At 35.1% G+C, this 72,089-nt stretch overlaps 3 protein-coding genes and 1 long non-coding RNA gene across 4 annotated transcripts in view; 1 reads left to right on the plus strand and 3 right to left on the minus strand.

Annotated features, from left to right (window-relative positions):
- LOC143555656 (uncharacterized) overlaps window positions 1-160 on the minus strand; it is a 433-nt gene extending 273 nt beyond the window's left edge. Inside the window, exon 1 of the long non-coding RNA XR_013139241.1 lies at window positions 77-160. This is a non-coding gene — a long non-coding RNA (uncharacterized LOC143555656). The remainder of the gene's footprint in view (window positions 1-76) is intronic.
- Window positions 161-2,419: 2,259 nt separating this feature from the next.
- Window positions 2,420-4,219, minus strand: LOC143555676 (large ribosomal subunit protein uL1z-like). Its single transcript, XM_077045191.1, has 4 exons — window positions 4,180-4,219; window positions 3,777-3,996; window positions 2,959-3,124; window positions 2,420-2,601 (listed from the first exon to the last, which is right to left on the minus strand). Exons 1-4 carry the CDS (start codon window positions 4,182-4,184, stop codon window positions 2,420-2,422), a joined length of 573 nt encoding a protein of 190 aa, XP_076901306.1. The 5' UTR covers window positions 4,185-4,219.
- A 17,504-nt stretch (window positions 4,220-21,723) lies between these two features.
- Window positions 21,724-26,496, minus strand: LOC143555657 (armadillo repeat-containing protein LFR-like). The gene is made up of 8 exons (XM_077045177.1): window positions 26,313-26,496; window positions 25,381-25,550; window positions 25,188-25,303; window positions 24,237-24,490; window positions 23,510-23,615; window positions 23,294-23,432; window positions 23,078-23,205; window positions 21,724-22,285 (listed from the first exon to the last, which is right to left on the minus strand). Exons 1-8 carry the CDS (start codon window positions 26,494-26,496, stop codon window positions 22,030-22,032), a joined length of 1,353 nt encoding a protein of 450 aa, XP_076901292.1. The 3' UTR covers window positions 21,724-22,029.
- Window positions 26,497-46,323: 19,827 nt separating this feature from the next.
- LOC143555671 (GDP-mannose 3,5-epimerase 2-like) lies at window positions 46,324-50,208 on the plus strand. Its single transcript, XM_077045185.1, has 6 exons — window positions 46,324-46,770; window positions 47,584-47,677; window positions 47,750-47,879; window positions 47,974-48,106; window positions 48,188-48,395; window positions 49,968-50,208. Exons 1-6 carry the CDS (start codon window positions 46,361-46,363, stop codon window positions 50,121-50,123), a joined length of 1,131 nt encoding a protein of 376 aa, XP_076901300.1. The 5' UTR covers window positions 46,324-46,360; the 3' UTR covers window positions 50,124-50,208.
- The last annotated feature ends 21,881 nt before the right edge of the window (window positions 50,209-72,089 follow it).

Below are 72,089 nucleotides of genomic sequence, written 5' to 3' on the forward strand. Positions count from 1 at the left end.
AATGTTAAATTAACTCTCCGTTGATAGATTGAATTATTATAAGAAAAACATGAAGTTAAATAATTTTATTACGAACCTAAAGATAAATCAGTTGGAAGTTTGTAGCGTTCGATATCTTCAAAGGAGACCAACTTGAAGCCGTGAATGGATCCACCAATATCCTCACAAATAGTAACCTTCGTAACAGCAAGAAACGAAACCTTGTGGGGATTGTAACAAAACTTTTGATTGCCATTATTAAAACCAAGTTTAGCATTTGAAATTTGTAGGAATAATCTTTCTCGCAGATATCTTTTGAACTTAGACACATATTGATTTAAAACGGTGACCTGAATCTTGGAGCCCTATACATATTATTAAAATAAAGATGGGTGATAACATACATTACTCAACAAAGAAAAAAAATTACTGAATAAATAATTGTGAAATACCTGTGTTTCGAGAAGTATCAGTTCAATACTATATGTTTCCGATGGCCTTTTATTGACAGGTTGTCTCCATAAACGTATAACTCACCCTTTTAATATGAAATCCGACATCTGAATATTTAAATCCTTAAACAAACTGATCTTTGATGAAGCCATTAACCTGAAGTTGGAATTTTGATATGTAATTGCATGATAAATTAAATGAAAAGAGAAAAATAAGAACTCAAAAACTTACAATACCGAAGGTGTGGTTTGGTTGATATAATGCAGAACACAATGATTGATTGCAATAGTAATATTTTCAATTGATTGTGTATTTATATATAAGGGGGATTAGAGTAGGGTTTGCTAAAAACAATTAAGATTTTGTTATGTTAAATGAAGATTGGGTTGATCAGCCATTTAGGTAACAAATAAAGAAAATCCATGTTTTTCTCCTTTGAAAGAATGTATCTTTTCATAAATAAGGTTTAAAAATATATTGTTCTTTTCTATGTTTTATGTATAATGTGTATAATATAATATTGTTAGAAATTGAGAAAATAATTCTTTGACCTAGTAACATCAAGTTTATCAGTATTCTTTGCATCTGCAAAATCCCCCATTTAATCAAAACACACAAATCTCATCTTCAAACAGAGTAGATGATACAATTGAATATATTCATTACCTTACGGCCAATTTTATTATCCATATCTCAAAACATCTTTGTTATTACTGGTATGGTGTGTTCATGGCACATCCCATGACTCTGTGGATGATAATTAGTCCTTATCTGATAAAGAAACAAAATATTGTTAATAAAAAAAATATATATATATATAAACCTAGTTTTTTTCTTGATATCCATCATTGAACAGGTAGATGCAACTTTCTGACCAGTTAAACAAAAAGCTTAAAAGAATAAACATATTACTATAATAAATTAATAATAATCTATGAGGTTGTTACGTGTGATAAAGCATCAAAGTGGAGAATATAATATATATATATCCTATCAGTTAATGCATTTAAATAATCAATCGGTAGAAGCCCTATGATAGAACCAATTCAAAGATAAGTATAGGGATTACCCATTAATGTGAACCAATCTTGTTTTGTTGGAAGATGAGATAAGAAACCTTAACAGAGAAAAGCAAAATCGTTTATTTATTTTCAATCAAACAAGGTAGATTCATGGATTGCCATTATAAAGGATTGATTTACCTGGAGATGTACTTGAATGGCGTATTGTAGATTCGTAAACCCTAGGAGAAGAGCGACAAAGAAAATAGATTCGTAAACCCTAGGGGTGTTTGGTACAGAGAATGAGAAATGACTGTTCTGTTTGGTAGTATAGAGATTTCAGCAGAGAAATATAGCTGAGAATCATTTCTCTTGTTTGGTACATAGAAAATAAACAGAGAATTATATCAACTTTATCATTAGCACAAGTATTTTTTTCATAATAAATATTTATTATCACAACAAACCGAAAACGTTTTCAAGAAACGGACCATTAAGTAATCGCGTGCATAGGTGGAAACAAAGTGTAGAAACACTTAAAAAGGCCAAAAATAGCCATACCGCGGAAGCAACCACATAAACGCCCCTTAAAGTACCCAAAGCAAACGGATCCGACCACCATTGAATCCATAAACATCCAAAAATCAGCACTATAATGAGATTAATCTCATCATTTCAGTACGTAATAAGAGAAACTCCAACAAATACACACATTCGCCAAATTAGAACTTGCCCCGTCACCTGTTCGATCAAATCCCAAAGTAAAAACGAAAACCAATATAAAACTACAAACACTAACCATCTTATCAGTTTGATTCAACAGAGTTGGTTACCATTACGTGATCCATATCCACAATAACTGATTTGAAGGTGAATGTCCACCGAAACCAGGTCCGCGATCTTGCAAACAAAATCATCAGCGAGTCCATAAACCCTAGAAATGTCTTTTAAATATCAACAAACAAATCAAAGAAAAAAAGGCAAAACTAAGAACTGAAGTTGACACTCATTTGAACGTTTTGGAAAATTTGCTTCTCCTCCATGCTGCAGTTTCCAACAGCAACTCCCATGCAGAGCACCTTCTTCAGTTGGAACTTGACTGTTGCTTTGGTCTCGTTGACCTTTGCCTCAAGAGATTCCTGGTGGGAAACAAGGGTCGGGAACTTACCTGCATTTTAATAACAAAAATCATGGTGACAGTTTACAAAGAGTAAGAGCAAATTGCATGAAAAAAACACAAGCTTTGTACATTCTTTTTATTTTTGCAAACAAATTTTACGAATTTTGTAAAAACCAATAACAATGTCACTGCTTTTTATAAAAAATTACATTTTCCATAAAATCTTTATGCACATGGCAGCTGGCATGGCATCACCAAAGCCACACCAGTAATTTACAAATAGAATATACAAACTTAAGGCTATTGCAAAGAAAACACTGTGTGCAGGGACTAATTTACACTTAATAAGATTGATAAATGTAAACACAACGTGTTGGTTTAGTAAGACAGAAAAATATAACTTACCAGCTTTGTTTAGACCAGGGCCCAACAAACGAGGAATCTGCTTGATGACAGACTCAGAAGCCAAGAAAGCTTGGTGCTTCTTAGCAAGTTTCTTCACTAGCTTCTTGTTCTTGTTCAGCTTCTTCAGACCCTCAACGTCCATATACTCAAGTCCAATCTTTTGGGCCTGCAGGTTTGCTTGAAAATAATTAGATTGCTTGAATAAACAAATTGACCAAACCATAGTTGTCATAAGCAAATAGCAAACGACAAGCTACCTATAAGCTAATTGGCGATAATGAAATAGGGAATGCTATTTTATGTTTAGCTATACGCTAGAAAAAAAAACTTCAGAAACATTTTACATGTATATTTTATCCAAATACAATGTTTTTATTATTAATACCCACACACACTATTTTATACAGCATATTTAACAACAACCTGCTATTTTATGGGTATATATTTATGTATATATTAAATCCAAAAAAACCAGAAATCTCACTACTTATCACGTGTAAAATCAGAAAGAAAGCAAAGCCCTAATGCCACACTGATCACTCGCTTGCTATGATCGCTATTAACAACTATGAACCAAACACTTCCGCATGATGCAATCTATTATAAACATCCCATTAAGACTATATTGGATTATTGGTCAAGTTCAAATTGTTCAAACAACCTATAACATCAACTCCCTTGTGTATATCATAGTTATCAGCATAACTATTAATGTAACATATAACAATAGCATTACTCGTAAACCTTAATGTTCAATTAAATATACCATGCATTTTCACCGTTGAGTTAAATGAAATAAAAAATAACAGTTAAATCACCTCTTCAACATGCTGAGCATCTCCAAGCATGCAAACCTTCAACTTGGGGCGAGGAATGTGCGGCAGTTTTACGGTACCGCTGAACCGCTTATCCTTTTGCGGATCATAATTCTTTAAACCAATTTGAAGCTCAATTGTTTCGGTAAAATTTATCTTCTTCTCCTTGGCATCAGTAGTAATCTGAGTAATTGCCTCTCTCAGTGCTTCACTTTGAAGCTTACTACATAACAAATAATTAAAAAAAACATTAAACTTAGTATATACTAATTATCATTTTAAAACAACAGTTCTACAACAATCAATATTCATTATTATTATTATTATTATTATTATTATTATTGTTGTTGTTGTTGTTATTATTATTATTATTATTAAATTTATCTAACTGAATCAATAAACATACCTCATTCTCAGAAGCTTATCTTCTTGCTAATTTCACTTCTGCAAGCATCAAATAAAAAAATTAAAAATAATAATAATAATAATAATAATAATAATAATAATTTCAGCATCAAAGAGATGGCTAAGCATCAAAAAATGGTGGAATTAAGATCTAAATACATATAATTAACAAGAGGAAGCTTGTTAATTAACAATAATAAGCATCTGATTGCATGATGATACATTAACAATAATGTATGAGCACAGATTAAACTGAGAAATGAATAATAAGATGGTACCTCCGATAGGGTTTCAAAGTGGCCACAATACAGAGGCGAGTAGCTTATATTACCGTAATATATGAATGAGATTGAAACCCTAATGCTTACCCGAGACCACCACCGCCGTTGATTAGAGCTCCAAAACGAAACCCGGCAACGGCCATCATCGATGGAGAAAGCAGATTTAGAAGTCCAATGAAACATCACCATCTTACCTCCGTCATCTCTGTTGCCTAGGATTCAAAAACGGAAGCCGGCAACGACCGTCATCGGAAGAGATGAACGTCGAGAGAGCCTTTCATTTGCAGAAGAAAGAGTTTGAAAGGAAAAGGAGGAAAATGGGAGAAATGAACGTCGAGAAATCCAATTCTCCGCCTTTTTTAGAGAAACAAAATAAGAGAAATGGAAATGGTTTATTTCCATTTCTCACCTCTTTCTTTCATAAACAAACAAGATAATTCTTTCCAATTCCATTTCTCACCCCTCAATTCCCTCTACCAAACACCCCCTAAGAGAAGAGCGACACCGAGAATGTGATCACTTGGGTTTTAGTATAGGATCCGTTTTAATCAGGGTAGGGATTCAAATCGGATCCATGAACTGCGTTAGTTTTTACAATAGCAATAGGAAAAGCATTTTGGTGGGACTTTTCTCCTGAGAATCATTCTCCATGTGACACATGTCACAATTATTTTACTTTATTAGAATAGGTAGATAATATATTATTATTTCTTATTGTTTGTAAGGCTATCTTTTGTGATTATGTGAAGAAGAGCGTGGGGTCCTGCCACATCAATTTGAGGAATCGGAACACCATCACGGCCTAGATGCAGAGGGGTTGAGGGCGGGCATATGGACAACATTGTGGGCGTCGAGACGAAGGAAATGATTTTTTGTATAATAATTATTAATTAATATTTTAAACAATCATTAATTTTCATTTCAGGACTCCAATTCAAATTTCAAACCTATTGGATGTTGGGTTGTAGTTTTCTATTGTAACCGGTGTAATTGGGTGTGGTTTGGGTGTTTGTTTCGTGTTTTTGTTTAGTTTAGGTGGCATGTGTTCTCTTTTATACGCACTGGACATTGGTGTTTGTTTTGGTGTGTCAAATGACTTGCTAGCGTTTTAATGGATATTTTTTGTTGGTTGTTTAGAAGAAGGTTATACGGTTCCACCTCACTAATTATTATTTAAATTTTTTATTACTCGCCCAATCACATTTCCACTAACACACCTTATTGTATGCCGAGTGAGATATGAAACTCTCCATGCCTAAGACCATCCCCATTGGTAAACTAGTTTGGTTTGAAACACTATTTAAAAAACAAAAAAAATTATAAAATTAACCATAAACCACTTACTCCCACAACCAGTTTGCCATCTTTCACCATGCCCACATGTCATTCATGCATTGGTTCAAATTTTAATTTATATATCCTTTTCTTTACATACTAATTATTTTTAACACTAAAATTGTTTTTTTTAATAATTTTTAATAAATAAGTTTTTAAAAAAATCTAAAAACACAGTATTGTTTAGTTTTTTTTGTGAACACACAGGTATAAATTTTATTAAAAAACATAAGATAGGAAAAAAATATATTTTTATAATAAACTAAATATTAATCATTACTGGTATACATTATCCGACACTTGTCAACTTCTATTGGTTCATAAGATTTTTCGGATAAAACTTATTATCTAAACAATCTAACAATTTATATTTATTTAATAAAAAATATTGAAGTTTGGGTTGTTAATGAGTGTGAAAGGTTTGGGTTGGATATGTGGAAGAGAGAGAAATTAATTTTATAATAAATTTTGGATTGGGATGGTTTGTGAATGGGGGTGGTCTAATTGGTATCATTTTTTCCCCTCATGTTTCACGTCAACATAACGAATAACCTAACGGTGAGTTTTTTTTTTCTTTTTTCACCGTCTCCTACTGACCAGTCCAACGTAAACCACAACGTTAGGATTTTATAAGTGGGCATCATTTAATGTTGCATGTCCATGACCACGAATCTAGCATCACAGAAACGTAACATCGATCTTGGATAAGCATGGATGGGTTGGTGAATGTTTCACCATTAATAGATTACGTGATTAGGTTCTTTAGTTCAATTGCATATATATGGATTTTAGATGAAAAAAGAAAATGATGTCAAAAAAATATAATCCTATACACGTATACAAATGCCGACGAAAATGATAACATATTTCAAATAAATTAACATATAATGCATACACAAAAATAGTATAGTATAAATAAATGTAAGTATCAGTTGTGAAATGATTTTATTTGTATGTATTAATTACTCTTCTAATCTTGGTAACGTATAAATTACTGTTTATAGAAAAACTTATTTAAACGTTTCATATAGTATTGAAACTTCTTTATTTCATGTAGCTCGGTCGTCAAAATCCTTGTATGTGATCTCTTGTAGATGATTTGATAGTTTATGCATCTCGGACGGTGCTAATCTGATGTCCTCATATGATATCAATTTGAAACTCCACTTGGGAAACGATTTTTTACAATTTCAGTAAAAAAAAATGAGCATACAAAACATAGTAAGTAAATACCAATTTTAGAAGAAAAAATAGGGCAGCAAACAAATCAAATGGGAAAACACCATGTGTTCACTTGTTCAAATTGCTTGACTTTCCAGAACACAATTTATTACTTGGTTCAATTAATGCAAAGTTATTAAATTTTCTTGTTGTAGGTAGGCTGGCAAAACTTGTTGCAATGAATATTGTTGAGAAAAAAATATATATTATATTACTGTATGGCTGAATCAAATGTTCTACTTTTGAATCTACTTTTTAATTGCATGATTATTTTACCTAATGCGTAATTATGGTGAAGAAACAAAGTGTAGACGTCTCGTACGCGCCCTTATCCTGCTTCACGCATTACACACTGACACACATATATGGGGTCTCTGGATAGAAAAATGTAAGCCAAGAATAATTCTTAGCTTTTCATTATAAAATTACATTACAAAATCAATCATATGTTTTTTATCTTCATTATGAGTACAATATTTAAATGAAAATGATGATTGAAAAAATACATAAAGTGCAGTGTTTAACCTTTTGGTGCTAGATTATTTGTATTTAGTTTTTTTTTTCTAAACATTTCAGGGTGTGTTTTTGACTTTCTTTTTTGATAGATTTTTTGTGTTGTATTTTTTATTTTTTGTACTTAACATTTAAGCTGATTTTTATGTTGCGTTAGAAACTTAGAATCCAGCACATTACTTTGTCGTATTAAAATCCAACACATGGCTGAATACGTACAACACATAAATTTGAGAACAAAAAATCCAATACATTTTAGTACATTAAAATAACAAATGCTACACGTGTTGCAATTATAGAATTTAGTTAATATACGTGGAGTCGTGGATAACACAAATTTAACAAGTAATTAACTTGGTGCTTGTAACCTGTTCAAAATATACACGTGAAGAACATTTGATGTTTACAAAGTCTGGGTGAGTGGGTGTTTGTTACTTTATCTGTTCCAAAACCAAAAGAATTGAGGCCTTGCTAATATAGTGTATTTATATATGCAACGAATTTTAACTACAAATTCAAATAAGAACTCAAATTAATTAAAATGAACAGATTATAGTTAAATGTTCCATCAGCATATAACAAGCCCATCTTTAAGAATGGAACTTTGGTGGCAAAGTCTAAATCTCATTAAATGTCTAAAATTAGCAATCAAGAAAAACTAATAGCAATAACATGAGTTGATTAGGACTAGAGCATTGTATTAATAAACAAATAAAAATCTAGCACATTGTTGTACTGCAATAAAATCCGGTGCATTGATTATTGTATTAAAAAATCTTGCACATTGCTAAACTGTATTAAAATCAACACAAAAATAAATCAACACAAATAAAAATTCAACACACAGAATTATGTCCATGCTTCTATGACCATAATAAACTACCTTCGCCACCGCTACAAATTCTGGCTATTCCATAACAACACCTTGTTCGACTTTGCATCCAACGTATACTAACATTTAGATCTCAAACCAGTTAGCCGATTTGTGTAGTTTGCTTCAGATCAACAATTAGGAATGTAATCGATTTTGAGGAAAGAAAAGAGCTAAGGTAGGAGGGACAATCGTCTTTTTTAACCAACATACCCGTTATTCTCATCTTTAAATTGGGATACATGTCATCATATCCTTCCTAAACTGCTTATGCTTTGTCACATGTTAAATTAAATAACTTGGGTTTGTGTGGTTTGCAGTCACTTTTTTATATATGATTTATATTTTTAAGAACATTATTTTAAGGTTGATATCTTCAAATAAAGTTAAGTGTTGTTAAAGTTATTAAATACGTTTATGTAAGCAATAAGCTATAAATTTAGATCATAATTTTTTATTTTAGGACGATAATAAGTTATGGGGAAAGTTAACGATCAAATAAAATTAACGTGATAAACATGAGAATCAAATAGAGTAATTATGTAATTACATCATAGAGTAATTACGTAATTACTCTACTTGATTCTCACGTTTAGCATATTAATTTCATTTGTATTTGATCCAAACCCATAAATTATATACTAAAAATGTGTTTTGTAAAGCGTATTTCCTTACTGTTTAAGAGCATGTAAATTATTATTTAATTATAAGTCAAATATTTGTTTTATGGAATGCTCAACTTGTATAGTTGGGACTGTTGGGGTAGCAGGGGAGTTAGGGCCAGGGGTGGTAGATACGAACTTGATTCAATGTTAAAAGATATGTACGATGTACCTTCTCATACGCCATTGATGACGAGACTCTTAATTATTCTAGAATATAATAATAATAATAATAATAATAATAATAATAATATATCTATATAATAATAATATATATAAACAAAGACCCTAAAATCCTACGTGTCGCGATGTGGTCGCTCCCCCTTTTTATGGAAGTCACCAGATTGTTTGATTTTTAAATGGAGGCATCTCATTGATTTAACCCAAATTCATGGGTATGGGTCTTACCAAAACTAGATAGCTCTTAAACGGGTTATAACATCTCATTAAATTAAAAATTAATTTTATCAATTATTTGATATGAAAATCCTATAAAATAGGGATATACTAAAATTTAATATTCAATTTAAAAAGAAAAGGATATTATTTATAATTAATAAACAATTTTATAGTAAAAAAACATGAGCGGGTCATGGGTCACCAAATCCAAATAGAATTTAAACGGGTTATAACATATCATTTATTTATGAAACCCTTTTATCATCAAATTCTATGTATATTATTAACTTTCTTACAATAAAGAAAATTTAAATCCAAAAAATAAATATTAAAAAAACTAAAAATGTAAAACGAATTCTCTCAAGCCATCAGAACTTTATTACAATAAATGAAATTAAAATCCAAATACACATATGTAAATATTAAAAACGAATAATGTAAAATAACCCCCGTAATACGGGGAACAAAATCTAGTTAATAATAATATATGTGTAAACCAATCCATAAAAGATCCATTGTAGGTTAACAAGTATATGGTCGACTGATTAACTCAAAATTTATTTTAATTTTAATATGCTAGCTTTTCTGTTATTAAATAATTTATTTTCTTTTAATTTATCAATAGATCTTATAAACCAATCCAGCAGGGTGCTTCACCAATGACCAAACCGATCATACATATAAAACAAAATAACTAGTTACATGACACCATTTACTCCAACAATGGTTCTTGTGTTTCGTTCTGTGGTGAATCCATGAGTATAGCGACGTCTTTATACCGTCCACCACCAATGAAATTTGTTTAGAAGATGAATCCCTAGCTTTGAATAAATGCATTAAAGTGTTAGACATTCCATTGCAATTTAAGTGAAAATGCCTTCTTATAAGAAAACTAGTATAACTACTATCATCTCAACAGTCTCATGATACAATATTTTAAGTTATGATAAATGTATTTTCTTCTTATTCGAGTAATCTTTGTACTACTAAGCCAAAATTATGTACTGCTAATGAGAAAATTTTGAGTTTTAAAATAAAGAGGAAAACGCTAGAAACAACTGAGAAACAAAAAAGGAGGATCAGCAGTATCACAAAAAGGTGTATGCAAGGCTCAAAAGGGTGAAACATATAGCTGACCTAAACATCACACAAAAACCAGCATAAAACAATTGTAAATACTGCTTTGAAAGTTCTAAGAATGAGCTACAGTAGAATGCGTCTCAGCATTCAGGATTTGCTTTTTAAACATATATATATATATATATATATATATATATATATATATATATATATAATGTGACATTATGCTTTTTGGAGAAGATGTTTTCAAGTCCCTTTCAACATTTTGGGTCACACATCTTAAGGGCCCCTAATCAATCCAATCATTCTTACGACAGGCATTAAAGAGGTAAATCGTGTAAACACGTAAACATCATACGTGAGATCACCTTCATCTTATATCACATACTTGCATAAGTGAAGAAACACTAACAAGACCCCGGGCAGATTACGGGTAACCTGGGGGTTAGATAGATGTTTCCCACGAGGAGTTAGACCCAGAAAAGATGGTTCTTCTGATAACCTTCAAAACAGACCGTGAGCTTGTCACTGAGAAGGGGGGGTTCCTCCTTGTGACCACCCTCCGGCGTGAGAATCAGACTAGATTGCTCTTTAAATATAAATGTATATTAAGAGATTGCTAGAGCAAATATCAGGTATAATATGTAGTATATGATGATAATATGATAAGATGAGATGATCATACCATTTGGGGTATTTATAGCCGAAGGTAGGTTTCCAAGGAGGTGTGGCCGGCTGAATAGTATTCCTGTTCTACCAACTGTGGCCTACGCACGTGCCCTGCTGGTAGTTGGTGGGTAGGCAGCGGCTGATAGTGACCAGGCCTGCTGTGTACTATTCATTTTCCACCAACTGCCGACTATGCACGTGGTATGACAGGAGTTGGTGAGTAGGCAGCGGCTAATAGTGACATACAGTACAGGAGCATGCTGCTCGCCATACTGTTGTCAATAAGCTGTCGTATCTTTAGTCAGATCTTTTGCCCATACCTCGTCAGGTACAGTACAGAAGATCTTCCCGTATCGTACGGACTGGCTTAGTTGGGCGGGAGTATTCCCCCTCCCGCCTTTGTGCGGGATTGTTCCCGGCTTTGCTCATTCCTTCAGGTGACAACTGAATGAGAGCTAAGTGCCTTGTGCGTGTAGCCTTGCTGCGCGGGTGGCCTTCCCTGATGGCTTGTATCCGCAGCTGCGGGAACAGGCAGAGTCCTTCACCATTGGGAGGCATTTCCTGCGGGAACAGCTTGCGTACTGCGCGTAAGGACGTCACGTCTCTGAGCATGGTGGGTCCTGCGTATCCAGTTGGTTTCTGCGCAGACGTCTCTTTTTAAGGTGAGTCTTGCGGGTCCAACTGGGCTCTGCTGGGACCTACCTCTTCAAGTCCCCCCAGTCCAATGTTCTTCTCATGAATGTTTAATAAAGTGAGGTGAACTTTTGGACTTAAGCAAAGGGTTTTGAAAAGGGTTTTTTAAGGTTTTCCATGGGGATTCTTCCCGCGGAAGTCCTTGTCACTTGCAGAAATTCCCGACTTTCCTGCTTGATCTTTGGGTATGATGCGGGTAGGTCTGTAACCTCCTCGCAAGTCAGGAGCGTTGAGTCCCACTTGTGTGGATTCTCCATGAGGTTTTGGTAGTTTTGAACATAGTGATCAATTATGTTAAAACCACCAATTCCATCCTGGAGCTTCAAACAATGTAGTTCTCGACGTTCCCGCTATGCGGGGATGTTATTTCCGTTTCCGCAAGCATTGCCCAGAAGATCCTTCTTGGTTTCAATTCCCTGCGGAGCGCTAGGTATGTGAAGGGTTTTGCCTTAACACTGTACCCGCGCTCGTCTTACGGTTACTTTACTTCCAAGGTATTCCTGGCGTCAATTCCCTGCGGGTGCTAGGTATGTGAAGGGTTTTGCCTTAACACTGTACCCGCACCCGTCTTATGGTTACTTGGTTGCCAAGGTATTCCTGGCTTTAATTCCCTGCGGGTGCTAGGTATGTGAAGGGTTTTGCCTTAACACTGTACCCGCACCCGTCTTATAGTTACTTGGTTGCCAAGGTATTCCTGGCGTCAATTCCCTGCGGGTGCTAGGTATGTGAAGGGTTTTGCCTTAACACTGTACCCGCACCCGTCTTATAGTTACTTGGTTGCCGAGGTATTCTTGGCTTCAATTCCCTGCAGGTGCTAAGTATGTGAAGGGTTTTGCCTTAACACTGTACCCGCATCCGTCTTATGGTTACTTGGTTGCCAAGGTAAGGGGTATTTTCCCGCTTACTTTTGAATCTTTTTGAATTTTTTTTTTTTTTTTTTTTTTTGAAATTCGAAGAGTTGGTGAAAGGATAAGAACAGTCCAAACCTCTGAAACGTCGTGCGACGGTTTCTTCTGACTGTGTCAGGACGTGCAGGAAGTTATGGTGACGTGACAGTACATGGTCATTCCAGACGCTTTTTCAGGCGCGTGGGCGCGATTTTTCGAGCGCGTGGCCGCGAAATTAATGGTACGCGTCCTTTCAACAGCTGTTGCCAGCTTGCTTTTTGCCACGTGTCATAGTTTCATTGCACCTTCGATTTCTCTCTCCTCCGCATTAAATTCATCGCATTAATTGCGATTAGTATATAAAGGGGGAGAGGGTTCTTTGTAATCCACACTTTCACTCTTCTCTTCATCTTCAAAACGATTTCCGGCGAATACTCACCTTTCAGTCGAGCATTCTCTTGAAATCGTTTTCTTCTTTCATCTGCAAGATGTCTTCTCTTGATCTCGAATCTACAGCCCAGGAGGCTGGGGTGTTTGCCGATGACAAGAGTACTGCTGGTGAGTGCCAATGTGCTCTGCCTGTCGATCTGTATCAGTACATCGTCAGGAAGTTCATGCTCGAGTCTCTCGAGCCTGAGTTTCCTGAACCCCATCAGACGGTGTATGATGCCCCCAGAGGCAAGATCGGGGTATATGCTGCATTCTTTGTTTATGGGAATCTTAGGTTCCCATTGACAAAGTTTGTGTACCGTGTCCTGGAGAGGCACGGTGTGCACCTGACCGAGGTGCACCCGATGGCGATCGCGAAGATTCGCCACTTCGAGTGGGTGTGCCGGATTCTGGGCATTGAGCCCTATGTCGACCGCCTGATGACCTTCTACTCTTGGAGGTGCATCCAGGGGTGGTACACGTTGATAACCCGGATTAAGGGTTTGAAGATTTGCGCAACCGAGCGCAGTCTTCGCTCGTGGAAGCGGGAGTTCTTCTTTATCTCCGCTCGCGCCATCCCCCTTGCCATGAAGTTCAAAAATGGGCAAGCACTTCCCAGCCTTCACGCCTCCAACTACCAGGAGGCGGAATGGTTCTCGAAGATATCCCGAGTCTAATCTCCGGTTTACCGGTTTGCGGAGTCCGGGATGGTGATGCTCGGGATGAGCCGGGTGTGGAAGGATGCGGATGCGCAAAAGATCCCAATCGTCCTTGAATACGGTTCGAACTCTGTTCCTTACGGTATGCTCTGTTTCTTTTTGTTGATTTAGAATTTCTTCTAACTTCTTTCCTGTTTATTTCAGAGGGGAACGACTTGCAGTCGCTCATGTACCCGCGGGAGGCTGACAGTTCCGCTCGGATGGGTACTCGCGCTCTAGACGAGAAATGTTGCCCATCCTAGAACAAACGGCGGATCGGTTCGTGTAGGTCTACCCGCTAGGCCACGAGATCCTGAGCGCCAGGCGGCCAGGTAAGGCGCTATTCAACCCTCGACCCCTCAATGTTGAAACCTCTGCTGGAATTCCTCTAATCGTATGTTCTGATGAGGAATCCGCAGATGGTCCTCCGTTGGTGCGGAAGAAGAAGGCTGCCGGCGGGAAGGGGAAGGAGAAGGTGGCCTCCACTGCCGATCCGGTGCCTCGGTCTGACTCAGAGGCCGAGAGCGAGGAGGTGGCGGGGAACCCCGGTGGTGATAAGACCACCGCTCCGGAGGCTGCGACTGTCACCTCCGGAGAGCCCCGGATGACGACGGTGAGCGGCGTGAAGAGGCCGGCTCCATCGGGTTCATCCCCGCCTGTCCGCACTTTTAGGCTCAAGAAAACCCGTAAGTACAAACTTCCTTTATCTTTAACTTCATAGCTTTCCATCATTAACACTTGTCTTCTTTGTGCAGGCGTAGATGTTGACGCATTCCAGGGTGGAGCGCAGAGGAGTACCCCTCCGCCCATGACCGTAGGCTTGGTCAGCCTACCTGAGGCGACGACCCAGGCGGCTGCGCCTGCGCCTGCTTCCGCTGGTTCAGTTGCTCACTCCGTTGAGCCGACTGTTCCAGCTGTGATGACGTCACCGCCGGCTGTGAGTGCCATTTTTACCGCATCTTTCACTGAGCCGGCGGTTACTTTTGCTGCGGATTCCGCAGCGGCGACCACGGCGGCTTTTACCATGCCTCCTCCGTCATCGGCAACGACGGCCGATCCTTCAGGTATGCATGGGGCTTATCGCCAACCTCTGCCTCCTTCCCATCTGCCTGACCTCTTGGATGGATTTCCCTTGGGTTCAGGTGATGGGTTTGGCGGCTATCGGCCTGTTGTTGACCCTACAGGTGCGTAGGGTTCTTTTGGCCCTTTTCATATTTTTATCATCTTTTCCTAACTGCTTTATGTTTTTTGCAGTGTCGGATTCCAATGAAGTGTATGTTCCACGATGGAACATCCGCCGAGGAACAACCCTTCGCACACCTGTGGAGTGCGTGGAATGGGCTCGTCACGCTGCTCCCAGTGGTGCGTTGGGGGAAGCCATGGCTAGCTGCCAGGAGGGTAGGCTAACCAATGAGCTTCGGGTTCTCCTGGCCCGGATGCAGCCGCGCGTCGAGCTGCTTTATCGTGAAAACGACAAGTTAAAAGCAGCTCGCCTTCAAGAAGTAGCTCGGGCGCGGGCTGTCCGGGAGGAGAACGTAAAGCTTACCGCAGTGGCTGCGGAAAAGGAGAAGGCCTTCAAGGCCCTCGAGGTTGAAGTTCAGGCCCGACTCGAGGCCCGTTCCAAGGCTGCCCAAGCTGTTAACGAACAGCTTCGGCTGGCTAAGGAAACTGCAAGGAACGTAACCGAGAGGGCCACCAAGGCTGAAGCTGTTGCTGAGCCTCTACGCGTGGAGAATGAGGAGCTTAAAGCCAAATTAGAGGCTCTCCAACAGGCTCATGATGCCTTGGCGATGGAAAACGCCAAAAAGCTCCAGGAGATCTTGGACTAGAGGGGTGCTTGACCATACTGAGCGGAAGCTAAAGGGCGTCGAAGAGGCTGCGGCTAAAGAAGTGTTGCTTGCCAACCTCAATAAAAGTGAAGCCGAACGCGCCAGTAACGAAGCTCAAGCTGCCCTCCAGGAGGCTCTGGTTGCCAAGGAATGGCTTCTTCAAGAAGCGTTGTCTCAGGTATGCTTTTCATGTCTTTACGCTTTTCTTTGTAAATAGAAAAGGTTTTGACACTTGTATATTTTCTTTTTTGTAGGTTGTGCATCGAGTCTTTGCTGATACATCTTATGACGATGCTATGAGCGCAGCCCTCAACGCTTCTCACGAGGATGGGGAAAAGGCCGGCTTCCTGCTTGGTCTAGGGTTCGTTGAGAAAGGCATCCCGCCTTCCAACTTCCCTTTGTATAATGTTGACACTGAAGCTGTATACGACCAAGCAGTGAATCAGTATGCCGCCTTCCCGCATCCGGTGGTGGAGAAGGTAAACGAAGTTGCTGCTGCTGCTGATGGGCTAGCTATCCTTAAAGCTTTCCTTGAACTGCCCCGCTCTACTGATGGTGCTGGTCCAAGTGGAAGTGGCCCTGAAGCCTGATCATGAAGATCCCTTCCCACTGCTAGGATAGATTTAGCTTGTATAGATTTATTTTCTTGTAGGCGGGTAGTTACCCAGCCATTCTTGTAATGAATATTATGAAATATAAATCTTTGTGCGGGTAGGACCGCTACTTTTACTGGATTCCTTGCTTTATAAACGTTCCATTCTTGTAATGAATATTATGAAATATAAATCTTTGTGCGGGTAGGACCGCTACTTTTACTGGATTCCTTGCTTTATAAACGTTATGACTTGCATACTTTAGTTTAAATTAGCAATTTTCCAAGTGTTTAGAATAAGTTAACCTTTGAACGTGGTAGATAATAGGTTGAAGTTTTGCTTCCTCTTTCGTGATTGTGCGGGTAGGACCGTCACTTGCACTTAGTAGGATGGCTAAACTTTACCTATATCTGACCTGCGTGTAGATTTTCCTCATCCTTTTTGAAATTTCTAAGTGTTTAGAATAAGTTAACCTTTGAACGTGGTAGATAATAGGTTGAAGTTTTGCTTCCTCTTTCGTGATTGTGCGGGTAGTACCGTCACTTGCACTTAGTAGGATGGCTAAACTTTACCTACATCTAACCTGCGTGTAGGTTTTCCTCATCCTTTTGTTAGAAATTCTCTGTTTTGAATAAGTTGTCCGTTCGACGCACGGTTGTCAATAGGTTAGTGTTCAGTTTCCTCTACCATGATTCATGCGGATAGACCGGCACTTTCATTTAGTGGGATGACTGAACTTTACCCTTCAACTGACCTGCGTGAAGGTTTGCCGTTTTTTGGGTTTATGCGGGTTTTGCCGCCTTCCCCACGCAACGACTTTCCACGTAATTATGCGGTGAAAACCGGCATATCCGTGTTGAATAAATTAACCGTTCGACGCGCGGTTGTTAATAGGTTAGTGTTCAGTTTCCTCTATCATGATTCATGCGGATAGACCGGCACTTTCATTTAGTGGGATGACTGAACTTTTCCCCTTCAACTGACCTGCGTGAAGGTTTGCCGTTTTTTGGGTTTATGCGGGTTTTGCCGCCTTCCCCACGCAACGACTTTCCACGTAATTATGCGGTGAAACCGGCATGTTGAAAGTTAAAGTATAAATGTAAAATCATCAGCGTCGATGTTCTAAGGAGAATCATTTCCATTAGAAGTGGCTCTGGGCCTTTACAAATTTGGAATTGATCTACATGCAAACTGTATAATTGAGCTCCCTTCCATGTTGTTGGGATGGGAGTGCCATCGAGCCGATACCTGGTTCGGGATCTCGTTCTTTACGCAGCATGTAGTCTCCACATTGAAGCTGCAATTTTATTCGTGTTTTCCCCAGCTGGGGTTCTACACGCATCAGCCTGCTCAGCGTTCATTGCGCCACGAGGTGCGCGAGCGTCCCATCTCTGACAAATGCTTCGACCATATCCTTTACGTCTGTGCATTCTTCAGTGTTGTGGCCTTTTGTCCTGTGAAAGTCACAGTATTTGCTCCGATCAGCGTTGGGACGATGTCGGATTATTGGAGCCTTTGGCCATGGGAGCTCCTCAGTGGCGAATATCTCGGTGACGCTTTTGGTGAGTGGCGTCCATATGGAGTTCTGGTTTGACCGTACGTTATCCCTTCCGCCTAACCGATGTTGCAAGCCGGATGAGGTGTCAAAGTTTACCCTTGACTGCCAAATGCCTAGCTTCCGCTTTTTGTTTAATCGGGCGGTAAGGACGTTGTGTTCTCTTGTTTTCTGGGTGTAGAGGTTTGTGCTCTGGGGGAGATCTCTACCCAGTTGCTTCTCCGTTTCCGCAAAGCGTTTAGCTGCTGTCATGATGGCATCCCATGTGGATGGCATGCCATCTTTACCCGTTAAGGTGCGGATGAGCTCTAGGTCGTTCGCGCCCTGAATAAAAGCAGCGCGAACAAGATCTTCGCTAATGTTACCCAGACTTAGCTTCTTTGAGTTGAAGCGAGTGATGAAGTCTGGCAAAGATTCATCTTCCTCTCGAATGCATTTAAGGATTGTCCATTGCTCCTCGGTATACTTTCGTTGTTGGCTGAAGTGTTGGCTAAACTTCTGTTGGAAGTCTGCCCAGTCGTAGATGTGGTTGACCAGTAGACGATCGAACCACGCTCTAGCTGGCCCAACAAGCGTCATTTGGAACATGTAACACCACGTAGGTTCCGTCCAATTGCTGACGGTTGCCCCCGCTATGAATCTGTTCAAATGATCATCTGGGTCAGATATACCATCATATGTGCCTATGTTGGACATTTGTTTGGCACTTTTTGGGGCGATTGCTTCCGCAATGTCCCTTGCAAATTTGGACATTCCCGCATTTGCCACAGTTGGTCTGAATGTTTTGGAGAAGTCACGTGGATTTCCACCTGTGTTTTTTGGTTTGAAGGCTTCTCCAAAACGCCTTCTCGGTTGGGAGTCCGTTTCCATACGCTTCCCTTTTGCCCTATGGCGAGGGTTCGCGTCGGTGTCGGATTCCTCCGAGTCATCGTCCAAGTATTCTTCGAATTCGTCAGCCTGTTGGACGGAACGCAAGCGTTCGTCCAACTCAGCTTGGAATTCCTTCTGACGTGCCTCCGCCCATGCCTTAACTTCATCGAGTGTTTGGCGGGGGAGTCTTGTTCGTTTCTCTAACTGGGTATCGGTGAATCCCAGTGAGCGATTATTTACTGCACTTGCCCCAGCTTGGGTAACTGGGGTAGTGTTCGTAAAATTTACTTCACTTGCCCCGGCTTTGGTAACCGGGGTAGTGTTTGTAAAGACTGTGTAGCCGGTATTCCCCCCAGTAGCTGGGGTTGTGGTTACCGGAGTTTCTTTAACCATCTTTCCAGAAGTTTGAAAAAACTGAAGAAATGAAGTTCTAGCTTTTATGCACGGATGGCGCCAATGAAGAAACACTAACAAGACCCCGGGCAGATTACGGGTAACCTGGGGGTTAGATAGATGTTTCCCACGAGGGGTTAGACCCAAAAAAGATGGTTCTTCTGATAACCTTCAAAACAGACCGTGAGCTTGTCACTGAGAAGGGGGGGTTCCTCCTTGTGACCACCCTCCGGCGTGAGAATCAGACTAGATTGCTCTTTAAATATAAATGTATATTAAGAGATTGCTAGAGCAGATATCAGGTATAATATGTAGTATATGATGATAATATGATAAGATGAGATGATCATACCATTTGGGGTATTTATAGCCGAAGGTAGGTTTCCAAGGAGGTGTGGCCGGCTGAATAGTATTCCTGTTCTACCAACTGTGGCATACGCACGTGCCCTGCTGGTAGTTGGTGGGTAGGCAGCGGCTGATAGTGACCAGGCCTGCTGTGTACTATTCCTTTTCCACCAACTGCCGGCTATGCACGTGGTATGACAGGAGTTGGTGAGTAGGCAGCGGCTAATAGTGACATACAGTACAGGAGCATGCTGCTCGCCATACTGTTGTCAATAAGCTGTCGTATCTTTAGTCAGATCTTTTGCCCATACCTCGTCAGGTACAGTACAGAAGATCTTCCCGTATCGTACGGACTGGCTTAGTTGGGCGGGAGTATTCCCCCTCCCGCCTTTGTGCGGGATTGTTCCCGGCTTTGCTTATTCCTTCAGGTGACAACTGAATGAGAGCTAAGTGCCTTGTGCGTGTAGCCTTGCTGCGCGGGTGGCCTTCCCTGATGGCTTGTATCCGCAGCTGCGGGAACAGGCAGAGTCCTTCACCATTGGGAGGCATTTCCTGCGGGAACAGCTTGCGTACTGCGCGTAAGGACGTCACGTCTCTGAGCATGGTGGGTCCTGCGTATCCAGTTGGTTTCTGCGCAGATGTCTCTTTTGAAGGTGAGTCTTGCGGGTCCAACTGGGCTCTGCTGGGACCTACCTCTTCAATAAGCATGACCGTTAACTCACTGTCACCAGAAGGGTTATTCTTACAAATGATAAGAGTTAAAAAAAATTGACTTATGATTTGTGAAGTTGAATAAGTGAAGAGCCCCTAAGTAGGTCTACAAATGATCTTTTTTTGACGTCATATACATTTCTCAAGGTGTTTTACGTTGACACGTCTATAAGCTGACAAACCATCATACTTTACTACTGGCGTCGGCTAACCGCCATTGATCAGGTGCTCGCTGTAAAACAGTTGTAGAAGAAGGTAAACTACGAAAAAATTGTCACCGGTGCCCCTTTAGGGTTCATCATTGTTCGATTGCACCCCTTCTTTGAGTGTACCACCAAGAAGAAAGCTTAAACGAATGAGGCGAAACCTAGGATTTGTCATGAACTCGTTCATCCAGCTAATTCATGGTTCACCAAACATTGTCTTTTGTTTTAATTCTTTATATTATTTTCATGACTAAAATCATTCGGTTTGCTGTCAGATTTGGTGGCTAGATTTAGTTTGTCAACGTAGTCAGGTAGGCAATTCATTTTGCTGGTTTAGAATGCCTCAGAGAGAATTGTTATCAACCAAACGAGTGATTCAAATTAAATTGACAAGTTATAACTAGTTTTAAAGAACCTTGATTCTTCCAAAAAAAATATTCCAAGTAGATAAAAGAGGTTGAACTGGTTTGTTTTTGTTATTTTTTCCCTGAATGGCCATATTTAATTTAACCAAAAGTGCCAGCAAGAAGCTAAAGGCCCAAAACAACAAAGAAGTTATAACTTACATATTGAAAACGATTGAACTTTATAACCTAAATGGGCGACGCGTATGTTTATTTTAAGTTACAACATTTAGGTAAACAAAGTTCAGCCTTTTGTTTGATTAAGAAATAGTAAACAAAAAGTGTTCCAGTCGTTTAAATATGCATAACTTTCTATGCTTTTATTCCATCTTTTGTTATATAAGAGTTGACGTACAAATTAAATTAGCATGCTAACTGTGAGAAGTATTTGATCCAAACCCTCATCTACATAGCATACCAAGAATAGTCATGAAATTTAAATAGGTAACATAAGCAAGAAACATATGAACGGTTATAGACTAACGGCAACCATTAACGCGCAAATTTGTCACCATAGTTTCATGTTTCCTATATGTGTGGGTTCTAAGCTAGTTTTATCCGTGGGTTGCCAAGTTGAAACCAACACACAGCCAAAAATCATGCCAACGAATTAACCTGAATATGGCACGAGCTTTCATAGATGGACAACTGGACAAGAACACAGCCCGCTTAGCCTGAATATAAAACTCTCTTTTATCTTAAAATTTTAGCATAAAACCTATATTTCAAAAAAAAAATTATAAAAATAAACCGGCTAAAACGGATAAACGCATGAATCTACCATATCAACCCAAACACGACCATGGTCGAACATGTTTAGACTTGATCCAAACCCACAAATTAGATGTAATGTTCGTGTCATGTTAGAAAGTCACACCCCTATTGTTCTGCATGATATCCATACCAATAATGTTGAAAGCTATTACACGTTTTAAATTTAAGTATGCAATAAAAGTTATTGTCAGCTGAAAAACATTACTACAAGGCAAAAGTCCCAGGTCTTCATCTACTTATGGTCTTGTATAGTTAAAATGCCATTTGAACTTACTCGCAACATTTACTCATAACAACTCACAACTAGTACAACAATAATAATAATAGTAACAATTATAAAAAAAAAAGTATCAAATCCATGTTTAACCTAAAACTACAAGCACTAGAGGTACATGTTAGAAACATACCAGTTTTAATTTGCAAACTCCAAATCCTACATGCCCCAAATGCCGCGAGCGGTTGCCACTTTGTTATTGGGCTTTGATGTTAACTCGAACAATATTCGAGCAAACGTATCGGAATATTTTCCATCAGTAAACAAGATTTCTGCAAACGCGTTCTCGTAGGCTAACAACAGAGGCCGGTTTTGAGGCTCTGAAACTAAGCTTTCTAGTATCATTGCAGCTTTTCTGCACACTTCTGGTACCGGATGTGGTGCTTTTATGACTTTCAACAGCCGGTCAACCGCCCTAACCATTATAAGTTAATGCATTTGGTTAGTTTTAATAACCGATTAATTTAACCCAACAACAGTTTGGTTCAATTTCGGTAATTTACTTTCTAAAGCATGTGTCATAATATGATCAAAATAGCTTGAATGGCTTAGAAACAAATCAAATTGGTCAAGTGGATCAAACTAGCTTAAATGCTTCGTTTTATTTGAAAGTTAGATTATTAATGAAATAGTAAGACTTTTATATATCATACTGGATATGCTAGTTACTCTTCGATTAAGGAAAATAAAGTGTTTTAGCTCAACCTGACATGCGGGTCTGTAAACGAACTGAACATTCAGTAGACCATTCAGCAAGAAGTTAGTTTATGTTCGTTTCTTTAAAAAAAACAAATGAACATGAACATAAATTTATTATTCATTTTGTTAAGTAAGCAAACATGAACATGTGTCTCGTTCATTCAATTAAAAATTTGGTTACATTTGTTCGTTAACATACTTAGTTAAACTTTTAGGGCATTATAAATTAGTCTTGTTTTACTATTCTTAGGTCCTACACATTGTTCTTCGCATTTACTCTTATATGGTTTTAGCTCGGTTATGTTCGCTCATCTATGTTCAGTTTAATTGTTCATTTACGTTCATGAACCGTTCATGTACATTGTCAACGAACGAAAATAAACGAACACAAGTAGATTCATTTTCTTAGTGAACGAACACAAATAATAAAACCTGTTCGTTTAACTGTTAGCTTTCGATCGTTTGTGCGGTTAAAGTTAAACAAACAAGGATATAGTGATATACTTACCATCTTTCACTAGCAAGCTTCAATCGGCAATCCATATTAACTTCTGCAAGGTTATAAAGTGCCCCAACTGCAGCAGCTTGTGCATCAACAGCCGGCAGGCTCAAAAGATCAACCAACCTCTTGTAAATCTGCAAGCCAAACCATCAAATATTTAAATAATAATTAACCAAAATACAAGACTACAAGTCTACAAATAATTAAAAGTAATTATAAAACCTGTGATGAAGACGGAAGTAGAAACGGTTCATTATCAGGGTTTATTATCACACGCCCAATTAACTCTGCAGCAGCGCAATGCCACGATTTTATAGATGATCCCAATATTCCCACAATTGCTTGAACCGCTCGTTTTTCACTTTTTTTGATAAGACAAAAAAACATATTATTTAAAGAAGATATAAATATAACAAAAAGCTAGATATACATTCTTACGTGATTTTGATGTAAGAAGGTTTTGATGAGCTAAAGATTCTAAGGTCAATAAGTGGAGCCAAATTCACAACCGTCTCAAGACAATTTGTTACAAGTTCTTCATCCTCTGTCAACAATGAAAATGCATTACTAGTAGGCTTGTAGATGAACCGAACAAAAGATATAACAAAAAATTTAAAACAAACAAGGTTTTCTTGTCCGTGTAAGTTTGTTAATTAAATCAACATGTTCATGCTAGTTTATGTTCGTTCGTAAAAAGTATAAGCAAATGGTTCATAAACGTAAACGAACGAACATGACATAGATGAACAAACATAGACAAACATAACTGAACAAACACCAATTGAAAGTAAACTGAAAAAAGTGAACATTAATCTATTGGGCCTAGAAAATAAATTAAACTTGGCTAATTTGTTATAGCCTTATAGGTGATATCTGTATTTCATAAACTAGACTCAATTATAATGGGCCTAAACAAATAAGCGAATACATAAACAAACATTCACAAACATAAATGAACGGACAAGGCATGTGTTCATGTTCGTTCAATTTGTAAATAAACATGCATAAACAAACTTCCAGCACAACGGTTAACTGAACTTTCAGTTCATTTACAGGCCTAATTACTAGCCAGAAGAATAAACAAATATATTTTTCTTTTGGGTGAAGTATTTAGAAAATGGTTATTGGGAATATTGATAGGTTATATATAGTGTCTTTAAATTACCTATAGCATGGTCTTTGATGCATTGAAAGATTGTCTCCAAACAATGGCGATGCTGGCCCATGATGATTTCATTGTCGGGCATAAACGAGAAATTCCTTAAAACATTTGATGCAGCAACCGCACACATTTGCCTTTCGGCCCGACCTTCATCATCTAGATTAAACAAACCGTCTTCAGAAAGCCACCAATCAGACGGATGAGATTTAGCTGCTTTTTTTTGCAGGGATAACTCTGAAACAGGACCAGATCCTATGCTGCCATAAAAGGAGTAAATTTTAAGGTTACATAAAGAAAGAAACCGTTCATGTGTCACTTTTCACATGGAACTAGACCTGTAAATGAACCGAACATTTAGTGAACAGTTTGTGAATCATTCAGTGGAAAGTTCGTTAATGTAATAAACGAACGAACATGAACAAAAAACTGTGTTCATTTAGTTGAACGAACAAACATGAACAATTACTTAAAAGAACAAGCATGAACACATGTCGCGTCTCGTTTGTTCATTTATTTTCATGAACGGTCGTTCATTCAAATGCGTTCATGTCCGTTCGTTTACGCTCATTATATTCGTTAGTTACGTTTAAATAAGTCTGTTCGTTAATAAATTCGTTTATACTTTTTTGACCCATTACAACTTAGTCTAGTTTTAATAACTTTTTAGGTCCAACACATTGTTCTTCACATTAATTTTAATTAGTATTAGCTTAGTTATGTTAGTTAGTTTACGCTCGTTAACCGTTCATTTGAGCTATTAGCAAACAATGAAACAAACATGAACGGACACAAACACAAACAAGCTCATTTTCTTAACAAACACACACAAACAAGAAAACCCTTTTCATTTAGCTGTTCGTGTCCAATCATTGGTCAGTTAAAGTTAAACAAACGAACATGAACAAGCTCCATTCATGTTCGTTCGGTTCGTTTACGAGCCTACAAGAAGCTTACTTTGTTTGGGGTACATCATATCCAAAACCGGTAACAATGGAGTTAACACCTAGTGACCGTGTTCTTGGTGTCTTTACAAGCTCTTTTGGGAGAGAGATGTCACGCCAATCGTCTATCTGTTGTACAAAATTTATATAAGAAAAATAGTGGTTTTTACATTATATGAAAACTAAAGATGAAGAAATAAACATACAACTTGGAGAAGAGCATCGAGTAATCCCGGTATCTTTGCAAGTGGAGTTGCGTCTTTTCGTACCTCATCTTTTTCTTTAAATGAAAGTAAAGTTAGAGCATTTAATGCCCATGTTAGGTCACTTTTTAATCCACTTTGAAGAGCAAGAACAATCCTTTTAGTATTTTGATCTGCTTAAGAGGAAGAAGGATTCAATTTGAAATTATCCAGCTTCACTTGCTACTAATCAATTAATCATAAACTTGTACCAAATTCAAGTAGCAAAGTACATGACCAACTTGAACAAAAAAGCACAAGAATCTAATGTAAGACCAGGAATTACTGCTTCTTACAGGTTAGAGCTATCAATAGTATTGTGTTGACCATATGGTAATTAAGAAATAGAGTGTTGACCATTGTAGAAGAAAAATTCTTAAAAAAAAGTTGCTTGACTTTTTTTAGATCTTTCAAAAAGAAACTTAAATGAAATACATGTTAACTATTAACTTCACTATGCAAGTTCTATTCACTTCACCACTCACCAATGTAGAAATCTTAAAGAAAAGTGGCTTGATTTTTAAAAAATCATGCGGTCAAATTGTGAGATCAAAACTAGGTCCAAATTAAAGGAAAAGGTACCAACGTAATCAGAATTCAAGAAACAAAGAAAATGTTACAAATAACTATGCCATAGGCCTGGCTTACAACTTAATCAGTATGGCTGTGTGGGACAGCTATTAGATTCTAGCCACTTTGTTATATTTAAAAATAGATGCTTGCGGTGTTAATAAACAAACAGATGAAATAATATTGGCTCAATCCAATATGTAGAAATTATCAAGCCCTAGAAGCAAATTAGCAACATAATCTAAGTCAATTTAGCCTAGAGTACTAGTATCTGACCAATTATAATGTGATACAAGTGTAATAAGAGAATTAGGGTTTAGAGTGACCAGCGAAAGACGCGTGAATTTGGAGTGAGGGACCAAGGAGTGTGGAAGGAGCGGCGGAATCGGCCAAGGCAGCGGCAGCCATGTTGCTAGCGGTGCTTCCGATCGGACGGCCTCTCTTGGCCGCCGGAGTGCCAGAGCCACCGTAACCTCCTCCGCCTTGCTTACCTACCTCTCGTTTCTGCATCTCTCGTCCAACAAACAAACACGGGTGTGATGACCAAATTATAAAACTTTTTTTTTTTTGGTTAAGAATAAGTTAATTAGTTATATGTTTGTAACTTATTAGCTTAGGTAGTGTTTGGGATTGCTTAGACTTTTAACAAAAAAGACTTATTAACTTATGAATATTTTAAAAGAAGTTTTGAAAAAAATGTTTGGATTACCTTATGTGTTGGGGAAAATCAAGATGACTAAAAAGGACACTCTTTTTTAAAAGAAGTGTAATGGGTTTAAGGGTTAGAAGGGTGTAACAGGTAAATCAAACCTATTAAGTTAATAAGTTACAAATTCCTAACTTTTCAAAACCTCTTTATTTTGCCTTCTCCATGAGTTAAAATCCATAAGACCTTATGGTTTACCAAACATCTTATACACCTTATTAACTTTTTAAAAAGTTTATAAGTTATAAGTTGATGAAAATAAGGAATCCCAAACACCCCCTTATTGAAAAGTTATAAGTAGGTAAAATAAAGAATCCCAAACACATCTTAATATTAGAATCAGTAAAAAGTTCTGAATTGTTAAGAAATTCTGAACTAGTATATATGTTGAGTCAATGTTAAGTATGTCGATATGGAGGTGGCAGAGGTGGTGCGTGAATAGCAAGTTGAAGGTTATGACAAATGTTAAGGGATGAGGCTGACATAACATGTAGCATTTATTATTTTCAAATCCGAAAAACCCGAGCCATTTTGAATTTTCGGTTTTGTTTATAAATATACATGTATATTATAATATTCTCAAGTTTCGTTTTATGTAGCATTCGTTAATGTTTATTTGAATTTGCATTTGTATTTGTTAAACCGACCTGTGTTGACGTTTCAATGTACTTTTGTTCATCGTTTATCATGAACATTATATTCCCGATGATTTACATTTATCGTACGTTCGTTTTTCGGCCAAATTGTCACACCCCGACTTAGGGCCTAGGAGTGTGACCAATAGTTGGTACCTGTTTTATAAATGTATCAGAGTTATGGGTTACTTTTACGTAAGACTTAAAGGTTTAATATAATATTAATTTACATTGAAAATTTACTTGGGAATTAAATACCCAAGTTGAAAGTTTACAAAATTTTGTTATTAAATATTACAAGGATTTGTATATAAAAAACAGAGCCATCAAGTACGCGAACTTCTATCTCCGGGATGACTCTAATCCTCGTATCTAGTAATCATCAACTTAGTTACCTACAGGTGGGATTAAAATACGTCAGCTATGTGCTGGTGAATCGTTATGACTCTAAAAGCATATAAATAACAATTATAATACAACTATAGTTTTCTTGACAAGCTCAGCGGATATATTACTATACCCGGTATATGTAACACTACCCTACACACACACAAGTCTCCGAGCCACGTAGCTCATATCGGAGAAACTATATATGACCATTAGCCCGCGGCCACCTAGTCTTTGACTGTTTAGGCTTAACGGTTATGTTTGGATCCAGACACATGTGTATTCGGTCTGAGTTGGTTTATTCTCTAATTTGTATTACAGTGTTTTAGAGATCACGTAATCTATTGCAAATGATTGACTGACCCTATAAGACAAACAACCTGTCTATCTTACAGAGTATAAATATGTTTGACTGTTTGTAAAGGTTTAACGTACTCACCTATACGGTCGGTGTGATTGTCAGATAAACCTTCTTGATTGTAAATGATTGTTAACCTATAACAAAATAGGTTTGAATGATCACTTTATTGGTGTTTCTTGATTAGACTGCAAACTTTAAGTCTGGTTTTAACCTCGATTAGGTTTGTGAATGTTTTGAAATCATGATTGTATTTGTGTGACGTTTGATATAGCATGCTTTGGCCTAATAGGGTTTATCACGTTAGCAAACTTCTCCAGATAAGTAAACGGGTCCCGCGGTTGATTGGGATGTGTACGAATTACTAAAGTCTACTAATGATATCCCCCTTCCAGTTACTTCATGCCCGTCAAAATATAGTTTTGTATAACATTATATTTATAAAAATAATGTTTGATTGAAATCTGTTTGTGAATGCTTTTGAAAATACTTTCAAGGTTAAAGGCCATAGCCTTGACTGAGTCTAAGCTTATGATAATATAATTGACAATAACTTAGACTTAAATCCCACCTTAGTGGATGCTTGAAATACTTATGCTAAGGCAGATTGATTGCTTAGTTGGCAGAACCTTGCTTCTACTCGCTTAATCGCTCTACGCCTCGTTAACACTTCAATTGTTCCTCAAACTTCATGAAAACGGACCTCGGGACTCCTCGGCAAAGCTAGCACGCTTCCCAATACTAAGTGTGTGTGTTTTCGTGTGAAAATGAAATGGAATGGACTGAACCCGTAGCTGCCCTTTTATAGGCAAAGTTTTGGGACCGTCGTGTAGCGCGATGCCCTATTCCTTGGGCCATCGCGTAGAGCGACGCCGCAATTGATGAGGTGATGCCACGTGTGGACACGTGGTTGGCCACGTGGCACTGGTTACTTAACCCAGTCATCGCGTAGCGCGATGCCCCTTGCTCTGGGATCGTCGCTTAGCGCGGCGCCCTTTTTTCCTGGTTTCTTGGGGAAACTGCATCGCGTAGCGCGATGATCCCTTGTCTCTGCCCATCGCGTAGCGCGATGGGTCTTGAAAATCAAAATTTTCATTTTTAACCCCCTTAAGTTTCAGAATTGTCATTTTTAACCCAAATTGAACAGGGTATTTTCGAAATGTTACACAAATTTACTTCGTCGTCAATCCTTAACATTTACATGTAATTTTTATATGCATTTGAATCGTCAAAAGCCGTAAAGCAAAACCCCTAAACTAATTTGAGCAAACATAGAATGGATTAACAAATTGAGATTCTAGGGTTTTCTGGATGAAGATGAACACATGTATTATTATATAAATATTTTTGTTTCTGAAATATGTTAACATAACATGCTAGTCTAGTTGGTTGTTCACTTTGCTTATCGTCATAAAGACTCGGGTTCTCCATTTAGCCTTTTTTTTAAAGCAATTTTCCTTTTATATTATAACTAAATAAATTATTATAATTAAATAAAATTATTATAAACTAAATAAAATTAGTTATAAATTATACTTATCATTTTTTTCCATCTAAAACCAAAATTTTCATATTCGTTAAAGTTTCACAAACACCTGTTAATATTAAATTAATTATTCTTCACCTTGTTAACGCTAAAATAATGATATACGAAATAAAATTATACCATTGAAATCGATATTCCATAATTATTAAAATTCTCTTATTAATAATAAATTTCTAATTAAAATAATATTAAATAGTTAAAATTTCTGATAAAGCTTAAAATAATATTATAATACAAAATGTCCTATAATAATAAAAAATATATAATAAAATAATACAGAATTCCTAAAAACATATTATTTAACTTTTATAATCTCGTTAGTTAGATTTTGTTTTTGTTTTTAACTATAGTTTGTGAAGTTTGATCACTTCGGTGCATTAGCGTGCTTCGGTTTTTATTTCAAGTTATTCTTCAATTTCAATGTGAGTTTCTCACACACCCGTTTTAACATTTTTATACTTTGTGTCACACCCCGACCTAAGGCGGAAATGCCGGGGCATGATCCGATTGCTCACAGCTCGAAGATACTATCATTGAATATAAGTGATAATATCTAATTAATTATTTTATTCAAATATACACACATTACTCAAATACAATAAACAATTACAATACACGAATATAAGTTCAAATAAAGTTTAACTTGATAATATCCTAAAGTCTTTTCTACATGTCCAACTTCAATCTTCAATACTAACAACCTACATATGCGTAGAAAATGGAGTTTGTCAACAACAAATGTTGAGTGAGATGATCACCAATTATGAAACAACAAATAATACTATATATATATAGATAATTGAGAAATGATAAATGATAAATGCGCAAACCAACATATGTGGTAATAATCAATCAAACCTTAACAAACCAAAATCAAGTATATTTGTGTGCCAATGAATCGCTGCCAAGCGAATCGGGCATTGATTACAATGACTAAATTGTCGATTTACCTTTGCCAAGTGAATCGGGCTCCGGTTACTAAGACAGTCGTATGATCATACTAATGAGAACCCTATACAAGGGGATATGTTGGACCTCTCCGAAACGTTATCAAATAAACAATTAAACATGTAGCAATTAGCAAATAGCATTCAACTGATATTCACACAATGATTATGTTTGTGATTTTGTGTATATATAAAATAGAAAATATGAGTAAGTACGCATATGTCCCCAAAACATTTGAAAACAGTGTATAAAAAGGAGAATGATCAAAATCACCTGATCGAATAAGCCAAACGAGAATATTTGTGACAAGAACGATAATCACGCTCTTCGAGAATTACCAACAAGAATCCTAAGTAAATGATACGATGAGTGAATTATAGATGATATAATACATAAAATGAATTTGGGATTCGATATGATTTGAGTTACAATTATTTTTAGTACGTTATGGATTGAACGATTGACATCTACTAATATTGTTATTATTTAATTATAAAAATCATTGTTTGTTATAAAATCGGGTTTACGAATAATTAGTTTAAATAAATATGGGTTGAGATTTATTTATAACAATAACCATTTAAGTATATAATTATCGTAAATTTATATCTTGGAATTCTTAGCGAAAGTTTAATGATATAACTATAGGTCACACGTTTAATTTGTTTGTTATACTCATACACACACACATACACATATATATATATATATTAACATATATAATAAATAAATTAATATGTTTATGAAAAACGTTCAACAACGAGAAACATCAATATTGGCGTTAAACCTTAATAAAATAAGTGTTGATTTAATAAATAAATATACACTTACAATATATACCTATATATATACACACACAAAAACTTGTATCGAAACTAACCGACACGAAACGTTAACTTTATGATGTCGGATTAAATAAAATATTGTTTATTTAATAATTAATATTAATTACAATATATTATATAATATAAAAAAAACATTAAAACAATAAAGATCAAAAATAGGCCGGCCGGACTCGAACCCGCGACCTCAGCCGGCTTACAGGAATGAACACACACACACCAGCCAGAGCTGGCTGGTGTGTCAATTGTTAACAGAATGAAACCAGTCATATATATACATAAACTAATTAAAACCAATTGTGATATAAGAACCCTAATCTGCCAACGTTCAATCCGTTTAACGTTTGCTTAAATTGATTAAGGGCATATGATTATTGCTAATAGACGATCAATATGTGTATTTCAATTACCTGTTTATATGTTTAAATGCAGGTATAATCGTAACAGTAGAGCCAACGATGAGGACAACTAGAACGGGCATCACCAAACTTCGATAGGGCAATTAACCATAGGGGTTTGTTTCGCCGGGTTGTAGAGATGGTGCAGAAGGGATTAATTGAGTTATGATCAAGTCTAGGTTATATAACAGATTTTAGGGTTATGTCGGTTTAGTTAATGAATCAATACACGTTATATTTGATTTTGTTTCCTAATTAATGTTGTTGTTTAGGCCGAAAATCATAAGTGCAATCAAAAACTGGATTCAATTCCTATTTTAGATCGAAGATTGTAGCTCAAGTAAGCTAACGGGTCTCGGTTACGGGTCTTAGGTTAACGGTTACGGGTCACAAATCTGGTTATTGGGTTATAAAAAATAATATGGGAAAGTTGCATATTAGTCCCTTGAAAATGGATGTGGATATAATAAAGGTTTAAAGTTTAGATTTGGGCTAAAAGTGTACGTTTTTGAAAATTAAATGTATTTTAAATATATATATATATATATATATATATATAAATCATATAAATATTTCTCGCTAAACGTGATACTTTCATCGTTAAAATTTCCCAATCCTAGGACAGGTCGGGTTATAGATATAAATTGTATGTGGAAAAACCCTAGTTGTTACACTTTGGGGGTAGCATGTATACCTTATTCAAATCAATTACCTAGTTATTCAGTTTTAAATTGCAATTCGTATCATGGACTTGTGTGTTTACTTAACTACTTGCTTCAATTTCGAGTGATAAGTATGATCATACGTCCCCCTTTGCACTCAGGACCGTCGTGTTATGAGTGGAAAGGGAACCCCCGATCCGAGTACCTTGGTTGCTACCAATTGAAAAGGACCTTGCATGCGATTATCCGAGTACGTTCGTTGTTACCAATTGAAAAGGACCTTACGTGCGTGATTTACACTTGTTCATGGAATTGTATGATTTTCTATTACTTATATATCAAAACTTGTGTGATTCTCACCAGCTACTTGTTAGTTGACTTTATTTTTATACATGCTACAGGTAAAGTCATTATCAGTTGAAGAAAATGAAGAGAAACTAGTATTTAGGTTATCAAAATAGCATATCAAGATGCAAGTCACTAGTTGTTTTTATTCCTTGTATTTTCTTACTTTCAAACTTGTGTATGCAAGGTTTTAAATTGATTAATGATAATATTGCCACTTAATAGTGTCACATGTGTTTGGAGCAATCTGTGCGTTACACTCAGACGTTTCCGCTTAAGTCGGGTTGTTACATAACATGTCGAACACGATACGATAACTAATCGTGTCATTTTTTCCAAACACAAACACGAGCCTGTTTAGTAACAGGTTAACCTGTTAAGAGACCTGCTTAAACATACAATGAATAATACATGTGTAATGTAACAAAAAAAATTCAAAACAAGCATAAAAATCTTAATTAATACATAATTCATAATATATTTGAAAAAAAAAAACGCAATCCTTAACATACATGAAACAAAAAACCACAAATCCATAATGTACTTGAAATAAAAAACCATAGAAGCAAATCATAGCATCCATTAAAAAACTAATATCGGCTTCTAACGGACATGACTGAAATGTCGTATACAAGTATGACTTTAGGTTTAAATTAAAAATCTACACAAGTTACTAACAGATTAATAGGACTTTAACCTGTTAGGACATGAATTTTAACATGTCTTAAATAGGCCGACCTATTTAATATTGTTCAATAAAAAATAAACACATAAGTCCATATGTAGCAGTAAAAAAAAATAATGTAGCAATAAAAAAAATAATATTGTTCAATAAAAAACATATATACAAACAAACTACATATATGTAACCTGACACACTACATATATATATATATATATATGTATAGCTTGTAGATGTTAAATATATGTATGTATATAATGGGGTTTACAACTTGTGAAACAGGATCTTCATCCACATCCTGCACTAAAGAGAAAAAGAATTAATTAAATTAAGATGAATTCCCAAAAGACACGATTATACTACGATGAATTGAGAATAAGAGTTGTTCTTCGAAGCAATTAAAACTTACACTAAAAGCACAACTATACTTTATAACCAGAAAAATGAATATGTTATATAGCACAATGGTTAAATTACCTAAAGCAGTTTGGTAACATTTCAGATCTTTTGTATTTGAATTCGTTTATATTTAACCTGACTCAGGAATAAAATTCGAATCTTACGGCTACAAAACGCATTTTTTGGAAAGCACAGGGACCCAAACTGACAAAATAGAAATTCTTGCTGACTACACGCATGGCGCTACACGATGGGGTTGCCCACTCTCCATCGCGATACGCAATACCATTATGATTAGCATAATTTGAGTTTTGTTCGTTTCTAAGTCCTTCCTAAACCGACCTTAATCACGAAAATTTAAGGCCCAAGCTAAGTAATCAGATGTTGTAACATGTCCATGTCCATGTTCCATTCCTTGTTGTGCAAATGAAATCCATAGGTTATTATACCTGATTTTGTTATTAATTGATTATTCGGTTTCCTTAAATCGAGCTAATACTTAATGAACGATTATAGAATGTTATATTTAATCAAAACTCATTCCTAAACCCTAAAATATTCTACAAACATCATCCTCCATATCAATATATATATACAAACATCATTCTCTTCAATAATCTTTGTTCTTCGGTTTGAACTTCAAGCTTCAAGACCATTTGACCTCTTTTATCTCCTAGTTCCTTAATCTTTCTGGTAGGGTGAGCACGGTTCGGTTATTAGGCGAAACCCAAACCGAAACCGAAGTAATCGGTTATTTGAATACACAAACCGTTCGGTTTTCGGTTTTTCAGTTAATTTCGGTTTCGGTTCGGTTATTTTTGGTTTTTCTTCAATTATGTGTTGACATTGCAAAAAAAAATTAAAAAATAAAATGAATATTTTAAGCTTGTATAAGAACGTGTTAGTACCACAGTCCACATATATATTGATTTTCAAAAAACAAACATAGGCACGCGTTACGTGAAACTATACGAATACAAGGTTACTAAATAGAGTTTAAAAACTAAAAAGCATTATAAGTTTAATCCCGATCTTCATTCATCAACTTATTTATTTATCTTAAAAGTTTAGTCCATTTCTAATCATCTTGATAATCTTTATCATCATCAATCGATTCGGTTCGGTTTTTTTCGATTTTTAAAAATGGATAACCGAATCGAAACCGAAATTTTGGTTTTTCAAAAAAACAAAAAATTAACCGTCGGTTAATGCTTCGGTTCGCTTTAGTCGGTGCGGATTTTCGGTTAATTCGGTTTCGATTCGGTTAATTCGGTTTTCTGCTCACCCCTACTTTCTGGGTAAGTTGTCTTCTGATAAAACGTGCATTTTCATCTCATAAACAAAAGCCCTCAATCAATTTCTGGGATTTAGGGAGTTTCGGTAATCAATTTGCTTCCGGCCCGTTTAAGGGTATAATAGTCAAAATATTTGCTCATTCGATTTCTCCATCTTCTGGTCAAAACTATCTTTTGGGCCACAAGACTTTTATGTTTGTCTCAAAGTTTTGAGTCTACTAGTTAGAGCCTGACTTCCGACTATGGATGAGCAAAAATCGATACGGTACCGATTGGTACCGGTACCGAAATCGGTACCGATTTGGTACCGTCGGTACCAAGGTTTTGAGCTTTCGGGACTGGTACGGTACCGGTATTTCCCGAATTTTACCTTAAATACCGGTACCGTCCCGGTACCGTACCTGTATCGAACCGAACATTTCGGTACCGGTACCAAAAATTTGCGATTTTCGGGATCGGGATTTTCGGTACCGGTATGGTACTGAGCTCATCCCTACTTCCGACTCTAGTACGGATTCTGAACAGTACTTACTCGTTTAAATCTTAAAAACCTCATAACATGAGTTTTGCATATCCGTTTGATCTGATTCCAATTGCAATATTCGCAGTTTTAATTCTAGTTTATTGTCTAAAAGTTCTAGGTCAGTTCGTATCGTATCAGTCAACGCATTAAAGGCTCGGGATCCGTTTATTATATATATTTTATTGTTTAGCTCACTAATTATTAAGGTGGGTAATCACTCCCCTATTTTACTGATTTCATATCCATTTTGGGGACTTTATACATTCCATATTGTACTAAACTTATTATTACCCCAATTCGTTTATTTCAATTAAAATAGCAAATCATGACTTGTTGTGTTGAACGATTAAATGTTACTTGCTTATTTGCTTACTTGTTTATTTTATTGCATTCGACTGCAGTAAGTATGATCATACGCCGTCTTAGTAGCCAAAGCCCCATTCGCAAGACAATGGTCAACCGACACTATTATTTGTATTTCTTTTGTCTTAGTAGGAAAACCCAATTCGCAAGGCAATGGTCAACCGACACTATTATTTGTATTTCTTTTGTCTTAGTAGGAAAACCCAATTCGCAAGGCAATGGCCAACCAACATCAATTATTTGCTCATTATTTAATTGTTGATACTCACAATATTGATTTGTAGTTTTTCTCGTATATTATAGTTACTGTCAAAACTGGTGATTACTTACTCAACCTCATGTTGACAAATATATCTATTTTGTACGCATATTGCAGATTATCTCTATGTTTGAAGTGAAGGTTGAAAATCACATAGAATGGGTTTTAGGATATTTAATAAAAGAAAGACAAGATGTTTTTGTACTATTTGTTTGGTTTTAATTATAATAAATGTTGTAAAACTCCCGAGTAGGCGGCCGAGTACTCCCCGATTACTCCCCGCCTAGATCGAGTACTCCCCGCCTCGGCCGAGTACTCCTTAGGTATTTTCCGAGTAATCCCCGACTACTCCCGAGTACTCGCAACTCCTCAGTCGACCGCCTAGGACCGCCTAACGACTTTTACAACATTGATTATAATTGTTTGAGATGATGTGTACTTGTTTGAGCTTAATAAAATAATTAGGTATTGTCACTAATATTGTTATGCTAATGTCTTGTGAGCTATAAACCAACAGTTCACGCCCCCGCATTCTGCCGTAGCCCGTAGGTTGAGGTGTGACAAGTATGCTAATAGTTTCTAAACAAGAATCTGGGTCTTTTGTTTTTTTTTCTCCAAACAAAAATCTCGGTCTTTTGTGTTTTTTTTTTCTTGTTGAAAGTATATATTATCCAAAATATAATTGAATGATATACTAGATTATATTCAAGAAACAATCGATGACAAATCTTTGAAGAAATAAATTTTTGATAAACTACAAAATTATTTGTCCATGTATCCATTCAAGAGTTGAATCAGAATTACCAGGTGGATCAAGATGCTCACTCTAGTCAGCGCCATGTTTGAATCATAAATATCTAAGTGGATCTTGATGTTCCCACACGCCATGTTTGAAACGAAATTACAAGGCCATTAGTGGTATTGGGTTTCTTCAATCATTCGCATACATAGTTCTGCAATCATCGGCTTCAATTAATCGTATTACTAGGTTTGTTAAACAAATAGGCAATGTTGTTGAGATTGGACGGGACCGACCGGTTAAACCGGTCCGACCGGGATTCGGTTCATTGACCGGTCTGATTTTATGCAGTTCGCTCGATTCCCAGATAACTGGTCTGTCTGAACCAGTCAGACCGGAAACCCGGACCGGTTGAACATGCTTTACTCTCTCTCTCTCTCTCTATATATATATATGTATGTATGTATATATTTCCTTTTGAAAAAATTTATTTGTAGCCCCAACAATCATTTTTTAGATGAAAGTTGTTTGACTAGTTCGACCAGTTAAACTGGTGAACCGGTTACCCGTCCAATATGCTGTCTGATCCGGTTATGAAAGCATTACAAATTGGTTTTTAGCCAACAGATATAGACAGAGAGATTTCAAAATTATAGGCTGACAAATTACATATAAACCCTTTATTAATAAAAAGGAAAACAAAAAAAACAAATTTTATGAGTACTTAATAGGGTATGCTTGTTTGAAGGTAATGGAATGAAGAGGGAATGAAATGAGAGAATCAATGAAATAGATAAGGGAATGAAATGGATCATGACAATTCATTTATATTGTTTGGTTAACCTATGGAAATAAAATGTTATTTTATGTTGTTTGGTTTTAAACAAATTGTATGAATGAAATATAAATAATAAAAACATCCTAACTCAAAATATATTTGATTTACAAAAAAAAAAACCTGCGATGGCGACGGTGATGGTGGTAGCTCCGGCGACGAAAATGGTGGCGACAGTGGTGCTTGTGGTGATGGTGGTCAGGCAGCGACAGTGGTGGTGGCGATGATGGTTAGGCGGCGGCGGTGAAAATGGTTGCGGTGGTTACAACGATGATGGCGGCGACCCTACCAGCGGCAGCAGAGGTGGTGGCGACGACGGCAACGGTGGTGGTGGCGATCAGGTGGTGGTGGTGGCGATGCTGCTGGTGGTGGTTGTTGTTAGGTGGTGTTGCTTTTTTTTAGAACGACGACTTTCTTATATTTAGGCTACCGCACTCTCCAAACTTGGAGAGCCCCGATGCCCCACTCTGGCCAGACTATGTTGTCTTAACCGGGCCCACGCTGGCTTCAGAGTTTGGCTTGGGCGTACCCCCGAGAAACCATACCGCCGACTGCCACTTGACAGCCGTTGTGCCACCACAAGAGCATAACTCTCTGGTGTAACACACGGTGGGACGAAAACCCAGGTGGGCTCAAGATTCAAACTGACAACCTTTACACAAGGCCTAACTCAAATCAATCATTGACAATATCCACCCAAATATGACACAATTGGGATTCGAACTTGAGTCTCCGTTGGAGAACCTAAGCCTCTTACCACTAGGCCACTGAGAAAATAGGGTGAAAGAAGAATGGAATGGAAAAAAAATGGGTGAGAAGGAATGGCTTTGATAAAATGTGATTCCGTGTGTGATGGATGATTCAATTCCATTGAGCAACCAAACACCACATTTTCCATTCTCACGTAATGAATCATTTAATTATCTTCATCATTTATGCATAACAAACGCTACCTTAATTTTTATAGTTTTTAAGTTAAGTAGTGGTTCTTATTTGAACCATCCCCTATTAAGGGGGTGTTTGGGATTGCTTATTTTCCCCTCCTTTTAACTTTTTAACTTTTGCAAAAAGGAGAAAATAGAAAAAGATGTTTGGATAAACGAAAAAGACTTTAAGTTTTAACTTTTCATCATCATCATCATCATCATCATCATCATCATCATCATCGTACTCAGTATATTTTCATTTAGTGTAAAAAAACTGATTTTAAAAAGTCAGAAATTTGTGACTTTTGGTGACTTTTGGGTTAAAAATGCATATATACCCACATAAGTTAATTCAAACACTTTTTTAAAAATTCCTTTTCAAAAGTCATAAGTTATAAAAGTTCTTTTAACCAAAAGTCCTTTTGCACTAAATAAGCAATCCCAAACACACCCTAATATCTATACTATATAATAAATAAAAGTTTCCTCTTATCACATGTCATTAACTTATGCAGTCTTATTCTTTTTTTTCCGTCTCTCTCTCCTATTAATTATACATTGATTATACATTTTTTAAAGTTCTTTTATATATTTTTGTTTAATGAAGTCTCTAATTGCTTTTACAAAGCGTATTTTATTTTTAAAAAAATGTTAGGTTTGTCTATAAAACATTTTTATGAACTGAACCTTTTCATTATTTAACCTGTCTAATATAAATTATATCCTTTTTAGATATATAAGAAAACATTTACATATATATAAAACATTTTAGCGCCTAAAACTTACTTAACGGGTTCATTGTTAAAAAAACGTGGATCTTTAACTGAACCCAACCCGTTTTCTTTTCCCCAGTAACCGTAATATCTTTCTTTCTATCCATATATTGCCGATCAAAACATTATTGATTCTCTCTTACTGCACATTATTCGACTGATCAAAAGCTTTCTTCTACTGATGACTTATTCGTATTGTTCCGATTGTACCGTTTATGCTCTCGTAATTCTATTTAACTTTAGTTGTTACCATATTTTTAGTGTACGTCTAATGTTGTATCAAAAGAAGTATTTAAATATTTATGATTTATTTTTAAGATTGTGAATAGCAATTGTAATTTAAATTCTTACTTATTTAATGTATTGCTCAATTTTATTTATCAAAAGTTATCACTTACAGAATTTAAGTTGTCAAACCCATGTAAGACATGGGTACCTAATCTAGTATAAAAATATATAGATAGATAAAAAAACATCTAACCAGTTTTTGTCAACAACGCAAACAAACATCTGAGACGATACCTTCCGTCTTCTAGAGTAGATATACGTCATTATTATGTGAACATCACTGCATATTCCGCTTGCTACAAAACAACTAGTAACATACGAAAAGAATTATTGGTTAACCACTTAACCCTACTAGAGTCTAGACAGTATAATTATAAGAATAAAATGCATGTAGAGATTGAAATAATATCAAATATTTTATTTTAAATTTTAAAGTTGCGTGTTATTGTATAAGTGGTTGAATCATATGTATGATCAAAAGCTCTACGTAGTCGTTATACTTTTTTTTAACAACTAATGCTACACTTTAAAGATAATAAGTTATTTACCTTCTACTTCACACTCTAACCATCTTACCACCCTATCAAGATGAGAATGGCTTATGGCTATATAGTCATTATCCTAACTAATGTATTTAATTATTTTAGTTTTGTTATATGTTAAAATTTATATAAGTCCCTAAGAAAAAAAAAAGTAGCACAGTGATAAAAGTTTACAAGAGTATAACGATCAAATGCTATCAATGTTTAATGAAAGCTTATTAAATATTTATAGAAATATATCAATATTAAAAGTTTATATAAAAGTAACAGATAAGGTTTTATCATTTCAATAATATTATTACTTTACTTGTTTTAAATATAAAAGTATCCTTACTATTGATAGTTTTATTATTGTTTTAAATATAAAATTGTTGAATACGAAAATGATACCATGACAACATACCTAGATTTCTTTGCTTGCCCAAGTGAATATAAACTATAAGCTATTATGATTCAACACTCCAAACACTAATATAATTGATTTTTCAACCATATTAATATTTATGAATATCTAAAAGCAAGTTAGAAAAAGTGTTCATAATCGATTATAATTTATTTTCATATGAAAGATTAAATGTTACTTGTAACTCCCCGTACCAATCACCATTTTGTCTTATCACTTGAAACACGTTTAACTTGAAATTCTTCTTTCATCACCAGTGCATCAAAACAAGTTGATGGTATTCTATGTAAGTCACCACTCACAGATTTATATTTGATTATCCGGATTACAACTTTTCAAAAAATCAATAATCATGTTTACTCTCAAGTCCCTTAAAAAATACCTAACTTTAAAGTTCTAATCCAATATGCCTTGATGGCATTTAATAAGGTATTCTTTTAAAACAAAAAGTTGAAAACAAATGCAGTTAATCATATCGATTAACTATCATAAGTAATATTTATCAAATAACATTTGGTTGGATAGTATTTAGAAGCTGGACAAGGCTGTCTTTTCAAGATAGTGTAGGTTCAAGTCCTTTTGTCGTCATAAAAGGTGTAAATTGAAAGTAGAGTTAGAAAGTATGCGAGTTGTTTAAAAAAAGAGGCTAGTATGTTTTGGAATGTGGTTGGGAGTCCAATATCTTCTTTGAAACCGATTAAATTGAACACAAAATGTTTTTATAGAGCCAAACTACATATCCTAAACAAAGGCGGATTTGGGTTTTTGGGTTCTAAAAAAAACAATTAACAAATAATGGTTATTTTAGCTTTGCCATTTAGTTCAATCCGATAACAAATCTATAATATATATAAACAAAGACCCTAAAATCCTATGTATCGCAATGTGGTCGCTCCCCTCTTTTATGGAAGTCACCAGATTGCTTGATTTTTAAATGGAGTTCTCTCATTAATTTAACCCAAATTCATGGGTATGGGTCTTACCAAAACCAGATAGCTCTTAAACAGGTTATAACATCTCATTAAATTAAAATTTAATCTTACCAATTATTTGATATGAAAATTATATAAAATAGGAATATACTAAAATTTAATATCTAATTTAAAAAGAAAAGGATATTATTTATATAATAGTTCAGTAATAAAATCAATGAAAGCATATTTATATAAGAGTAAAGTGCCATTTTTGTCCTTGTGGTTTGGCAAATAATGCGAATTTGGTCCAAAAAGTTTATTTTTTGCATATGGACCCTCCACGTTTCTCAATTCTTGCCAATTACATCCAAATCACTAACCTCGTTAAATTTAATAATTAAGTCATGTATACATGTCTTTTCACTATTTCTTTATTATATGAGTAAAGTGTCAAAATCGTCCATGAGGTTTGGTCATATTTGCGAATTTCGTCCAAAAATATTTTTTTTTCGCAAGTAGACCCTCGATTTTTCCCAACCGTTGCCAATTTCGTCCAAATTGTTAACTCGGTCTAAATTCAACGTTAACTTATGTGTGTTACTATCATACATGTTTGTTTACATTATTGTTATTGTGTGTTTGTTTGATGATATATATTAGGGATGAGCTTGGTACCGTACCGGCACCTACCGGTACCAGTATCGAAAATCCCGATCCTGAAAATCGCAAATGTTTGGTACCTGTACCGGTACCGAAATGTTCGGTTCGGTACTGGGACGGTATTGATATTTGAGGTAAAAATCGGGAAAACCGGTACCGTACCGGTCCCGAAAACTCAAAACCTTGGTACCGACGGTACCAAATCGGTACCGATTTCGGTACCGGTACCGATTTTGCTTATCCCTAACATATATAACATTTCACGATTCCTATGTTTGAATCCAATATATTATCCATTTATTTATTCTTCTTTATTTTTAGTCATATAAGGGGTTTAGCTCAACGTAATAATAATAACAATGTAAACAAATATGTAAAAGGATAGTAACACCCGTGAGTTAACATTAAATTTAGACCAAGTTAACAAATTGGCAACAATTATGAAATATCGAGGGTCTAATTGCGAAAATAAATATTTTTTGGACGAAATTAGCAAATGTGACAAAACTTCAGGGACGATTTTGGCACTGTACTCATGTAATAAAGAAAGAATGAAAAGACACGTCTACCTCTGAGTTAACGATTCAATTTAACGGAGTTAGTGATTTGGATGTAATTGGCAATAATTGGGAAACGTGGAGGGTCCATATGCAAAAAATAAATTTTTTAAACTAAATTCGCATTATTTACCAAACCACAAGGACGAAAATGACACTTTACTCTTTATATAATAAATACACAAAAAACCTCATATTCACAACGATTAGATAATACATCAATTAAAAATAAATGGAAATCAAATTTAATCAATAAAAACATTAAAATTCCATTTTTAAAAACCTGCAAAAACTTTATTTTTTTTAAATACTGCCAAACATTATAATAAACATTATAATAAAAAGATTTGACAAACAAACATCTTATATAGCAAAAAAATGGATGACCTGTAATTATGGAATTTTTGTAAATATGAAAAAGGATTTTAATTAAATATGAGATTTTTAATTAAAACTTCGTAGTTTTGATTGGTTTTACGTGTAAGACTACACGTCTCATAGCACCGTATTCACTTTCTGGAAAAAAAATATACAAAAGATAATAATTTAGCGCTAACGAGAATTCAATCATATTATCCTATATAATTCAATCATATTATTCAGCAAGAGAAGCATAGCTCTACTAGAAAATTGATTACATCGATCACCTACCTAGCCAGGTTTAACATATAATTCAAAAATAAAAAAATTCATTAAGCATTTTTTTTAATTTCGCTTCCCATGTTCTCACTTTCACCAAATTTCCAAGGAATGCGCACCTAAAACCCTCTCTGTATTTTACTTTATAGTGGTAAATGAAGGTTTCTCACGTATTTGATCCGAATTCACGGGTAAAGGTCTTACCAAACTCAGATAACTCTTAAACTGGTTATAACATCTCATTATATTAAAAATAATCTCATAAAATATTTGATATGAAAATCCTATAAAATAGGGAATATACTAAAAATTAATTTCCAATTTTATTTAAAAAAGATATTATTTATAATTAAGAAACAATTATAATAAAGAAAATAAACGGGTAATGAGTATCACAAAACTCAGATAGCTTTTAAACCGTATTATAATATATCATTTATTTGTGAAACCATTTTATCATCAAACCTCAAGTATATTAATTATTTTCTTACAATAAATAAAATTCAAATTCAAATATACATATATAAAAATTAAAAACGAATAATGTAAAATAACCCCCGTAATACGGGGGATAAAATCTAAATGTTTAAAATAAAATTGTTGAATACGAAGATGATAATGTGACAACATACCTTGATTTTTTTGCTTGCCGGAATGAATATATAATGCTTTCATATTCTAACACTCCAAACACTAATATAATTGATTTTTCAACCATACTAATATTTTAGAATATCTAAAAGTAAATAACAAGGAGTGTTCATAACTATTTTCATATGTAAGGTAGAATGTTAACTCCATATACAACAACTATTATTTGTTTTACCAACAGAACTTCATAAATTTGACTTCATCAAATATCGTCTAATTGATATTACTAAAACATAGTTAACTTGAAGTTCTACTTTCGTCGACAATCAAATAATCAATGCATCTAAAACGAGTTGATGATACTTGAGGTTGGCCATTCCTCCGGATTACTCTCAATTCTCAAGTCTAATCGAAGCATTAATGTAACTTTTAAGGTGTCATCACTTCCACAAGTGATGCATCAAAAATATGTTGATAGAATTTATGATCACGTATTCATCATAAACAAAACATAAAAAACAATAAATCATACAATTAACTATTGTAACTAACTACTTTTTGGAATTTTGGAACATGTTAGGGAGTTAAATATCGGTTTCAAACATAAACCAATTAAAACTGAGTCAGCTTAAAACGAAACCAAATTACACAAACGGTTTTAAACCGAGACTGAATTGTGTTTTCGGTTCCAAAACATGAACTTTGTTCAAACCAAATAACATATAACGGTCATTTAAGCTTTGTAAATTAGTTCAATTCACGGCAAAATTTTACCCCAATCTTATTTAGCCCAACTCAATCCAATAACAAATAACTGTTATTCAGTTTCTTCAGTTGAAAACCAACCAGATTCGACTACAATTTGCGGTTCGGTTTCAATTACATACATTTGATTTTTTTCAAACTATCTAAATTCTATTCGTTCGATTTTCATCTAAGAAAAAATAAAATGTACAAACCGAGCCGAGCCGAGCCGAGCCGAGCCGAATAATTATGTATAGAATATCCATGGAATATAGTGATACACTGAATACATGATACATAAACAGCCGACATGCTACATATAACCAACCTACGATATTATTATAACACATTTAAATATCTTTCTATTTATGTTGTAAAAAAATCAGCAAATAAGATAAAGGGGACAAGACACTGAAGAAAACGTAAATAAAAGGACGTTGAAGCAGTAGGATAATAACTGGAGTGCATTCCACCACGATATACCAAATTAACTTACAATCTCACACCCATCAATTTTCATCAGGTAATTCTCAGTTCTACTCATTTTTTTGGTGTTAAACTGTTGATCAATTCATGGGTTTTGTTTATAATTAGCATCTGTTGCGATTAGTGGAGTGATCTGTTGTTTGATTTTGCGGAATTTGTGGTGGGTATGACAAAATTTACGATAATTGTCAGTGTTTTATACCGTTGTTGACAATATTATGTGTGCACACCAGATGTTTGTGTTTATGCCGATGTGAAATTCTCAGTTAAAGCCCCGGCCCGACACTGGCGATTTCTCCGTATTTGGATTTTGTATTGTTTTTGTATTGATTAAAAGGTGGGGTTTAAAGTATATTCTTAAAAATGAAACAAGATTGAATCTTGGGTCTTTTCATTAGTTAAAAGAAAAGTATTTTAGAATGTTAAACTATTTGTTAAAACGAATCTTTCTTTTGTTTTACTCTTTATCATATTGGATTGACCCAATTTTAGAAATCCGTGAAAATAAAGTTTTCGCGGAAGAGTATTTAACTGACTTTGTTGGAACAATATTGAAACTTGGTTAATATTTCTTGATTGTATATTTTGATATTATTATATATTCACTTGTCTTGTATACGTTTGCTTTACAATAGTGGTCCCAAATAAGATAATCTGTTGTGTACTACTTTTAGTGCCTTATCTTCTTGAATCTTGATGGCGTCACACAAGCGAAACCAATCAAACATGATAATATAATTACAAGCTAGACGGATCTCATTTTATTTGCAGATAACTAGATAACCTGTTTCTATAATATACCATGTCATTTGAAGCAAGTTTTTGTTAAGAAATATATTAACTTTATCAAGAAAATCAGGATCAACACAGAATCTTCTAGTTTTAAGTTTGATTTATACCAAAGTTTCGTGATTTTTTACATTTGTAGAATGGGAACAACCAGTGAAACAAAGTACGGGTCATTCACCTATGAGAACCTCGAGAGGGAACCGTATTGGCCATCAGAAAAACTTAGGGTTTCCATAACAGGCGCGGGTGGGTTCATTGCATCACACATTGCAAGGCGTTTAAAAACCGAGGGCCATTACATCATTGCTTCTGATTGGAAGAAAAATGAGCACATGCCTGAAGACATGTTTTGTCACGAGTTCCATCTTGCTGATCTTCGTGTGATGGATAATTGCTTGAAGGTGACTGAAAACGTTGATCATGTGTTTAATTTGGCTGCTGATATGGGTGGCATGGGGTTCATTCAGTCAAATCACTCGGTTATTATGTATAATAACACGATGATTAGCTTTAACATGCTCGAGGCTGCAAGAATCAGTGGAGTCAAAAGGTTGGTCATCATAAGTGCTATGATTCTAAATATTTATAACTGTTGATTTTGGAACTCCGTTTTTTAAGATGTTCAATCATGTTTCCTTATTTAAACACATCAAGTTTCCTTTTGCATCGCCCTAACGTTTCGTTATTTGTGAAATGCTTAAATTACCCTTTATAAGAAGCTATGATCAATTTTCCTTCCTTTTGCATCGCCTTAAAGTTTGATTATTTCTGAAACGCATAAAATACCCTTTGTAAGAAGCTATGTCATCTATTGATTTGCTATAATGATAATGGCCAAAGAGGTCGTTTTAACATAAACTTTTCAAATGATGGGATACGTCTCAAATCTTTTCTAAAGTTTGATTATTTGTGAAATGTCTAAAATACCGTTTACTAGAAACTATGTCATCTGTTGATTTGTTATGATGATAATGGGCAAAAAGGTCATTTTAACCCAAAAAACTTTCCTAATGATGGACATGACTCAAAACTTTCCTGAAGTTTGATTATTTGTAAAATGTCTAAAATACCCTTGATGAGAACTTTGCAATTTATTGATTTGCTGTAATGGTAATGGGCAAAAAGGTCATAACTTTTGTATAGTTTGATTATTTGTGAAATTGTCTAAAATACCTTTACAAGAATCCATGTTATCTATTGAATTGTTATGATAATGCACAAAAAGATCATCTTTAACCTAAAAGCTTTCCAATTGGAGGGATGTGTCTCAAAAGTGAATTGTTCCAGTTTTTAACCTAAAGTTGTTTATCTGACAATTTGTAAAAGTATTGCATGTTTCTGACTCTCATGTTACATTATATAGGTTTTTCTATGCCTCTAGTGCTTGCATTTACCCTGAGTTTAAGCAATTGGAAACTAATGTGAGCTTGAAGGAATCTGACGCGTGGCCTGCTGAGGTTATTAATTCTTAAAATTCAAATATCTATTTCTTTTTTTTAATTTGATAAACTATTAAAATTGCATTTTAGCCTCAAGATGCGTACGGGTTGGAGAAACTAGCAACCGAGGAGCTGTGCAAGCACTACACTAAAGACTTTGGAATCGAGTGCAGAATCGGACGCTTTCATAACATTTATGGACCATTCGGCACATGGAAAGGTACCATTAGTTTTGAAATAAGTACAATACCAATAAAAGGATAATCTTTTAATAAACGAAGTGCAAAATGGAATATCACATTTGAATCTTGCAGGTGGGAGGGAGAAAGCACCTGCTGCTTTCTGTAGAAAAGCGCTTACATCAACCGATAAGTTTGAAATGTGGGGAGACGGGTTACAAACCCGATCTTTTACTTTCATTGATGAGTGTGTTGAAGGTGTTTTAAGGTACTTGTCTTTTGTTATTGTTAAGTTGTATATCATGCAACTATGCAAGGGAAGTTATTGTTAATTGGTTTGTGCCAACAGGTTGACAAAATCTGACTTTCGTGAGCCCGTGAATATTGGAAGTGATGAGATGGTAAGTATGAATGAAATGGCAGAAATTGTTCTCGGTTTTGAGGATAGGAAGCTTCCAATCCACCACATTCCTGGCCCGGAAGGTGTGCGTGGCAGAAACTCGGATAATACTTTGATCAAAGAGAAGCTTGGGTGGGCCCCCACTATGAGATTAAAGGTAATTTTTTTAATATTTATTGGTAGCAAAATAGGCAAGTTGGGTAACATGTAGTTTTTGCTTTTTTGGTATGAGCTGGGCTGACATGAAACGTTTTTTTTCCGAAAATGTTTACATTTTAAATAGTTGGTGTCGGTCATGATTACAAAGCTATATACTTTAGATTATAATATAGTCTTTTGAAAGGTTTATGCATCAAAAGTTGGTTGAGTTTCGACCCGTTTCCTTTAGTTATTTTTTTTTCTTGTTTGACCCTTTGAGATAAAACACAACCCATCAAGGCATGTGCCTATATATGTGTGTGTGTGTGTGTGTGTGTGTGTGTGTATTATGTGCATACATGTATGTAAAGGGGAGTGTTCAAATTAGAACCAAGGAATATGTTGAGAGCTGCATAATTCACTTGTACCTCTTGCTTTAAGTGTTATACAGAAGACGGTTACTAAACCACCCACCACTATCTCATTAAATCATTTATGCACAATGTACAAGCGATTTATGTGGTTCTTGCAATTCTCAACTTAAAATTGGTTCTGAAAAGAATGTTTCTGTGTATGTATATATATACATAAATAAGAATTCTTCAAAATGCTCACTCGGAATCTTTCATTAACGAGCTGAGCCAAGCTAGAGCCAAGGCAAGCTCACTCATTTGGCTCATTTAAGTTAAGCCCAAGTTATAATGCTATATGTTATAATTCATTTTCACTTATAAATTAGCCCACATGATATAATAGTCCATAAGCCCACTACAGACCACCCTAATATTAATTTGCTTAAATATTAAATATTAATTTTAGTTTGAACAAGATGGCTCAAGGCTCACTTATAAATAAGCCCACATGATATAGTCTGTGAGCCCACTACAGAGTACAGACCACCCTAATATTAATTTACTTAAATAACAAAATAAATATTAAATATTAATTTTAGTTTAAGTGCCCTGCTTGCGGTGCGCGCATATAATGTATATATGTGTGAACCCTCGGGTGGGCAAAAGTAAAATTGCACTAATTTTAACGTTATTTTACTAATCTCGTGAAAATAACATTAAAAGTGATGGAAGGTTAATCAGGCATCATGTGGTGGCGTTGATAGTCGAAAGACAAGGGTACATGCACCAATCAGCCAGCGTCCCGATGATTGAGTGCTATGTGCCTTATGTCCAAGGCTTGATGCAAAACTAGTATAGAGCCGGGGGTCTCACCGGAAGCAGCCTCTCTATCCCCATGGGGTAGAGGTAAGGCTGTCTACATCTTACCCTCCTCAGACCCTACCATAGCTTTGCTATTGGTGGGATATACTGAGTACGATGATGATGATGATGATGAATTTTAGTTTAAACAAGATGCCTCAAGGCTCAAGCTCAAACTTCCACTCGTTAAGAAAAACGAGCCAGGCCAAGCTAGCTCGTTTAACTTCGAGCCCCAACCCATGCTGGCCCCGCTTGCTCATTAAGCATCCTTACAAGTAGTTTTTTGACTTTTCAAAGTCTTATCTCTATGCATAATTGTTTCCAATTGATGATGTCTCTCGATTCAAACGCATTCAATTATGATGGAATGTATGCAGGATGGATTGAGAATCACATATTTCTGGATCAAGGAACAAATTGAGAAAGAAAGAGGTGAAGGCTTTGACCTTTCGGTTTACGGGTCATCTAAAGTCGTTGGGACCCAAGCCCCAGTTCAACTTGGTTCGCTCCGTGCTGCTGATGGCAAAGAGTAAAGTGTGATAATTCTAATGTCCTAAAGTCAAGATTATTGTGTTTCCTGTTTTGTTGATGCATGCATATTTATTTATTTGGATGTGTAATCTTTGTGTAGCTATGTATGAGCTCCACTACTTCTGTGTAACTCTGGTTGTTTGTTTATTACTGTGATCTGGTTTCTGTTTTTGTTATAAAGGATGTCGTTTTCTAGGTCTGATCATTGGAAGGTATGCTTATGTAGAAAATCAAATAAATAAAGTTTATAAATTTGCATACAAATATACAACAAAGATGACATTTTTAATGAAATTTCTTATTGTATTATATATATTTTACCAGAAAATAGTAAATAAAAAAAAGGTGTTTTGGCTTATCATAAACTACTGACATTATTTTTAATCTGAAGATGTGGAATGATGTTATTTCTCTGGAAATTCTTAAACGGCCCTCAAGGTGATAGAGAAGATTAATCATTGACTTATCTTTGGATTAAAAATAGGTATTTTTTAGTTTTTTGTGTTGGAATGATTGGTGTAATTTCTCGTTTTAGTTGTGTTTTGTTTTTGACCTCTAGCTTCTTCTTAGTTGTGTGGTTGTGCTGTTTTATTGAAAGTTATGGTTCGAATAATAATAATAATAATAATAATAATAATAATAATAATAATAATAGTTTTGCAAAGAGTTCATTCACAAATCACAACTACTTTCTGTTCTCAAATGAAATGCATGTTCCTAAGATAGATTAAGATGGCATGTTAGTTATTACATTATAAATTCATTCGGTTATTCGGTTAATGTCATTTTCATTGGTTATACAAAATTTATGATAACATGGTGAATGTGAAAGATGATAATATTCCAATTATTGAAAATCAATATCGTTACAATAACCCGAATAATCGAAATTTTGATTGAATTGTTTGAACTACTATATTCAATACGTCATTGAATAGAAAATAGGTTGTCATTGTTCCGTATAGAATGAATAGTTTGTAGTTATATAAACCAGTGTTGTAAAACTCGTTAGGCGGTCCCTAGACGGTCGACCCCCTTGTAGGGAGTACTCGGGAAGTACTCGGCTTATACTTGGACATGATAAATATAACATAAAATAATTATTAGACATTATATATAAGTTAAGACAAGCATAATTCACGTCAAAATAAGCATAATTCCTATGAAAAAAAAAACATAATTCAAAAAATTCATGTTTTGTTGTTATTTTTAATCTTTTACTACAAAAAAAAAATAAAAAATAAAAATAAAAATTGGTGGTCGAGTTGACCTTGGAGGCCGAGTAATCCCGAGTACTCCGACTTTTGACTGAATTGGACATTGACGAGTAATGGTGGCCAAGTTAGAAAAAGACAGCAAGGTTGATGTCCAAGGACCTTGGAATCACCGATTCCACGGCCTTAGAATCCGACTTTTACAACAGTGATATGAACCTGTATTGTTTTGGTAATTATTGGTATTGTTAGGTGTAGTATGTAGGTTGTATGCAATTTGCAATTCTATATGTTTGGTTTTCTTAACAACTCAAACAACATACTTTTTTTATTATTGGTGTGAAATTTTGTTTTAATTTGTTTGTAATTATATATGCTATAACCTTAGCAATTTTTATAAAACTATTAACTTGCATATAAACATAAGTAATACTTTATACAAAAAAATTATATCACACACAATTCATAAAATTATCACTTTTATCATTTGCATGAGTTGTACTGTGTTTTTTAAAACAAATATATATTACTGTACTATTGTATTTTTTTTATCCTTTTATTTGGGTTTTATTCTTAAAAGAGTTAATTGCCCGTTTGCCCCCTGTGGTTTGTCAAACTAGCACGTTTGCCCCCAGTGGTTCCGAAATAGCACCATTGCCCCCTGAGGTTGTTTTTTTAGTACCCGGGTGCCCCCAAACATGAACGTCCGTTAGTTTTCACCGTTTGGTGTCAGAAAGTTTAGGGTATTTTCGTCTTTTCACCGTTTATTATTATTATTATTATTATTATTATTATTATTATTATTATCCCTGCAACACTCTCCAGTGAACCAAACCCCCAAATGGTAACCTGCTGCATCATCAATTCAAACCACCAGCCATGGAACTCAATTCACCAAACCCTAATCCACATCCCAAATTGCAAAACCCAATTCGATATCAACCAAATCCACACTCGATTACTCACTACTGGCTTCATCAAAAGCCCTTCTTTAACCACCAAATTGATCCTCAATTTCGCCAATTCTCCAAACAACCCGTTAATCCAATTCGCCCGATACGTATTCTTCGCCCATTTCGTTCCAAGAAAGCTATATACACAGGACCCATTTGTGTGGAATGCAGTAATCAAGAGCTTTTCACATGGGAATGACCCGAAACAAGCTGTGGTTGTTTTGGGTTTGATGCTCGAAAACCGTTGTTGTGTCGATAAGTTTACGGTTTCCTTGGTGTTGAAGGCGTGTTCGCGGTTGGGGTTGGTTAAAGAAGGGATGCAGGTTCATGGGTTGTTCAAAAAGACTGGAATTGGGAGTGATTTGTATTTACAGAATTGCTTGATTTGTTTATATGTGAAATGCGGGTGCGTTGAGCTTGCGCGCCAAGTGTTTGATAAAATGCCTGAGCGGGATTCGGTTAGTTTTAAACTCCTTACACACCTCCGCCAACTTCTCCCTCGCCTCCGCCATCATCTCCACCTCCACCGCACTCGGCTTCCTTCCGCCTCTCATCTTCCCAAGCGTCGCCAACACCAACACTATCTCCGCCACTCTCTTCACCTCACTCGTCATTTTCACATCCTCATTACCAGTTTTCACCTTCTTATTACTCAAATTTGGGTTTTGCAATTTGGGATGTGGATTAGGGTTTGGTTCACTGGAGAGTGTTGCAGGGATAATAATAATAATAATAATAATAATAATAATAATAATAATAATAATAATAATAATAAACGGTGAAAAGACGAAAATACCCTAAACTTTCTGACACCAAACGGTGAAAACTAACGGACGTTCATGTTTGGGGGCACCCGGGTACTAAAAAAACAACCTCAGGGGGCAATGGTGCTATTTCGGAACCACTGGGGGCAAACGTGCTAGTTTGACAAACCACAGGGGGCAAACGGGCAATTAACTCTTCTTAAAATAATCATGTTTTCAATGCATTTTGTGATGCTTAAATGTTATGAGAATTCGTGCTCAAGTCTTATCTGCAAACGTTGCCACCAACACAAAATGTGGGCGCTGGTAGAGGCGGTATTGCAATGATACGCGTATGAAAATATGGAACTCCTATAAGAAAAGATAGATTTGTATCTTTTTGTTATTGTAAAGAAAATTTTAGCTTATTAGATAAAATAAATAAAAAAGTTACTACATACGATCTACTTGACAAATCATACTTTATTATCCCATATACCATTAAGCAGCAATTTTTTTCTCACTGCTCTCTCGTTTTATTATTTGCTATTTTATATGGTGGGTTGTGGATCACGTATTCTTTTGCGTGTTTGTTATTTTATCAATTTTTTTTATTATTCTATTATGTTAAATATTTTATTTAAGAATTTGAATTTATTTCCGGAACCATAACAAACAAATTCGATACCAGCCGAATTTACACCGACTCGTCATCTCAATGTCCGGATTTTAACGATCGAGTAAACATCTTTTTAAATATGCTATTTGTATCATAAGCTACATCGTAACCAAGTTCGTGTCATTTTAATCATAAGTTGTACGTGCGTCGATACAATTTTGAACGATTACTTTTTTGTTCTGATTTAGTGTTGGTGTCGTAATAAACTTAACTGATACCAACCGAATTCAAGTTGTTGCGCAGCCGCAATGCGGTGGGTTATTTACCTAGTTCGGGTATGTTTGGCAAGGAGCTTTTAGAGGCTTCAAGCTTTTAAGAAAAAGCTCATTGTCAATTAAAAGCCTTGTTTGGTTGAAGAAGCTTGAAGCTTTTAGATCATGAGAAAAAACTTAAAACTTGAAACTCCTATTAGTGACATTTAGAAAAAGCTACAAGCTTTTAGTATTTTAATTACTTAAATAACCTTCCAAAATAAGTACATTGAATATAATTTTTTAGTTATACCTATTTTGGTTATTTTATATATTTTATTAATAGCTCAAGCTATTTTGCCAAACATTTAAATATATCTAAAAAGCTATAGCTACCAGTTACCAACTATCAGCTTCAAGCCACCAGCCATCAGCTTCCAGCTACTAGCTAGTTTTGCCAAACATACCCTCATAGTAATGAACAATGGCATGTAAGCAGACACCAATATATTCAGGCTTGTTTATAAATATATATATATAAAATACTAGTATCTACTACTCTAATAAAATACTACTATTTCATGACACTTGTCACTCTCTCAGCCTTTCTCACACTTTTTAACCCATTTTCAAAATATGAATCCCACATGGGTCATTACCCACCCAGTTTAGTCTATTCGGATCTGCGATCTTTTATTCCTGTCAAACCCAAAATCCCAAAACTCTCCCAACTCCATAAACTTCTATCGCCCCTCTCCACCGTCGTCGCCGCCGCCACCTTCGCCTCCAGGGACTCGGTACCTGTAACATCTAGGAAAAACCTATATTTATTTTGGACTAAAGTTGTTAACTTTGAAAGTTGAATGAGTAAAATCTCAAAAAAAAAAACAAGTAATGGGAAAAATGAGATAAGAAAAAATTAAGCATCTTATGTTAAGGAAACAAGAAAAATCCATCCCACATAGAAACAAACAAAGAAATGGAAGATCTTTATAAAGAAGCAAGTTTCCATAGAAATGTTTTAATGTGGCTAACCACTCTCCATAGTCCTAGCGGAGGGTGCGAAGCACCCGACGCGCACGCACACGGACTCGGGCGATGGGCGTAATGTGGCGTTTTGATGGCGTACTTCGCACGCTCGCATCGCCGCGAGCCGCATAAGGGCCGCTTAAGTATTTTTGGACAAGTACAAGGACTGGAAATGAAAATATGAAAATTTCGTTCTTCGCGATACGCGAAGGATCAAGCCTCAACATCTTCGCGATACGCGAAAGACAAAAGACTTGGACCGACTTTGGAGCATCTTCGCGATACGCGAAGTTGCGGATCAAGGCATCTTCGTGATACGCGAAGTGGCATTTCTGCATGCGTGACACGTGGAGACACATGGCAGCACCTGGTGACACGTGGCGACACGTGGCAACCCTACTGATGACTCAGCAAAGCTAGTGCACCTTCGCATTACGCGAAGCAGCTTCGCGTTACGCGAAGATGCACGATTTCAGCTATAAATAGAAGGATGTTCGGCACATTCCAACTCACATCAACCACTTCACTTTTTGCATCGTGTTGCGTGCCGACCTAGAAAAGCGTGCCAACCTCGAAAGGCGTGCCGACCTCGAAAAGCGTGCCAAGCTCCGAAGCTCTGATAGTGTAAGCTCTGTTACGTGATATAGAGAAGAAGTGCCGCTCGATCAGTCATAGGAATATAACTCCAAATGCCCGTGTGAGGTAGGGGTTCTATTTAATATTATTATATTATTATAATAGCTTAGACTATAGTCGGGGGTATAGCCCGAACCTTGATTACTGATAAGCATAATATAACGTTTCATAAGCAAGGGTTATAGTTAAATTATTGTTTCTTCACAATTAAGAAACGTAATCATTTTCATGCAAATGTTATAGTTAAATAGTATTTCTTAATGATTAAGAAAGATACTATTCATACAGATTATAGTTAAATTAATGTTTCTTCTTGAAGAAGAAACCTGGTATAAATGTTTCTTTCTGAAGAAGAAACCTGATAAACAAACAAAAGGACTAAAGGTCCACATGTTTTATACAAATAAATAAATTATCAAGGTTACAGCTATACAAAACAGACTACGGGGTCTGAAGTTAGATCGTAGATCTAGATATTTATACAAATGTTATACTCGTACTATAGGTCCGAGATAACAGCCAATCAATCAATCTGAAAGCTGAAAACAGAAACATGAATCAGTAACAGAAACTGATTTACAAACAGGGGTCAGTAACTGAAACTGATCAATATACAGGAATCAGTGTCAGAAACTGATTTACAATCATATAAAGTGAATACGCCCTAAACTTTTACAACTCTTTTAGAGTCTGAACTGTTTACATAGGATTTACCGATCCTTAAAACTTTGTGTTGCAATAATAAGAAACGGGCATACTCAAATTAAGAGTATACATGTGTCTGGATCCCTACATACATGGTGACTCGGAGTTCCCTGAGGCCATGCATATCATCAAACATGCCTCTGGTAGTCTACAGGACTGATCAGAGAAATGATATTGTGTATATGATTAATTGTACATGTACTTAGGGTAATTGTAACCCAATTGAGTTGGGTGCCTAATGAGTATTGTCACAAAGGTATTATGATTGTTTACACACTGGTATTATTGAGTCAGCGTCATTCACCGGCTGTGTGCTTACGTATTTTTTCCCCACATTTCAGGGAAACCGTAAAAGAATATAACTGAAAGGCAGAACTGATAGAAGATTGGAGATATAGTCATTAGAGGTGATCTGATGGCTCAGATATCTATTCAGAATGTTATTAAAGAATTATATTTTCAAAAAGGCAAATATTTGGAATATTAAAACGGGTGTTCAATTCCCGAGATTTCAATATAATAATATTTTATCTGAAAAGACTTTCGCTGATATTTTACAATATCCAAACTGGTATTCTAACCCGACATTTTATAAATAAATAATATATTTTAAAGACTTCCGCTAATAACCCGCAACTTTGATATATTTTCAAAACAGATACCAACTAACGGGTGTCGCACCCAGGCCCTGAGACGGGGTGTGACAGTACCCCAATCAATACAAGTATCACCACTCGCCGTCACGTTCCGTTTTGTTCACTGTCAAATCCTCCACTTCTGGTAACTTTTCCAGCGATGATCCGTTTGAAGTCTATCCGTGGGAGTACATGAATTCAGGTTAAAGCAGATTTAGTGTTTTACATGAATTAAGATGTTAATAGTAGAAGCTATAGATTGATATCAGCATATTTAGGATTTTACATGAATATTAGGGTAAAAAATTGTAGGCGACATAATTGATTGTGTAACTTGCTTTGGTTTATGATTTATAGGTGTAGTTTTGTTTTATTTGTGAAATTTTCATGATATTTGACTTGTAATAGACAATTAGATTCTTATTAACATGAATATAGATGTGAAATTTCGAACCGTTGATCGGTTCTGTTCTGGTGCTGGAATTGTTTTCCGGTTTGTTATATACATCTCAATTAAGAGGCTACTATTTGACTACTGTTACAATCATGAATCATGGATATATTGAAACTTTGTTGAAAAGTGGAAATTATAGTTTGAATCTCAAGATATTTAGCACAAGAAGAAATCATGGTTAGTGCACGCCAAGTGTATTTTTTAATGTCACTTTATTCTTTTCCTTAATGTACTTGAGCAGATATTCTTTCATATCAAGAAAAATCATCTCCTCTTCGCCTTCATTAACCATATCTTCAGTTGCGGAGGTATGATTTTCATTTAATTGTTTGAACTTTAGATATGAATTCATCAATTGCGCTATATAATCAGCTTAAGGTATGCATTATGTGTAACTCTTATCTGGAAATTGTATGGAATATGGATGTAATATAATAATTAGAGATCAAACCCTAGGGAAGTGTTGTGTGCTACACTCAATTAGTAAAGTAAATGTATGTAAAAACTAAAAAGTAATACTTATGTGATTATTAGTAAGAATAAAAACTAGGCTTTCAAAGGTATGCTTAAATAAAGCTGTAAATAAACCGTGAACCGTTCGAAATGAAGTTCATTTATGTCGGTTTGTTTAATTAATGAACGAAGGATTTTGTTCGGTAAGCTTAACGGACGAATACGAACAGAGGCCGAGTTCGTTCAATTATGTTTGTTAATGTGTTCCTTTGCATTTGTTTATTTACTTTCATTACATGCATATGCTCGTTTATTTGGATTTTACTATTACTAATTTTATTCTTTTATGTATTTGTTTTTTACTATTACTATTTTGGTATAATCATTTTATGATTATTGTGTTCAGTTTTTTGGATGTTATGTCGCGTACTTTCAGATTTTGGGTAATTTAGTTCCTGGTCGCGTTCGTTTGTGTCTGTTTGTGACTATTTACAAAATTAATGAACAAACATGGATGAACACGAAATAGCTTAATTTATTAACGAACGAACACACACATGAAATTACATTCGGTAAATTGTTCATAAACCGTTTGTTTGTCTGATAAAAGCTTAACGGACGGACACGGACACAGACAAGGTCTCATCAGGCTTGGTTTGGTTCGTTTGATGAATACTGAATAAATGCTAGAATATTTTGGTAAGTTACTATTTACTAAACATTGTTACTCTATACTTTTCTCACCGTGCCCTTGAAAATAAGTTTCACATTGGTTACCATAATGTTTATATTTAAAAGTATTATAATAGAGTTGATGTAAGATAAGTGGCTCATGCTTAGGCTTTGTGGAAACCGGGTTTAGCGGAATTGACAGATCTGGAGGTGGTTTTGGTGGAAGCTAAAATTATGAGGCTAAAGGTACCTATTGACGCCAAAAGAAGATCATCACAATCACTTATGACCGGAGTTAATTCTATTCCAATTTTGGCGAACAAAGTCTTAGGTGAAAGTTTTATAATAGAGTTGAGATCTACATTGTTATTTATTTGATGCTCATATTATTATTTTTGGTGTGCAGGTAGGAGAATACCAAGGTGCATACAAGGTTGAAGTTTTTAACTTCTCTTAGATTATACAAAAAAAAATAAACTAGAGATAGCTACATGAGTGAGTTGATACGTTATGTTGTATTAATGCAAACTTGATTGCTATATATCTCTAATGTAAACTATTATCACTTATTTCTAACGCAATTTTTTTCAGTATAGTTGTAGTTGTGTTGTAGCTAATTGCTTTCCAACTTTTTTTATTTAACTGTTTTTTAAATTTATTTAATATTTATGTACATAAATATTTATTTGTTATGTATTAGCTATCTAATAAACAAGGCATATTGACCAATACAACCATAAATGTAGTGTACAAGGAAATTACACTTATTTGTAACATATTTATTATTTGTCTAATGTTTGTTTTGTAATTCCTGTAATTTTATGTAAATTGTAATTATATTAATAAATATATGATATTCGTGTTTGTAACATTCGCATTTCTGAAAGTAATGTATAGCAAAAATTCTTACTATTAACTGTGTGTCGTTAGTTTAATTATGTGCGTGTTTATATTTGGAAAAGGATTGGGGTTGGTATGGGAAATGGGTGGTGGGGCCCATAGCCCCATATATAAGGTCATTCCCCCATCCTTTCATCATTTCTTTTCCACCACACACACACACTAGAACACACACTTTCTCTCTAAACCCGAATCTAAATCCGAGCTGAACAGAAGGAAAAATCTCATGTATAAACATCATACAACAACAAGAAACACCACCAAGATCCTCGAGTGGTCCAGCTCTGAACCCGAACCCAAGAACAAAAAGGTGAGTTCGGCAAAAAGGTTACGTTTTGTGGTTAAGTTCGACATGCAAACTGATAGAACGATAGATCGGGTTGTAGAGCGTAAGAAAAACATAAACTTGGTAAGTTATAACCTCACGAGGGTGTTATAGGACAAAAGATGATGTTCAGACCATGAAAAACACGGGTATACAAAGTTTGTACGACTCGAAACACATAAAAAGAGTAGAATCGGGTCCTAAGGAAGAGTTTCGGTGGAAAATGGCCTTAAAATGGTAAAAATAAAGTAAAAATGGGTTTTTCGCATGAAAAAGGGCTTCGCATCGCATGCCATGCGAAATCCAAAATTTTCACATTGCACGCCATGCGAAACCTTCCCATGCGAAATTCCATGTGAAATGGCCATGCGAAGCGAAACCTTCCCGGCTCAACCCCAGCCTGGGGCTCTGCCCCTTGGACCCTGCTAGGGGCTACCGCCCATAGACCCCGCTACCATGGGCGCTGCCCCCGGACCCCCATTAGTTGAGGGTTTCATTAGCATAGATGTATGAGATAGTAGTAATAGATAATTGACACTTGTAATGTGTTGCACATTTAGCCATGCACAGCTAAGGAAGGGCATTACCATTAATGGCGAGAGAAATCGGCTTCAGGTGAGTTATAGCCCCCCCTTTATCTGTTATGTTTTTGGGGCCGTGTGCATACTCCTATGTGATAGTGAATACATTTACTTAATCGATAAGTGTATGATACGTGTATGACTATGTATTGAATGTTATTACTATATGATGATTGTATGAATGGGCATGTATACATATATTATATACATAAGACAGGTAAAGTATGCACGTATGATAAAATGTATGGATGATTGACGAGACAGATATAGTTGTATGGTTGTATAGTTAATCGAGACAGAAGGGACCAAACCCTTATAATATCTAAGATGATAGGGACCAGACCCTTATAATATCTAAGATAATAGGGACCAGACCCTCATAATATCTGTGATATTAGGGACCAGACCCTTATAATATCTAAGATGTTAGGTACTAGACAATTACAATATCTGTGATGTTTTAGATATAATAGCTTATGGTATACCATAGGGTTTTATGAAAGAAAGTGTGTAAGTACGTATGCATGTATATAAAGTATATTAATTGATTATCTAGAACTCACTCAGCGTAGCTGACTTTTAGTATGCACGCAGACAAATAGGTTGATGCAGCTGGCTTGAGGAGGGACACATGGCATGAGCTAAAGAGACTGGCATTTACGAAGAAGTGTCATGACTGTTTTAATTAATGTTTATGGAAAGACAATTTGTATGTTAAGACAAAAATGAATGTTTTGTAATGTGATGTTTGAAGTTTTAAATTATTCCGCGAAAGTTTTAATTAACTCTGATTTTAGAACTGTGTTTATGAGTAAATCCAACACCAAAGTAGGGTTACCGGAAACGAGGCCTTACGGTGTTGTTAACTGTATTTTGCTTAATAGCTAAAGTTTAAATTTTTCTTCAATTTACCGTGTAATACACGGGTTTCAAACTAGTAATATTATATAGTATATTTCATTCAAATTCTATCTTTGGAATTATAAATGCGGATGCCACAGTGGAAGCAATGTTGTTAGGGTTATAGCACTTGCCATATCCTACAGCAGTGCTGCTGTTCATATTTCAAAGCTCGCAAATAAGTCGAAATTTAAATATGAAAGAATACTTTAAAGAAAATCTCCTTACCACCCAAAATACAAGTTTTCTATCACAATATCTTATATATTCAAATATTACTAGTTTACTACTATAGTTAAAACTACTTTATGTAAATTAATAAAGTGAGATGATTTTTAAATTATTGTAATTAATTATTTTTAAACTAGTTTATTAGGTAAGAAATTAAAAATACACTTAATGTGGGGTCCACTTTGCACCTATTAGGAGGCCCATTGATTGGCAAATAATGTTATGATGGGCCCACTTTATTCCTTAATTTGTACCCGTAGGCGGTATCTATATATTAAACTAGCCATCTCCACTTTGGTGGGATGGTAAAGGCTTTGGCCTTTGGGTGAGAGGTCCATGGTTCGATTCCTGGCAATGGTGGGTTAATGTAAATAATAGGAGGAAAACATTAACATTAAAAAAAAAAATCTATATATTAAACTAGATTTTATTCCCCGTATTACGGGGGTTGTTTTACATTTTCGTTTTCAATATTTATATATGTATATTTGGATTTTAATTTTATTTATTGTAAGAAAGTTAATAATTAATATACTTGAGGTTTGATGATTTAATGGTTTCACAAATAGATGATATGTTATAATCCAGTTTAAAAGCTATCTAGGTTTAGTGATTCTTATTACCCGTTTATTTTCTTTATTATAAAATTATTTCTTAATTATAAATAATATTTTTTTAAATAAAATAGGATATTAATTTTTAGTATATCCCTGTTTTATAGGATTTTTATATCAAACATTTATGAGATTAATTTTTAATATAATGAAATGTTATAACCCGTTTAAGAGCTATCTGGGTTTGGTGAGACCTTTACCCGTGAATTCGGCTCAAATGCGTGAGAAGCCTTCATTTACAAATAAAACAATCTGATGCCTTGAGAGAATGGTTGTTTTACATTTTTCATTTTTTAATATTTATTTTTGGGATTTTAATTTTCTTTATTTTAAGAAAGTTAATAACATACTTAGGGTTTGATGATGAAAGAGTTTCATAAATAAATGATATGTTATAACCAGTTTAAAAGCTATCTGGATTTGGTGACCCATGACCCGCTTATGTTTTTTTACTATAAAATCGTTTATTAATTATAAATAATATCCTTTTCTTTTTAAATTGGATATTAAATTTTAGTATATCCATATTTTATAGGATTTTCACATCAAATAATTGGTAAGATTAATTTTTAATTTAATGAGATGTTATAACTCGTTTAAGAGCAATCTGGATTTGGTAAGACCCATACCCATGAATTTGGACTAAATTAATGAGAGGCCTCAATTTAAAAATTAAGCAATCTGATGGCTTCCATAGAAGGGGGAGCGACCACATCGCGACACATAGGATTTTAGGGTTTTGGTTTATATAGATTATATATAGTTTTCTTCTGGCTTATAGTATATTTGAATAATTGAGTTGTTTAAAAGGGTAGCTTTTATTTTGGGAAAATTCTCAAAATAGCCCTTTTAGAGAGAGTCTCCAAAATAACTTTTTTTTCCTTAAAAACTTTTAGAATTTGGATTTTTCAAAACGCATTGGAAAAATATAATAATGTAAGAGTAGCAGGCCAAATTTCTAAAGAAAGTTAGGGAGGAGACTAGATTTGGGAAAATAATGAAGGGAAAGCCCAAATTATTTTGAAATCTTGAAGTAAAAGTTCAGATTTTTACTAAACTTTTTTTTTTCAAAAAACCGTCTTGAGAGACTGTTTTTTTATATTTCTTACCTTTTCCGTCTATATTTTCAAATTCTAGAAAAAAGAGATGTTCAAATCTCGTCTTGAGAAACGAAACTCTACCATCACCACCACCACCCACCGTTTGCCTTCTTCTTTCTCCGACTCCCCCTACCCACTGGCGTGGGCTTTTAACTCACCCACATTTCACCCACCAATACGATAAGCTTTCTAAAACCTCTTGTCTTTTTGTTCACCATACATATATTCCATATCCATTCCCCATATTTAATTATTAATTAGTTGGTTTACCTGCCGCGTTGCGGCGGGGTTTAGATGTCCGGTGTTGTCGTAAATGAAATGTTTGGTCAAATAACAGGTTTAGATGTCAGGTGTTGTCATAAATGCAAGTTTGTAACCATTATAATGAATCATCCACTTCCAATAAAGTTTGTGAGTTTGTGTCACACCGTGTAAGTCACCACAACAACAGCGAAGATGTACGAAGGACAACCAAGTAAGGCAGCCTGCAAAAACTTGGTTTGACCAAATAAAGAATACAATAGACTATAAACCACACACAACCAGTAGCAATGCAGCAACTGATGCATATATTGATGGTGATAAAGTTGTTACAGCACAATAGGCAATTGTTGATGATTGAGAAGAGTATCTACATGTGATTTATGCTAAATTTTTTGAAGCACCTCCATGCCGCCTTTATGTGATTTTCAAATGCAACTTAAGACCCGCGTGTCCTTCACCACGTTTTCCTTCAACTGAAGGATGGGTCACTTATTCTTCTTCTTTGATGCCTAAGAACCATTGTGACATAACCAAAAATCAGTTATCCTATTCTTTGTACCGTTGGCAAACCGGAATTAGCTCACCGAATCGAACCATTCATATTTTTAAATATTTGTAGTTTTTATTAGTGGTGGTCAAGGGTTTGGTTTGAAACCATGAACCCGTTCAACAGTTTACTTTTCCTACACTCGGTCGGTTTCAAAAATTCCAAACCATAGTGAACGGTTTGGTTACAGTTAATATCGACAACCGACTGTATAAAACCGGATCAAACCGTATTTTATTTTTATAAACTGATATATAATGTATATATAGTGTGCGTTTAAACTGAGCTAGTGAGTTTATTAGTATGCTTGATTTTTTTGTTAAAACTATAGCCTTTAAAAAGGTTTTTTTTTCATTAGAAATGTGAACTTTGTAGAGCTTAAGGCCCGTTTAACCAATTACGGTGTTTTAACTTTTAGGCGTATCAAGCTAACAAAAATAGGGACCAAAGATGCTCCGACCATGGTTTAAAAAAACGCTGTGAGGCGGCGCCTCAAGGCGCGCCTCGGTACGATGGTGGTGGGTGGTGATCGATGGTAGTGGCAAACGGTGGGTGGGTGGTGGGGGTGGATGGTGGTGGTGGCGAACGGTGGGTGGTGGTGGGGATGGATGATGGCGATAGTGGTGGTGGTAGAAGACGAACGGTGGGTGGTGGTGGTGGTAGAATTTCGTCTCTCAAGACGAGATTTGAAAATCTCTTTTTCCTACAATTTGAAAATATGGACGGAAAAGATAGGAATCATAAAAAAACAGTCTCTCAAGACGGTTTTTTGAAAAAAAAAGTTAAGTAAAAATATGAATTTTTACTCTAAGATTTCCAAATAATTTGAACTTTCTTTTTATTATTTTCTCAAATCTGGTCTCCTTCCTAACTTTCTTTAGAAATTTGGCCTGCTATCCCTACATTATTATCTTTTTCCAATACGTCTAGAAAGTTCAAATTCTAAAAGATTTTAAGGAAAAAACGGCTATTTTGGGGACTCTCTCTAAAAGGGGCTATTTTCGAAATTTTCCTTTTTATTTTTCTTTTAGTTGTTATGTTTATGTGCTTATTAACTCACAAATAATTACAAGATATTAATAAGTTTATTATAAAATGCAAAAGAAAAAAAAAAGAAGTGTTCGTGACAAGGGCATATTAATGAACTGCTAACTCGATTTAACATTCTCGACTAGCATTGTGGGATTAATTCAAGCGGTTGCTAATAGTGTTTAAAAGTGATTGGCATTGCGGGTATCTCAACCTATTGACTCTTGTTGCCTTTCGTCAAGAATGTTGTTAATAGGAGCTAGATTGGCATCACACTTGGCAGCTCTAGTCACTATGTCTACTAACAAAGTTGGTATTAGGGACAAACCCTAGGGTTTTTTGGTTCGTTACTGGTTGGTATATTTTATTTGCTGAGTTTAGGTTTATCTGTTCATTTCGATGGTTTGTGCTTGATATTTTGTTTTGTCATCTTCATAATCTTGTGCATTAAGATCATTACATGGTGTTTTGAGTAGCACCGCAAAGGAACATTGTGCAGATTTTATATGAAAGTGATATGTGAGATCGACTAGGGGTGTTCATGGTTCGGTTCGAAACTGTGAAACCGCCCAAACCGGCCATCGGTTTGGTTTCGCGGTTGGTTTTTTTTCTTTACTCTCGATTGGTTGGTTTGAAAATTTCCAAACCGTAGTGAACGGTTTGGTTTACGGTTTGAACCGAAAACCAACCGCATAAAACCGGACCGGACCGTATGATTTATTTATTTATATGTATTTTTAAAATATTTCATAATATATATGTGTATATAAATTTATAACTAGACACATAGTATTTGTATTATATATATGTGTATATACAGATATACACTACTAAATATTGACAAATATTGCTAATAAACAAAACAAAGTGGGCTAAGCCCAAATCGAAAATGCAAGAAACATTAATTGGCTTTTTATTTTGTTAAATGAGATCCTAAAAGGTAAAAATTAGTTGTTTGTTAAATTACATAAATCATTGTGAGTTGTGTAATATTTACATATCATGAATTATTTTGAACATATTGTATAAAGACCGAATAAGAGCAAACCGTGAAACCAAACCGTTATTAACGGTTCGGTTTAAGAGTTCAACGGTTCGGTTTTGGTTTACGAAAATCAAAAACCGCTACTAACGGTTCGGTTCACGGTTTGACCTAAAACCCGCGAAAACCGGACCGTGAACACCCCTAAGATCGACCATGAGACTTACGCACTGTTTATGCAATCTTGTTTTGATCCATGTGATTGACTTGAGTTTTTAGGAAAAGACAATACGAACATACAAGTACTTAATGTGATACTTAACTCATATGCTATCACTTAAAAACATGTGATATCTTGTCTAGTCACGTATGCACAAATAGTGTTTATAACGATTTAATTAAGTTCGGAAATTTTGGGTTAGTAAGTCCCACTTTGTATGTTGGTTTAGAGATTTTTTAGATTGTATATGTATGCCTAAAAATGTCGCAAGATAACAAAATCCGCCTTGTTAAACGACCATGGTTCATGGTACACATGTTTAGCTCTCTTTCGTTGTCATTCAACTTGGTTAGTGCATACGACATATAAATCTTTGCTAGGGGGGTTAGTCTTATGCGATGTTTTTGATAGTAAAATAGTTTGGATATGTTTTCTTATATCAGGAATGCAAATCACTTTCTAAAAGTTCATGGGTTCCACGAAATCAACTTTGAGACAGTAAAACAAACTAACACTTAAGTATAAGACAATAACTTAAATATAATCTCAAAGAAATATATATGCTGCAATATAAATATGCACATTGTTATAAAGCATTGTAACTATTCATCTTTAAGGTCCGAGCCAACGTTTATCACTAATTGGTTACCTGCTAAACTATATGTTAAGTGGATATTAAGTGAAAAACATTAAAAAGAAAAAGAAAAGGCAAGTAGATAAAGAAAGTTTGATTGATAGATTCCTGAAAAACATCACAAAATAAAAGGGACATAGGAAAAGGAAAGTGTGATGTAAAAAGTAAAGACCCACTTAAAGTTAATGAATTAGGTGGAGTAAATAAATATAATTATATATCAATAATTCTAACCTAATAGTATAGTCTTGTAACAAAAATGAATCAAGTATAAAATGTTATATTTCGGTTCTGAATAGAGTATGCATATTCTATGTAGTGTATCATTTGTGCTTGTCACCGGGTTCTTGCACAATGGCACTATCAACACTTTCGTCCCTGAGAGTCGACACCACAACCTACCAAATACTTGTTGAAATTTCCAACAAGTTAAAGTGACTCTTGTTTTGAACGTCCAAATGGTCAAGGTTATGGTTGTAAATAATGAATTACATAAAGATTGTGATGCAATAAATAAAATAAAATGAAGCATTAATGTTAGAAGAAAGTTCAATCAAGAGGTGGAATGATATGGCCAGAATTGCAGTCATGTAAATTGAAACAAGATATACTTTATTATTAAGTTACTTGTACGCAATTAATTGATTTTTTTTTATTTCTCTACATTTATTTTTGTTTTTCATTTATTGCATCCTATATTTTATAATGCTAAATAGTAAATAGACATTTGAAATTAGGGTAAATGATTATTTTCCAGTATAAGTAATTACTATTCAGTTAAAAAGAAATATGTATTTAGAATGAAAGTGTTAAAAAAAAACAAAAACTTACCAACTTAAGAATTGACTTTTTTTTTTAAATATTTTAATAATCATGTTTGTTTTAACGGTCAGCATACAAGTAGTAAAAACTATAAAACAACTTGCACAACAAATAAAATATCAAGATCCAAGAAATACTATATAATTAACAAAAGTCAAATAAATGAAAACGCCAGTAAGGGTCAAAATTTCAAATAAACTTTAGAAAATTTACAAGTATAAGTGTATAACAGAAGCAATGGTTATTGGTTGCGGAAGTTATTAGACACTGTCAACTTAATCAACTAACTGGAGAGTTGCGAGTCTTGACCTTAGTCAGGGAGTACTGACGGATTTTCTAAATTAAAATTTGATACACATGTATCATCTAATATCTTATACCAATCAATTTGTTTAGTTTGTTCATAACTAGTTCACAGCTTTTTATTTCGGCCGAATAGAATACCTTTCACAGCTTTAATTTGTTTAGTTTGTTCATTAGGATACTTTTCATGCTATTACTTTCTGAACTAATATAGTATTTATGTAGACACAGTGGTGGACCCTGAATTTTGAGCTTACCTTTTTTCGATATTCAAATTTAACACAACCAAAAGTTAAATTTTTTGGTTTGGTTGGGTTGAAGAATAAATCAAGGTCCATCATTGTCTCAGTCTACTTTAATTATCTTTCACTTACAATGCATCATGCATTTCTCAAAAAGTTAGCATATTATCGGTTCTAAAATATAAATGTGTAGTGAAGTTCTTGCTAACCTAAGTTTTATTGATAAACATGTCCCTTGCCGGTATGAATTAACCGTGCTTTATATGCTTTTACCGGTTCTAAAATCAACAACTATGGATTTCCGGGGCTTATTCTTTGCCTATATCAATAACAATAATATAACCAAGTTAGCAAGATAAACACAAAACAATAACCTATTGTTTTATAGGATTACTAGAAATGACATAACCCATAATTTGCATCAATTTAAGTATAAAAATTGGATAATAAGATGTAAAATGATGACCAACCTCTACCATGAGAGTGATGAGTCAATCATAATCTTCAACTGTTAAAAAGGTTCTTGTATATATAAGAACACTCTTGTATGTCCCAAACAGAAATACAAAGGAATGCTTGCCTTAGAATCATACTTGCTAAACGATGCCACCGGGCGGAGAGGTGGGAGGATGAAATCGTTGGAGGGTAGTTGGGCAGAGAGGCTGGAGGCAAGCGTACCGATGCGTGAATGGCGGATGGGTCTGGATGGTTTATCCATCAAAAAAACAACAACGAACGGTTTATTATTAAAAAGAATTAATTACAAAAATTTAGGTTTAAAAAAATTCGGACTCAAAACCTTAGGATTTGTCAGGACAACAGCCTTGAACATTTTACTTTGAGTTCACTCCTAAAATACTTATCGGCTCACTCGAATCCATTATATATCGCTTGTATGTGAAATTTAAAAACCAACGGGTTCATATAAACCCATTGGACTTTTAGGGGGTGTTTGTTTTTTCTTCAAACATCTTCAAGGGAGCTAATGTCTGCACGCGCGCAGACATTACCCTTGAAGACTGTTTGTTTTTTTTCTTAAAACAGATCTTAAGTTATCTTCTTTCATCTTAAAAGAAAAGCAAATAAATCTTGCTTAAAACATCTTCGCAAAAAAATCATACTCTTATCCCTTTGAAGCCACCCTCTCATCCACTCCTCCCACCATCGTCCGCCACCACCACCCACTGTACGCCACCACCACCATCCCCCACTGCCACCGTCCACCACCATCCACCGCCACTACCCACCGTCCGCCGCCACTACCAGCATCCACCACCACTACCCATCGTCCGCCACCACCACCACCACCACCATCCATCACAGCCACCACCAATCACCACCGTCCACCACCCACCACAACCGTTCATCACCACCACCACCTACTGTCGGACGCCATCACCGTCAACTACCACCGTCCACCACCCACCAAAACCGTCCATTACCACCACCCACTGTCCACCACCACCATCCATCGCCACTACCCACCGTCCGCCGCCACAATTTTATTATTATATTTTCTATGTAACTTGAATAAATGACTTCTATCTTGTGAGATAAGTTTGACAGTTATGCAGACAGTATCAGCTTATAAAACAAACAGTCTTATATTTTCAGCTTGCAGATCTTCAGACCACATCTTAAGTTGCAGACATGAAAACAGATGAAATCAGCTTGCAGACAGTTTATGTCTGCAAAAACAAACAGCACCTTAGTGGGTCCGCCTCTAGGTAGACGAGACAATGTGAGGGTTTCATGGAAATGTACTTTTAATTGGTGAAAGTTAAATTCTGCCTCCAAAGGAATCTTTTATGAAATTTTGTTACTGCAAAGGAAAAAAGTATCAAGAGATTTTAAAAAACCATTTAGGTTCACGGAAAAGAAAAAAAAAGTGAAAAGAATTTCATGAAAAAGTATTCGAGAAAAAGTAAATAAAAGATTTAGGTATATCAAAAGAATTTTGTGAAAAAAGGGAAAAGTGATATAAAAGAAGTTTACTAAAAAGAGAAAATGCATTTAAAAGAATTTTGTGAAGTTATATCATGTAAATATTTAATGATTGATTAGTTTTGAGAATTTCGGATGTTGTCTCTTTTGATAATCATATAAACCAAAGTTTTTAATGTAAAGCTAGCTTACTTGGTAGTTGTTACATACATATGTTTTTAGGAGATGTTTTATGTTCATAAAAGTTGTTAATTTGTATTCAAGCAAATTGATCAAAGATAGCTCCTAAATAACATTGATATGCAAAAGTGCATATTTTAAAAAAGAAAAAGGAAAAAACTAAAAGCCATTTAGATCACACGTAGTGGTGGCGTTTTCATTTCGAAACGCAGCACACAATGAAGTGAACACCGCCACCACCCTCGTTTTCTTCATCGTTTTGGAGGCTCTCGTTGTATATACAACGGGGATTTGAGGTGGAGATTGTTCAATCAAATTTTTTTTTTGATTTTTAATTGAAATAAAGTTATGTGGCATTTTATCACTACGTCAATTTTTTGTAAAACTCGTGTCACACAACCTTTCTTATGCTTAGTTACAACTACGTGTCGTTTTAGTTTTATACTTTTTATTGATTCTATTATTAAAATAAACTATATTTTGGCTTATACTTTTTGGTGGTTATTATTAAATGTAGTCCTGTATATAAAATCAATTTAATGAGTTATATAATCAAATTTAATTATATTTTATATCAAAGAAAACTTATAAATAACTTATAAATTATAATAATTGGAGGAGAGTTGGAGGAAGGGTGCTTCCGAAGGGATTATTATTGACTTTTGAGAAATGCTTTCATTATTTGTAATGTAAATAGGCCCACTGCCTCTATATTTTAAAGGGTGAAATTTGAAATTAAATTTTATAAAATAACTAAAATAATAAATTGAAAGCAACCCCACATGTGTCCTTTTCATTTTTTAGTTGACCCTACGTTTGTGTATTTTTTTTAAACAATGAATATTTATTATTAGCTTTTGAAATCGTTTATTACACGAGATTTGTTAAATGATAAATTAATAAGATTTGCTATTTAAAATTAAAAATAAAAAAGAAATGAAATATATTATACAAACAATAAGCCTGAAATATCAAATTTATAAATTTTGATAACATCTCTTTGTATACAACATTTGTTGTTTTTATCACAAGTATTCAAATCGCCATCTGATATAAACAAATTTATACCATGTATGCCAATTATCCTAATTAATACATCATATAATGTTCATGAGAAAAAAGCTAGACATCGAATGAACAAAACAACCTTAGAAAAAGATTGTTCTTTAATATTTTTTACTTGTTTGATCTTCACTTAATGTTTTAGTTTTAAATTCATGACTATTTTATAAACCAATTGTCAAAATGGTTTGCCCATGACCCATTGTAGGTAGTATGAATGAGATTAGAATATTAGAATGGGAAATTAACTATTTTATTACTCAATTGTTAAATTAATTTCAACTCATGACTCATTGATAGCATGGATTTTGAAGAATAAATAAAGATTAGAAATTAGGATTTTATGTGGGTCTGACACATCACCATTATCATTATTTTTATTTATTAGTAGAGTAAGATTTTAGAGACTTGAATTTAACACCGTCGCATCATGGTGTTTTAACGCGTTTCTCTTTGTCAATGAGCTAACAACCTCATTAGCTACTGTTATAAGCTTAATGACTTAACCATGGAGCCACTTAGTCATTTTTTGAATCTACATTTATATCCTCGAAAAGAATTTACTTAATTACACTTATTTGTTTTTTTCTTTGAAAAGGTTAATTATGCTTTTGTGTGAATAATGATATCTAAACTATATTTTTTCAAGGGTATTAGATTCTTAATTAGATATTTAGGTGTTGTTTGTTTTTTAAGACAAAAACTGTCTGAAATCTGATTTTAT

The sequence above is a fragment of the Bidens hawaiensis genome, unplaced genomic scaffold, assembly GCF_021521415.1.
Source record: "Bidens hawaiensis isolate Kalapana, Puna unplaced genomic scaffold, B.hawaiensis_p1.1 tig00018244_1, whole genome shotgun sequence".
NCBI classification, from domain to species: Eukaryota; Viridiplantae; Streptophyta; class Magnoliopsida; order Asterales; family Asteraceae; genus Bidens; species Bidens hawaiensis.

Bases quoted from the DNA above. Each gene is read 5' to 3' on its own strand.
- LOC143555676 (XM_077045191.1), bottom strand. The intron at 3,125-3,776 runs GTGATTTAACTG...GCAAACCTGCAG, and splicing joins ATGCTCAGCATGTTGAAGAG to GCCCAAAAGATTGGACTTGA. The intron at 2,602-2,958 runs GTAAGTTATATT...ATTAAAATGCAG, and splicing joins CCCTGGTCTAAACAAAGCTG to GTAAGTTCCCGACCCTTGTT.
- LOC143555657 (XM_077045177.1), bottom strand. From the start codon at position 26,496: ATGCAGAAACGAGAGGTAGGTAAGCAAGGCGGAGGAGGTTACGGTGGC. The intron at 24,491-25,187 runs GTAAGCTTCTTG...CTTTTATGGCAG, and splicing joins TATGATGTACCCCAAACAAA to CATAGGATCTGGTCCTGTTT. The intron at 23,206-23,293 runs GTTTTATAATTA...TTTGGCTTGCAG, and splicing joins TACTTCCGTCTTCATCACAG to ATTTACAAGAGGTTGGTTGA.
- LOC143555671 (XM_077045185.1), top strand. From the start codon at position 46,361: ATGGGAACAACCAGTGAAACAAAGTACGGGTCATTCACCTATGAGAAC. The intron at 47,880-47,973 runs GTACCATTAGTT...TGAATCTTGCAG, and splicing joins ACCATTCGGCACATGGAAAG to GTGGGAGGGAGAAAGCACCT. The intron at 48,396-49,967 runs GTAATTTTTTTA...GAATGTATGCAG, and splicing joins CCCCCACTATGAGATTAAAG to GATGGATTGAGAATCACATA.